We start from the raw sequence: 64,807 nt of genomic DNA, 5'->3' as shown, positions 1-64,807 counted from the left end.
GAATTTAAAAACAATTCATCCCAAGTTCGTGGTCATGTTTTGTGAACAAGATGTTCAAAATTTTGGGTCCATTCCTAGATACGGCCTCACACTACACTCAATACCATGAATATCATTTTTTAAATCATTAAATTCCATTATTCGATGCACGTGCAGTTCAAATTTGCATTTTCTGAAAAAAATCAATTAATAAAATAAATTAACTAACTATAGCAAATAGTTCGGGAAATGTACCAAATTTCGACATGGAGTACCAAGTACTGTAAGAGGACTACAGAAAAAGTTTGGAGGTCAAAATACAAAAAAAAATTGGTTTGTCGAGTGTCATCTTTTGACACTCGGCAAACATGCTCTTTGCTGAGTGCCAGATGCCAGGCACTCGGCAAAGTTTTCCCTTTGCCGAGTGTCCACGGGGACACTCGGCAAAGAGCGTGCCAATTTTTTTTAAAAATGTTTGCCGAGTGCCTCTCCGCCCGGCACTCGGCAAAGTGGTATTTTTAAAAAAAAAAACGATGCAGTGTGGTTTAGGGTTTAGATTTAAAAAAAACACGTTTGCCGAGTGCCCCAATCTAGCACTCGGCAAACCAGCAGCCCTAGTCCTTTGCCGAGTGCTAGATCGGGGCACTCGGCAAACGGCCCATCCACTCAAACCGGCCAACCGTTACCTCCCTCCCTCCCACACACGCACACACGCGCGCCGCCGTCCCGCCCCGCCCCGCGCACGCCCGCCCGCGCACGGCGGCATGCCCCCACCGGCGTGCCCCCACTACCTTCACCCACCTCACCCGCCGACGCCCCCGCCCGCCCCACCCCACCTACGTGCCCCGTCGCTCCGTCGCCCACACATGGCGGCGTGCCCCGCCGGCGTGCCCCCACCGCCTTCACCAGCCGGCCCACCCACACCGGCGCACCTCCGCCAGCCGCCTCGGACGCCATGGCCCGCTGGCACCCACCGCCCCACGCCCATCGCTCCAACCCCATGGCCCGTGCCTCGGCCCACGACAGCACCGCCCCGGCCCTCTCGGCGTGACCCTGGCCATCCTCGGCGCGACCCCGACCACCGCGGCCATCATCTCCCCGTCCTCGGCGTGCCTTGGCCGACCTCGACACCCGACGCCCTCCCAGCCCTGACACCATAGGTGAGTAGTGAGTAGCAGTGGTAGTATGTTTTAGTAGAAGTAGAGTTCGGTAGAGTAGTAGTAGGTGGTTGTGGAGGTGGTAGTAGTAGTACAGTAGGTGGTTGTGGTGGTAGTAGTAGTAATAGGTGGTGGTGGTGGTGGTGGTTGTAGTAGTAGAAGAGTAGAGTGGCGGTGGTGGTGGTGGTTGTAGTAGTAGAAGAGTAGAGTGGCGGTGGCGGCGGTGGTGGTGGATGAATGTGACTTGGCAATGATATGTTGAATTGAATGCATATGTATATGTGGTTATCGGCCATCGTGCATATGTTTTTTGTAGGTTTTGGATACCTCACTATGCAGGGGAGGTTCTGTCAAAATTTTGAACTGAGATAGTATTTTGTTCTTTTTTTATAGAGAAGAGTCATCGTAGCCGAGCTGGAGTATCTCGGTGACCCCGATCGTCTTCCTCGCCGCTGTGGGTCTGCCTGCACCGTGTCGCCTTGCCACTGCACTGACCCACCATGGCCCTGCTAGCCTAACTCCATCGCCACCCTAGGTATAACCCCTCTTTCCGTATCATGGTCGTAGATCGCGTAACCCAATTAGGCGTCTCCTGTTCGAAAGAGATATGGTTGGAGGTATGCAGATCTTTGCATATCTACGACCGTATCTGTTTTGGATTGTCCACATTTTTTGGACAGCCCGTGGATGCATAGATGGGTTAGTTTTCATGGTCTGTTCCGATCCAAGATAGAGTTTCGGCATCACCTCCCTGTTGTTCTCCGGATACGCACTCTTCTTTGGCAGGATGTGTATCTGGAGAACAGCGAGGAGGTGCTACTGAAATTCTGTCTTGGATAGGAGTATAGCATGGAGACTAACCTCATCTATGCATCCGCGGGTGGGATTAGGACCTATCCTCACATTAGACAGTAGGAACACCATGTAGATGCAATTGATGGTTACTTTGCTCGTGATACATATGTTAGAGGATGGATGACCATCAGTGGATGTACACGGGCCAGAGAAGTCAGAGTGATTACACCAATGAATGGATGAACAAGACCAATGCTTTCTTGAATAGCATTTGGCAAGGCTGCTAAAGGACATTGCCTAGTTTTGTGTCCCTACAGCAAATATGGAAACAGGAGAAGGGTAAACAAGGTGGATATGGGTAAACACCTTGTGAAGAATGATTTACGCTGGACTACACCTGGTGGGTCCACCATGGTGAAGCCCATCGTATGAGAGAGGAGGTGGTGAGACCACGGGTGGAGGCTTTTGATGCTGATGCCAGAGTAGCAGACATGTTAGATGACTTTCACCAAGGACAGTTCGATGAGGGACGTGAGAAGGAGGAGATGGAGGCAGCTGCATAGGCGTTCTACGACATGATGGACTCGGCACAGAAACCCCTTCATGATCGGTCAACGGTGTCTCAACTGGATGCCATTAGACGCTTAATGGGGTTGAAGTCCGAGTTAAACTTGAGTCGTCCTCTGGTCGCACCTTGCCCCGTGCCTTGGCGGCCGCGCACGGGCTCACATTACTTCGCATGAGGCCCGCGTAGTAGTCCCACCCGGGCGTAGGGGCCTCCTCGCCTCCGCCTCCACCGGCGCCGCAGAACCCACGCTTCGCGCGCCGGATGCCGACGTGCAGGTCCCCGCTGTCGCCGCGGAGGAACACGATGGAGTCCCCGGCGACGAGCTTCTTCTGGTTGACGAACGTGCTCCACCCCGTGGTGAGCAGGTGCCGGCGCGGCGTGCCCCGGTAGATGTGGCGGAACTTCCAGGCGGCCCCGTGCACGTCCTTGGCGACGACGGTCTGCACGGGCGGGTCGGCGGCGTAGTCAAGCCGCGGGAAGATGGTCTCCGCGCAGTACCTCGGCACGGAGAACCCGCCGCCGTTGTTGGCGTCGGACTGTGTCAGCGTCTTGGCGAACGACGCCGGCTTCTCCTGCTCGTCCGCCGCGGCGGCCGCATCGTCCTCGAGGCCACCCGCGTCCGCCTCCCCGCCGCGTAGCGGGACGAGGCGGATCCTGGCGAAGACCTCGTCGGTGTCCAGATCAGCCATGTAGCGCACTGCGGCGACGCGGCAGGGGACAAGCGCCGGGACAAGCGCCGCGGAGAGGTCGGCCGCACCGGCGAGGCCGAGCGCGTGCTCCGCGTGGCCCTGCGGGAAGTAGTAGACGCTGGCGCCCACGGGTGGCACGGTGCACATGCCGCCCGCGCACGCCAGCCACAGCTGCCGGTCCACGCACCGCTCGGCGCCGGCGGCGGCCGGCTCCGTCAGGTCCGCGAACGTGATCATCTGGAACGCACCGAGGCGAGGGCCGGTGGAGTGAGAGGGGTACGGAGGTGGAGGATACGAAGGCGAGCGGGTGTCGTGTGTAACTGAGCTACGGAGGTGGGAGCCTGTTCTCACTGTAACGACCAGGAGTAAACCCAGCCCGCTGCGACTTTATAAGTGCCCGTTTCGGCGAGTGGGAGTGGGAGACAGGGCGTCAGGATGATGTGCGGACAGTCGTGTAGGAAACAGCGGCGACTACCAGTGGATCGACGTATGCGTGGAGCGGCGTCCTCGTGTGGAAGTTTGAGGCCCGTGAGTTTCGGTATGCGTCAGCGTGGTAGTGGTAGTGGTTACATGGAGATCGAGGAACACCCGTGTGCCGATCGATGTTGTGGACTTGTGGCCTGTGGGGTTTCCAGTCCGTGCAAGTGTGGAACGGGATCTCAAATAAATACTGATATCCACTCAAAAAGAGGAAAAAATGCTTGGCATCCTAACCTCCATATGATTTTTTTTTGATATCTCAACAAACATGTGTCGTGTTCGGCTTACCCCATATTCGACTTGTTCGGCTTCTTTTTTCAGCCGGAACAGTGTTTTTCTCTCACAACAATTCAGCCAAAACAGTGTTTTTCAGTCAGTTTCAGCCAAGTTTCAGACCAGCGAACGAGGCCATGGTATGATGCAAGAAATGAAGTGCTCCGCTGATTCGCTAAGGTTCCCACAAGAGATGCTACCTTTACTGGTTAGCTCTAATGGGTGTTTGGTTTGATTAGCTATAAATACAATGACATACGCTAATGGGTGTTTGGTTTTATGAACAATTTCAAAAAAAAAAGAATAAATCTCATCCTCACGCTTATAATTGTTGGCATAAAAGATTGGTCAAAAATTAAAGCACAAGAACACTGGGACGTGAAACAACACTTCACTGAGGTGTTTATGAAAAATCGAATAAACCAAGATTCCTAAATTGTTGTACGAAATTCATCCTTCGTCTGGTTACAATATTTAGATTAGATCGACTTGTGTTTTGAAGTTAATCTTGGACATAGATGAAAGGATCAAGATGCCCAAAATGACGGGTGAATTAGACTAATTTTAAATTTCTTTGCAATAATTAAACTCTACGGTTAGCCCAATTAACCCCTTGTACCTAGAAAGTGTTTCTATTAATCTAACGCACAAAAGTTTAGCACCCTAAGTTTCAATCCTACTCTAGCATGGCAATTCTAGGAATGTAAATGACAAGAATTGAATTGCTCAAAGTAAATGCTCAAAGTAAAGAGAGAAGGAGGAACGCGGCGATGTTTTGCCGAGGTATCGGAGAGTCGCCACTCCCCACTAGTCCTCGTTGGAGCACCCGTGCAAGGGTATAACTCCCCCTTGATCCGCGCAAGGATCAAGTGCTCTCTACGGGTTGATTCTTCGACACTCTGTCGCGGTGAATCACCCACAACCGCTCACAACTTGAGTTGGGTCATCCACAAGCTCCGCCGGATGATCACCAATCTCCCAATCACCATCAAGTCGTCTAGGTGATGACGATCACCAAGAGTAACAAGCATGAACTCTCACTTGACCACGACAAGCCTAATGAGAAGGGTGGATGCACACTTTGCTACTCTTGATCTCACTAATGAGGGCTCTCTTTAGGATTCTCAAATCTCAATCATCTCACTAGGACCTTGCTCTTCTTGGTACTCTCAAGGATGTTTTTTAGCTGTTGAAATGAGCAAAAGTGCCCCCACACACGAATGGAGGAAGTATTTATAACATGGGTTGAAAAACGAACCGTTATGTGCCTCTGCGGGGTGACCGAACGCTCCGGTCATGTTGACCGGACACGCCGGTCAGTTCACCCCGAACTCTAGTGTTTACAGTGTGATCGGACGCTGACCAGCGTCCGGTCAGTACTAACCGAACGCGTCCGGTCATGATTTTCCCTCTCTAGAACCTTACTGGAGTCGACCGGATGCTGGCCCTCACCGTTCGGTCACTTGACCTCTCAGCGTCCAGTCGCACCAGATGAAAACACCTTGGTCAAATGAACTGACCGGACCCTGAGCCAGCGTTCGGTCACACCGGAGCCAGCGTCCAGTCAGTATTTGACCCTCCATTCACTTTCAACTCTCGATCATACGTGAATGAAGTTTGCTCCAATGGATCTAAGGGCTTTTTAGGAGCTACCTAGTGCTAGGTTTAGCAAGTGTGCACCACACCTAATCCACTAGAGTTATCTAGGTCAAGCTACCCGTACATACCCCCCTTAATAGTACGGCCAAAGGAAAAACAAAGTTCTAAACTACTCTAAGTATCTCTTCAACTCCAATCGACACTTAGAACTAGTCCATCCTTAACCTTGTCGTCCATTCTTTGAAAACCAAAACGATTTCCATCGTAGGGCATGACCACCATGATAGCCCAATCGATCTCAATTACCATGACTTAACTTAATTGCCTCTGTAAAACACGCGTTAGTCATAGTAATCATGTATTGTCATTAATCATCGAAACCCAACTAGGGGCCTAGATGCTTTCAATCTCCCCTTTTTGGTGATTGATGACAATACTACCGCGAGTATGAGAAAGAGTTGATGTTTTTGACATGCTTGGTTCATATAAGCTTTTGGCAATAAGAACAAAAATGTTAGGCAAGCTTATATGACCCAAGCCAACATGATGTACTCACAAGATATGAAATAAGCATGAGTACAAGTAATAAAGCTCATTCGCATCGGAGTAAAACGTGGAAGCAAAGCAAATGAGCATAGCACAAGTGATATGACATGTAAATAATTCAAAGTAGAAAGCACACATGTCATATATCACGATCACGTAGATATCACTATCACATAGATAGGGTTTGATGCATAAAAGTAAACACACGAATGTATAATAGTGTATCACACATAAAAACCAAATATAATAGATAGTCTAAGTAAACTAAGCTCCCCCTAGATATGTCGCTCCTCCTAAAACTAGCATACTCGATCCCTCTCCTCCTTTGACGTCAAACACCAAAACCTAAGGGTCGGTCGGTGGGGCTGCAACGGACGAGTCGAGCGCTAAGGTACGAGGTGCAAGCTGGAACTGAGTGCCATCATTATCTAAACCAAAGCTCTGAGCTGTCTGACCCTCTATAGCTAGAAGCGACGCTGAAGCAGTCTGGGTTGGATCAACAACTAGAGCTACTATAGACTGTGTAGGTATGACTGGAGTAGCTGGCTCTGATGATGCCACTGAGGAAGGGAGTGTCTCTGTAGTCTCGGTAATAGGTGCAACTATAGAAAGACCTAGGACATGCAAATATAGTGGAGTAGGCTGCCCTATCAACTCTCTGAAAGATGCACCAAGGCTCCTGGACACTGTAGTCTCTGGCACTAGCAGCGAGGAAGTCTAAGCCGGTGTGAAGCCTATCTGGATAGGTATGAACTGCGGGGCTAACATGGGCAACACAAACCACTAGGACACCTGCTCTATAGGTGAAGCAAACTATGTTGGAGGCTTTCCCTGACTCTGAAGCCCACTAGGCTATAACGCTGGAGTCATAGAAGTGGTGGCAGGCTGACCAAGCTGGGGTGAAGGCTGTGGCGGTGGAACCCTAATAGCTGTCACTACATGCTGCATAGATCCAAGGAGCTGCTACTAATGCATGGCCTGCTTCTACTGCTGTATGGCCTACTGCTACCGCTAAGACTCATCATGTCGAGTCTAGAACTGTGCAAAAGTAGCGGCGGTCTCCTGAGCCTGGCGAGCCTGATCCTGCCTCATCCGCTCAAGTATGGCAAGTAGAGCGGGGTCTGTCTGCGGTGCAGATGGAGCTGAACTAGAGCTACTGGCCTCATGATCATGTCATCTTGGAGGCATCTAAGGAATATCGCGGTAGTCCTCATCTGAGCTGTCACTGGGGTCGCTCTCGACCATCCCCTCCTACTGAGCATCTAACTGCTCCTCCTCAATAGCTGCTATGCCCCTGATAGTATCATCCTATTGGGCTATAGTCTTTGGCACCTTTGGACGGCGACGCGGCTAGCTAGGTGCACTCGGTGTACTGTGGCGAATCATCTAAGTCAGGTTATATGTAGGGAACTCTGTGGTAGTACCACTATACTCAGCTAGCATCTCAGGCGGCCTCACTATAACTGCCCTATGGATAAGAAACGTGATCTAGTGGGCATAGGGAAGCTATCGGTGACCTCTGAACCCCTCAGCAATAGTATCCTCCATCTCTGATAGAAGGAGATCCCAAATATCAAACACTATCTGTTGCATCAGATAGTTCAGTAGCCACAACAGTATGCGAGTCAAGCCCTCATGATACCCTATCTTCGGAAGTAGTGTCCTCCTTATAATGGCATCAAGCACTCTAGTAGTGGGAGTAAGATCACTGGGTGTCCTGCTAGACCCCTCGCTTAATGGCTCTGTGAAGCAGTGATGGACTAGATCAGTAGGGGGCACCATCCCACCATGAGGACGTCTAGGGGGCGTTGTCTATCCATAGCAAACCTCATGTAGCCAGACGGGCTGCTCCTAAAGCCTGAGTATATCTCTAACCCTAGTGCTCGTCAGCCTGTTATCTCTGCCACTGAATGTAAAGTGTATGAATCTGTGCTATGGGTCAATCCAGAGAGAAGCATAGAACTGATGGACCCAAGATAGAACATATAAGTATGTCCGTCCAAGTAAATCTGTTAGCCTTGGAAGGTAAGAAAGGTAGAGGTGAATGTGCCCTCCAGCTGCTACAACAATAGACTCTATGTTGCACACCCTCTGAGATCTAAAAACAGCTCTACTGTTAAGATATGCATTGCAGAAGTCCTCCTGCAGTGGTGTGTAGAAGCCCTCTGATGCACGCTCATCTCGCCTCGACAGAAACCACTGCTCAAAATCCATAAATCTGAGTTGTTGCACCTGTTTGGTCGTGGCAGCCCTCAGATCTAGATGAGTCACTAGAGGCGGACCCTATGGTCTGGGCGGTGGACGAGAACCCCTCCACTGTGTATCTACCCTCGATTTGACTGGAACATGGGTACGACTAGAGCGGCGAAGCTGTGGCTAAGGTGCCTGCTCTATCTCCTCGGCCTGCTGTCCCTCCTGAGTGTGCTCTGCTACCTGTGGCTCCTGCCGTGACTCCCCCTGAGGCTGACTCTCATCTAAGACAACTCGCCGTCCCACAACCATGATAGTCCCAGCTGGACCACCCTGACAACGCTCAACCTGCTCTAGTGCGGCCCTCATAGATGGAGAGAGCTGATCTGCAATAACAACACCACTGCGAGCACCTCCTCTCTTTGGCACGCTCTGTGACCTCTGCAACTATGTCTGTTCTAGCTGTGTCTACATCTAGATACTTCCGCTTCTTTGTTGCAAGTTTCTTCATCGCCTTACCTTTTGGATCTGTAGACAAGCGAGGCAGGTGTCTCGGATCCTCATCACCGGAACCACCTCCAACATTCTTAAAGCGAACCATCGGTTGGATTTGAAGAGAACAACTGCTGCTGGTAAGAAACAACTGTCAACTATCACTTTCGAGGCTTGGCCTCGATCCGTACTCACGAGCTTGGCCCCGAGTTGACTGATAACTGCAAATAGGACCTCAACGGCACCGACTCGCTGCACGATAGAATAGAGGATATACAGATAATCTTAATTATTCATCTAGAGATACAAAACCCTAAGAAAGCAAGTAATTAGGTACGAAATTGAATCGAGGGCTTGCTACCTGACGAACCGGCGAAACGACAAGAAGAGGAACGAATCGGGGAACCACCGGGTCGGCTAGGGTTAGGGTTTCGGCAACGCACTGCGATGAATCAGTGAGGAAAGTAGTGGCTTGGGCACCAATGATGATGAAGCTAGGGCACAGTGGCATGGGATCTAGGGCATGGCGGTGTAACGGTTGATGAGCGGGAGCGCACGGACGCGGGGAGGCGCGGTGGAGCAGCACGGGCTTGTGGTGGCGCTGGCGTGAAGCAAGACGGCTCGGCCACAAGAGCTCGGTGGCGGAGCTTGCAGCGCGGTGAGCTTGCTGAGGTGGCGCCTAGAGCTGCTGTATGGGAGCGGTGGCCCAAAGCAAAGGCGCGGGGGGAGGCTGGCTCGGCGGCAGTGGCGGTGGCGATGACGGCGGCGCGTGGGCGTAGAGGCGCGATGAGCGGCGTAGGGAGCGGCGGTGCGGGGTGCGGCGGCCAGCGATAGCTCGGGCAGGGTGGCGTGTGGGTGGTGAGGTGTAGCACGGGCGGCTTGCGGTTAAAAAGGGGTCCCCCCGATGTGACAGAGAAGGAAACAAGAAAGAGATTGAATCCCACCCATTTTCAATTGACCGGACGCTCCGGTGATAGCGATCGGACGCTGCCACCCAGCGTTCGGTCGATTCTAGAGAGGTCCAAATCCCCTAGAATCATGACCGAACGTAGCCAGAGTCCGGTGCAAGCTATCTCCTTCATCTTCGATCGACCAGACGTAGAGCCACCATCTGACCGGATGCTAGGAGAACACTGTTTTAGCATACAGTCACTCCTTCGCAGTAGGTTCACCTCCTGTAAACTGACCGGACGCTGGACATCAGAGTCCGGTGCAGCGTCCGGTCACTCCTTTTCCAGCGAATCTTCAAAGTCCTTCGTGCTGTCTATTCCCAATCAAGTCCCAACTCCAATAAGATCCAAATAAACACCAATTAGGACTGATGTGAGTGACCTCTCTCAAACCCTCATGTTTTTCAAAAATATTTTGCCCTAGGCTATTATTCCTTTTATGAAAATAGGCAATAAGAGGGCAATTGAAGATAAACAATAAAACAACATTCATGCATATACAATGCAATACTTGAAGATAAATCTAGTTGCTTGTCAAGTTTGATCCAAGGTTAAGCTTCTTCACACGCTTTATGGCGGTTATCTTAACCATGTTAGATAAGCCCTATATGCATTATCAAAAATTAAACATGTTGTATATTATAATGCAATGCAAGGGACAACACAAGCTCATTTTTAGTAAAGTTACTAAAATCAAGAACATTGAGCTCATTCCGCAATCGACAAAAAGTTGCATCATCTAGCGGTTTAGTGAAGATATCTGCCAATTGATCCTCGGTCCTTACACCTTCTAACGATATTTCATTTTTAGCAACATGATCTCTAAGAAAGTGATGACGGATATCTATGTGCTTGGTGCGCGAGTATTGAACCAGATTATTTGCAAGTTTTACCGCACTTTCATTGTCGCACAAAAGAGATACTTTATCTAGAACAACACCATAGTCTAGCAAAGTTTGTTTCATGTAAAGTATTTGTGCACAACAAGCACCCACGGCAATGTATTCCGCTTTGGCGGTGGACAAAGCCACACTATTTTGCTTCTTGGAGGACCAAGACACAAGTGATCTACCAAGCAAATAGCACCCTCCAAATGTGCTTTTTTATCAACTTTGCACCCGGCATAATCCGAATCGAAATAGCCAATTAATTCAAATATAGCTCCTTTGGGATACCAAAGGCTAATGCTTGGTGTGTGCTTAAGATACCTAAGGATTCTTTTTACTGCAATTAAATGAGTTTCCTTAAGATTAGCTTGAAATCTTGCACACATACATACACTAAACATGATGTTGGGCCTAGATGCGATTAAATATAACAAGCTACCAATCATAGAGCGGTAGATAGTTTGATCAACCGTGTTACCTCCATCATCTAGGTCGAGATGTCCATTAGTTGGCATTGGTGTCTTGATTAGCATACATTCATCCATCTTGAATCTCTTGAGAAGATCATTTGTATATTTCTCTTGAGAGATGAAGATCCCTTCTTTCATTTGTTTGACTTGAAAACCAAGAAAGAATGTAAGCTCTCCAATCATTGACATCTCAAACTCCTTTGACATAAATTCACCAAACTCTTTGTAAGAATCTTCATTTGATGATCCAAAAATGATATCATCAACATACACTTGACAAATGAAGATGTGCCCATCAAGCTTCTTGGTAAATAGTGTGGTGTCGACCTTCCCGATGGTAAAGCCCTTCTCAATGAGGAAGTCCCGAAGGCGCTCATACCAAGCTCTTGGGGCTTGCTTAAGCCCATATAATGCCTTGGACAACCTATAAATATGATTAGGATATCTAGGGTCTTCAAACCCGAGAGGTTGATCAACATAGACTAGTTCATTAATAAAGCCATTTAGAAATGCACTTTTCACATCCATTTGATATAGTTTCATTTCATGATGTGATGCATATGCAAGGGGGATACGAATGGCTTCTAGTCTTGCAACCGGTGCAAAGGTCTCTCCAAAATTCAAACCTTCAACTTGAGAGAACCCCTTTGCAACTAGTCTTGCCTTGTTCCTCACAACTACACCTTGATCATCTTGCTTGTTACGGAACACCCACTTTATTTCAATAACTCTTGCATCTTTTGGCCGCTCTTCAAGAGTCCAAACTTTATTGTGGGTGAAGTTGTTCAACTCTTCATGCATGGCATTTATCCAATCAGGATCTTGAAGAGCTTCTTCTACCTTGGTAGGCTCATAGCAAGAGACAAAAGAGTGATGAGCAATAAATAAAGCAAGTTTTTGAGTGCGAGTCATTACACCCTTTGATGGACTCCCTATGATGAGATCTTATGGATGATCTTATAGTAGATGTGTATTTCTCCTATTGACCACTTGAGGAGGAGGTTGTGGAGCATCAACATCTTGTGCTTGTACCACCATTTGATCATGGGAGACATGGGTGTCTTCATTTTCTACTCTCTCATCTTTATCATCATCTTGTGGCACACTTGATGAAGAAGGTGGATCAATCACTTGTATATCATCTTCATCATCTTTAGGCTTGATGTCTCCAACTGGAATGTTCTTCATAGCCTCCCTCAATGGTTCATCACCTACATCATCAAGATTCTCATGTGCTCCTTGGGAGCCATTAGATTCATCAAATTCCACATCATATGTTTCTTCAACCAAGCCGGTGGCATGATTAAATACTCTATATGCTTTGGACTTTGATGAGTAACCAACAAGAAAACCAATATCACAATATCTTTGAAACTTCCCTAGGTGTTACCGCTTCTTGTAGATGTAGCATTTGCAACCAAACACCCTAAAGAAAGAGACGTCCAGCTTCTTCCCATTAAGCAACTCATAAGATGTCTTACCAAGGAACTTTTGAAGGAATAGGCGGTTGGATGCATAGCATGCGGTGTTGATAGCTTTCGCCCATAGAGCTTTGGGGGTGTTGTACTCATCAAGCATTGTTCTTGCAAGAGTGATCAATGTCTAGTTCTTCCTCTCAACTACACTATTTTGTTGAGGAGTATATGTTGCGGAGACCTCATGCTTGATCCCAACTTCATCACAATAGGCTTCTATATTTGTGTTGTCAAATTCCTTCCCATTGTCACTTCTAATCTTCTTGAGCTTCACTTCAAACTCATTTTGTGATCTCTTGGTAAACTTCTTGAAGCAAGATGCGACTTTAGATTTGTCATGAAGGAAGAATACCCATGTGTATCTTGAATAGTCATCAACAATCACAAGACAATAAAGATTTCTTCCCAAACTCTTGTATGTTGTTGGTCCAAATAAATCCATGTGAAGGAGTTCTAGCACTCTTGTGGTTGACATGAAAGCTTTGGTTGGATGAGTATTTGCAACTTGCTTGCCGGCTTGACATGCACTACAAAGCTTGTCCTTCTCAAACTTCACATCCTTCAACCCTCTCACCAAGTCATTCTTCATTAGCTTCTTGAGTGAGCTCATCCCAACATGAGCAAGTCTTCTATGCCATAGCCACCCAAGTGTTGTTTTAGTGAATAGGTAAGTCTTCAAATTTGCATCTTCTAAGGTGAAGTCCACTAGATATAGGTTGTTGTATCTAAATCCTTTGAATATCACTTGATCATCATCCTTCTTAGATACAACAACTTTCTTCTCGGTGAACAAGCATTGGAAGCCAAGATCACACAATTGTCCAATGGATAGCAAGTTGAAGCTCAATGAAGCAACATATAGCATATTTGAGATAGAATGATCATTTGATATTGCCACTTTGCCCAATCCTTTAACCTTGCCCTTTAAATTATCTCCAAATGTGATTTTTTCTTGTCCATCTACTTCTTTATCTAGTGAGGTGAACATACGAGGATCACTGGTCATATGTTGTGTGCAACCACTATCAATAACCCAATAACTTCCATCGGTCTTGTAGTTTACCTACACATAAGAGATCAAGCTTTAGGAACCCAAATTTGTTGAGGACCCTTCATCTTCTCAACAAGTGACTTAGCAACCCAAATTTTCTTAGGCCTATTCTTGTTGGGAGGTCCTAAGAACATGACTTTTATCTTTCCACTAGAATCCTTTCTAAGCATGTAGTGAGCATTGAAGGCAAAAGGTCTAGCATGCTTGGGCAAGGGTTGTGGTGGTGGAGTTTGGCACTCATGAGCAAAGTGGCCTTCTTGTCCACACTCAAAACACTTCTTTGGCTTTGGCTTTTGTTGTTGTTGAGCTTGAGCCTTCTTCTCTTTGTTTGCCATGTACCCAATGCCACTTCTATCTATCTTCATGACGGTGTTCATTAGTAGCTCACTTTGAAGATACTTGCCTCTAGTGAACTTGCTCAATCCAATCTTGAGATGCTCTTTCTCCAACTTGAGCTTCTTGTTCTCTTCCTTAAGAGCATCATTGTTTTTCTCTTCCTTGAGCTTCTTGTTTTCTTCTTTGAGCTTCTCATTCTCAAGCATCAACCCATCATCATGAACGAGAGTTTCTAGCACTATAGACTTGGTGGTTTTGAGTTCTTCAAGATCTTTCTTGAGCTTTTCATTGTTATTCTTGAGCTTGACAAACTCATCATAATCATCGGCCTCAACCACTTGCTTGCCCTTGCTACTAGAACTTTGCTCAATGCTCTCAATGATTAAATCATCACATGATGTAGCTATATCAATCTTAACAACATTATTAGTAGCATCATGTGGCTCATTGAATAAATATTCTTGAGCAATAACAAGATTATCATGATTAATCTTAAGAGTAGTATATTTATCTTTTAGCATATTATGGCTAGTGATGAGCTCTTTATGCATCCTCTCAAGTTTATCATGTTTATCTTTAAGCTCTTTCTTAGAAGATTTGAGCTCCTTGAGTTTAGATGACATAGCTTCATTTGCTTCTCTATGCTCAACACTAGCCTTTTTGGCTATATCACTTGTAGCTAAAAGAGAATCATTTTTAGCTTCTAGCTTGTTATTCTTAGCTCTAGTCTTTATAATGATCTTGGAGTATTTATTTAGCAATTTAACAAGATCATCATAAGAAGGTGATTCATATTCATCATCATCACTATCGCTATCATCATTACTAGCATGTTCATCACCACTACTCTCATCATCGTTTGATACCTTGCGTTCACCCTTGGCCATAAGGCATAGGTGTGTAGAGGATGATGGCGGTGAAGATGATGACGAGTCAATAACAATGGCGGCCACCTTCTCGTTGTCACTATCATCATCGGATGAGCCACTAGATGAATCAATGTCCATGAGCCAATCACCGATGATGTATGCCTTTCCACTCTTCTTCTTCTTGTGGAAGTCCTTCTTGTCATCTCTCTTCTTGTATGGCTTGTCTTTCTTCTTCTCATCTTCATCACTTGAGTCATCTTTCTTGCCCTTTTTCTTGTTCTTGAACTTGTCTTTCTTGGGCTTTGTGCATTGGTGAGCTAGATGACCAAGTTCTCCACAATTGTAGCAATCCATCTCAGAGATTGGATTCCTTTTAGAGCTAGTGAAGAACTTCTTCTTGCCATCAAACTTGATGCCACTCTTGTTGAGCTTCTTTAGCATCTTGGCGGTTTTTCTCACCATGAGAGCAAGGCTTGCCTCATCAACTTCATCATCACTTGAGCTCTCATACTCAAGCCTTGCTTTGCCCTTCTCTTGACTAGCTTTGAATGCTAAGTCCTTTTCTTTCTTCTTATTAGAGGATGAGCCATCTTGAGGTGTGATGTGCATGTACATCTCATGAGCATTGATCTTTCCCAAGATTTGTGTCGGTGTAGCGGTGGAAAGATCACCTTGATAAAGCACGATCACAATATGCCCATATTTGTCAATGAGGAGGACACTCAAGATCTTTCTTACAACATCGGATGGTTGCATTTGAGTGAGTCCAAGCCCATTAACTTCTTCTACAAGAACATTCAAACGTGAATACATTTCATTAGCACATTCTTTAGGAAGCATCTCAAAAGAGTTAAGCTTTTTCATGACTAGATGATAGCGTTCCTCACACTCACTCTTTGTTCCCTCATGGAGCGCACAAACGTCTGACCATAGTGCATGGACGTCTTTGTGGTTTCTCACCCGGTTGAACACATCTTTGCAAAGGCCTCTAAATATGATGTTTCGAGCCTTTGCATTCCATTTCTCAAAATTCACCTCATCGCCTTGTAGGTTAGTAGCATCCTGAGGTTTTGGGAAGCCTTGTGAGGTGGCTCTAAGTATTCCAACATCTAGAGCTTTTAAGTACGCCTCCATGCAAATTTTCCAATATGGAAAATCATCCCCCTCAAAGATAGGAGGAGGTCCATCCCTGTGAGACATCTTTCTCTATGTGATTAAGCCTAAATACATGAGCATGAGGCTCTAATACCAATTGAAAGGATCAAGATGCCCAAGAGGGGAGTGAATTGGGCTAATTCTAAATTTCTTTACAATAATTAAACTCTATGGTTAGCCCAATTAACCCCTTGTGCCTAGAAAGTGTTTCTATTGATCTAACGCATAAAAGTTTAACACCTTAAGTTCCAATCCCACTCTAGCATGGCAATTCTAGGAATGTAAATGACAAGAATTGAATTGCTCAAAGTAAAAACTCAAAGTAAAGAGAGAAGGAGGAACACGGCGATGTTTTGCCGAGGTATCGGAGAGTCGCCACTCCCCACTAGTCCTCATTGGAGCACTCGCGCAAGGGTATAGCTCCCTCTTGATCCACGCAAGGATCAAGTGCTCTCTATGGGTTGATTCTTCGACACTCCGTCGTGATGAATCACCCACAACCGCTCATAACTTGAGTTGGGTCATCCACAAGCTCCGCTGGATGATCACCAATCTCCCAATCACCACCAAGCCATCTAGGTGATGGCGATCACCAAGAGTAACAAGCACAAACTCTCACTTGACCACGATAAGCCTAATGAGAAGGGTGGATGCACACTTTGCTACTCTTGATCTCACTAATGAGGGCTCTCTTTAGGATTCTCAAATCTCAATCACCTCACTAGGACCTTGCTCTTCTTGGCACTCTCAAGGATGTTTCTCAGCTGTTGAAATGAGCAAAAGTGCCCCCACACATGAATGGAGGAAGTATTTATAACATGGGCTGAAAAACAAATCGTTATGTGCCTCTACGGGGTGACCGGACGCTCCGGTCATGTTGACCAGACACGCCGGTCAGTTCACCCCGAACTCTAGTGTTTACAGTGTGACCGGACGCTGGCCAGTGTTCGGTCGTGATTTTCCTTCTCTGGAACCTTACTGGAGTCGACCAGATGCTGGCCCTCAGCGTTCGGTCACTTGACCTCTCAGCGTTCAGTCGCACCAGACGAAAACACCTTAGTCAAATGAACTGACCGGACCCTAAGCCAGCGTTCGGTCACACCGGAGCCAGCGTCCGGTTAGTATTTGACCCTCCATTCACTTTCAACTCTCGATCATACATGAATGAAGTTTGCTCCAATAGATCTAAGGGCTTTTTAGGAGCTACCTAGTGTTAGGTTTAGCAAGTGTGCACCACACCTAACCCACTAGACTTATCTAGGTCAAGCTACCCGTCCATACCCCCCTTAATAGTATGGCCAAAGGAAAAACAAAGTCCTAAACTACTCTAAGTGTCTCTTCAACTCCAATCGACACTTAGAACTAGTCCATCCTTAACCTTGTCGTCCATCCTTTGAAAACCGAAACGATTTCCATCGTAGGGGCATGACCACCATGATAGCCCAATCGATCTCAATTACCATGACCTAACTTAATTGCCTCTGCAAAACACACATTAGTCATAGTAATCATGTATTGTCATTAATCACCGAAACCCAACTAGGAGCCTAGATGCTTTCAATAGATCAAAATTAAGCTTTGACCTTACAACTTTATCTTAAAACTTACATGATTAGCCTCTTATGTGCTAACTTTTGGACATTTAGTTCACTACAAAATATGTTCATGTGTTGCAACATAGCGTACTACCTCCGTCTTTAAAAGAATGTAACTATGGGTTGTGTGCCACAAAAAGTGATTCACGTTTGACCAAGTTTTAGTGAATAATATTCACATTTATGTCTTTTAAATTAATTTATTATGAAAATACATTTCGTAATTAATCTGATGGTATTTATTTTGCATCATAAACATGGATACTTTTTTATCTATAATTCGTCAAATTAAGGTACTAAAACGTGATACTGTGGTAGAATTGTATTCTTTTGGGGACAGAGGTAGTACAACTTATTGCATGATCACCTAAATGGCATGTAACTTGAAGATTTGTTCAATGATCATATCATGCACCGCAATTCGTCACCCATTGGGTATTCTTGGACATAGGATATGATTTATCATAGCTACGTATCTCCACTGACCACGCGTCTCTTTTCAAGCTAGCACGCACCCAATGACAATGCAAGGTTGTTATCGTTCCCTAAAGTATCTCATGGCTAGAAGAAAAGGTCGTCTGATCCTTTATGTCATGGAGACCATGCAGTGGTTACCTAGATTTAATGGAGCATTCGGCAAATCCTAACTGTATGAACACACAGTTCTTTCCTACCAGCCGTCCATCATAATGAACACGACTAGTATTTGTGATCCACTGTAGTCGGTCACAGAGTCATGACCACAACTAAGGGCATGTTTGGTTTGCACCTCCTAAAGTTTAGTCACCTAAACTAACTTCTAAAAGAGACAAAAAGAGGTCTTTTAGTCCCTTTTAGTTAAACAGGCTAAACGAACAATTAAACGGGGTAAACGGACGATTAAACGGAAATAGAGCACCACCGTGTAGCGTTTACATGGTGTTTAAACGGGCTAAACGGCTGGACAAATAGTGCTAAAAGGTGATGTTTAGTCCCATTTAGCAATATTTGAGTGACTAGATGGCTAAGCCCATTTAGTCCCATTTAGTCAAAGTGTTTGGGTAAAAAGTGACTAAATGAGACTAGATTTTGGAGGTCAAGAGTAAACCAAACACCCCCAAACAATAATGAACTAGCAAATCTTCCAATCGGTTAACTCCATGGTTCGCCCACGGGACTTCCAAACTATGGGTCTTCGGGTGGCCTTCTCTCACATCACTCTCCGTCGTCATCAATATCGAGCTTCCGGTCAAAACAGTGCAAGCCTCATTCCCTTATTACAACCAAGGTGGCCACTTCACTTGTTGGAAGGTCTTGAAAGACTACAAGCCCCTAGAGTACAATTCTTGATACACGCAAGCAACAATAGCTTGGAGGTATGCAAACCTCACTAAACACTAGACCTAAATCTAGAGCAAGCACTAAAGCAGCCTCTAACTAGCATAAGCACTACACATAACACTTTTGGTAATCACCTAATCTTTCTGTAAGCACTTTTGGTGGCTAGAAAACTAACGGATGAGCCTCAACTCACTAGCAACTTCCCTCAACTCCAAGACCCTTGAAATGGATGGGTTATGGGGGTATATATAGCCCCAATGAATCAAACTAGCCATTGCAACTCGAGAGGCTAAAACAACACACACTAGAGAGCTCCTGTGATCCCAACGGAGAGCTTTGGTTCATTTCTATGTCCGTTGGAGCCGAAAGATTCGATGGGGAGTTCCAGTGCACCACCTAGGAGTTCTGCATAGGCTTTTGTACATAATTTCCATAATTTTCATATTCAAAACTAATATCATGGTAATTAACCTATGCAATATGGGTGTTAGTAGTTCTAGCAACATTATCATGTAGTCACCATGCAAAATCGTGGACTCTGTAACCTAGGTATACGTAGACAATTCCATTACTACAAATAACCTAACCAACTATGTTATGCTCTGTTCGTGGTCCACCTTGCTTGTTAGTAGTTAGTACTAAGATTAATCTTGAAGACTTGAGAACAACAGGAAGGTTTATATTTTCTTTAAAACAAGGAACCATCTACTTGGTCTGCATGAAAGTCTAAAATGATGATATATCTTACTTACCAAACAACATCTATTTCAATCAAGAGAAAATTCGTTACATGCCAATGACATAAACCTAAATCCCTTATTTGACACCTCAAAAACATGATTCTCATATATGCCACTAGTGTTAAGCTATAGTCCCTTTCATACTATGGTAATTGCCTGAGTAAGCATATGAACATCTAGATGTATTGCTCCTACTAGTCACATATGAACATCCAGATGTATTGCTCCTACTAGTCATCCTCGGATCGTAGAGGTGGTTAACAATTAATGAGTGAATGGATGGCTCAGTGAGGAAGGAGGTAGAAGGGATAGATCTCTGATCGAGGAACATGTGGTGTGAGCTGTTGTGCTATCAGCTATGCTGGTTGCTCAATGTGTGGGCGATTTGGGTTGCATGGTTGCTGACTGCTATTGCTTGGTACATTGGTTGGCTGCACTCGTGCTACAGCTGACTATGAGTATGGCGGTGTTATATGGAGGACAATTTTGTTGGACACTTCTCACATGTACTTACCCCCTTCGTCCCATAATACTTGACCTTCTAGTCTTCTATACTTGCTTCAAATTGGTTATCATTTCCACTTCTCAATGCAACTTTCTCTTTTTCTAGCATCTCTATCTCTATCTCTACTGTCTCCACTATGGGAAATAGATCCTTTGCCGAGTGCAACTTTCTTTGCCGAGGGCTAAAAGTCGGGCACTTGGCAAAGAGCTATTTTGCCAAGTGTCGCACTCGGCAATGATATACACTCGGCAAAGAAGGCTTTGCCAAGTATCAGGCACTTGGCAAAGCTAGACACTCGGCAAAGGCCCTTTTTGCTGAGTGTCAGGCACTCGGCAAACCCTGGCGCTCGGCAAAAAGCAGCGTCAGGTAACAGCCGCCGCCTGCCGTCTAGGTTTGCCGAGTGCCAGCGGGTAGGCACTCGGCAAACCACTTCTTTGCCGAGTGCCAGACCCTGACACTCGGCAAAGAATAACGGCAAACTATTTTTTCCCCACTTATCACGTACGATGCTTACAAACCAGGACATCTCCACATGTGATATCGGATATCATATGTGGAGATGTCCTAGTTTGTAAGCATCGTACGTGATCACGTGCACCAAACCTTCTCAAATTTTTATCACATCCTCCACATACGATATCATGGCATCTCGACAAGTTTCATGATTTTCAAACTTTGTTTGCATTTTATAGAATTTAAAAACAATTCATCCGCAAGTTCGTGGTCATGTTTTGTGAACAAGATGTTCAAAATTTTGGGTCCATTCCTAGATACGGCCTCACACTACACTCAATACCATGAATATCATTTTTTAAATCATTAAATTCCATTATTCGATGCACGTGCAGTTCAAATTTGCATTTTCTGAAAAAAATCAATTAAATAAAATAAATTAACTAACTATAGCAAATAGTTCGGGAAATGTACCAAATTTCGACATGGAGTACCAAGTACTGTAAGAGGACTACAGAAAAAGTTTGGAGGTCAAAATACAAAAAAAAATTGGTTTGTCGAGTGTCATCTTTTGACACTCGGCAAACATGCTCTTTGCTGAGTGCCAGATGCCAGGCACTCGGCAAAGTTTTCCCTTTGCCGAGTGTCCACGGGGACACTCGGCAAAGAGCGTGCCAATTTTTTTTAAAAATGTTTGCCGAGTGCCTCTCCGCCCGGCACTCGGCAAAGTGGTATTTTTAAAAAAAAAACGATGCAGTGTGGTTTAGGGTTTAGATTTAAAAAAAACACGTTTGCCGAGTGCCCCAATCTAGCACTCGGCAAACCAGCAGCCCTAGTCCTTTGCCGAGTGCTAGATCGGGGCACTCGGCAAACGGCCCATCCACACTCAAACCGGCCAACCGTTACCTCCCTCCCTCCCACACACGCACACACGCGCGCCGCCGTCCCGCCCCGCCCCGCGCACGCCCGCCCGCGCACGGCGGCATGCCCCCACCGGCGTGCCCCCACTACCTTCACCCACCTCACCCGCCGACGCGCCCCCGCCCGCCCCACCCCACCTACGTGCCCCCGTCGCTCCGTCGCCCACACATGGCGGCGTGCCCCCGCCGGCGTGCCCCCACCGCCTTCACCAGCCGGCCCACCCACACCGGCGCACCTCCGCCAGCCGCCTCGGACGCCATGGCCCGCTGGCACCCACCGCCCCACGCCCATCGCTCCAACCCCATGGCCCGTGCCTCGGCCCACGACAGCACCGCCCCGGCCCTCTCGGCGTGACCCTGGCCATCCTCGGCGCGACCCCGACCACCGCGGCCATCATCTCCCCGTCCTCGGCGTGCCTTGGCCGACCTCGACACCCCGACGCCCTCCCAGCCCCTGACACCATAGGTGAGTAGTAGAGTAGCAGTGGTAGTATGTTTTAGTAGAAGTAGAGTTCGGTAGAGTAGTAGTAGTAGGTGGTTGTGGAGGTGGTAGTAGTAGTACAGTAGGTGGTTGTGGTGGTAGTAGTAGTAATAGGTGGTGGTGGTGGTGGTGGTTGTAGTAGTAGAAGAGTAGAGTGGCGGTGGTGGTGGTGGTTGTAGTAGTAGAAGAGTAGAGTGGCGGTGGCGGCGGTGGTGGTGGATGAATGTGACTTGGCAATGATATGTTGAATTGAATGCATATGTATATGTGGTTATCGGCCATCGTGCATATGTTTTTTGTAGGTTTTGGATACCTCACTATGCAGGGGAGGTTCTGTCAAAATTTTGAACTGAGATAGTATTTTGTTCTTTTTTTATAGAGAAGAGTCATCGTAGCCGAGCTGGAGTATCTCGGTGACCCCGATCGTCTTCCTCGCCGCTGTGGGTCTGCCTGCACCGTGTCGCCTTGCCACTGCACTGACCCACCATGGCCCTGCTAGCCTAACTCCATCGCCACCCTAGGTATAACCCCTCTTTCCGTATCATGGTCGTAGATCGCGTAACCCAATTAGGCGTCTCCTGTTCGAAAGAGATATGGTTGGAGGTATGCAGATCTTTGCATATCTACGACCGTATCTGTTTTGGATTGTCCACATTTTTTGGACAGCCCGTGGATGCATAGATGGGTTAGTTTTCATGGTCTGTTCCGATCCAAGATAGAGTTTCGGCATCACCTCCCTGTTGTTCTCCGGATACGCACTCTTCTTTGGCAGGATGTGTATCTGGAGAACAGCGAGGAGGTGCTACTGAAATTATGTCTTGGATAGGAGTATAGCATGGAGACTAACCTCATCTATGCATCCGCGGGTGGGATTAGGACCTATCCTCACATATTAGACAGTAGGAACACCATGTAGATGCAATTGATGGTTACTTTGCTCGGTGATACATATGTTAGAGGATGGATGACCATCAGTGGATGTACACGGGCCAGAGAAGTCAGAGTGATTACACCAATGAATGGATGAACAAGACCAATGCTTTCTTGAATAATGCATTTGGCAAGGCTGCTAAAGGACATTGCCTAGTTTTGTGTCCCTACAGCAAATATGGAAACAGGAGAAGGGTAAACAAGGTGGATATGGGTAAACACCTTGTGAAGAATGAATTTACGCTGGACTACACCTGGTGGGTCCACCATGGTGAAGCCCATCGTATGAGAGAGGAGGTGGTGAGACCACGGGTGGAGGCTTTTGATGCTGATGCCAGAGTAGCAGACATGTTAGATGACTTTCACCAAGGACAGTTCGATGAGGGACGTGAGAAGGAGGAGATGGAGGCAGCTGCATAGGCGTTCTACGACATGATGGACTCGGCACAGAAACCCCTTCATGATCGGTCAACGGTGTCTCAACTGGATGCCATTAGACGCTTAATGGGGTTGAAGTCCGAGTTAAACTTGAGTCGAGAAGGCTTCGATAAGATGTTGGCCGTGATTGGCACCCTGCTTTCGGAGGGCCACATTCTACTAAAGAGCATGGATGAGTCACAAAAACTCCTTCATGCACTTAAGATGTCATATGAGCAGATACATGCTTGTCTAAAGGGGTGCGTCCTATTTAGGAAAGAACACGAGCAAGCAAAGTTCTATCCAAAGTGTAAATCCTCCAGGTACCTGGAGGTAGACTCTGATGATGGCCAGAAGAGGCAACTTACGATCCCCATGAAAATCCTACGGTACCTTCCATTCCTACCGAGGATCCAACGGCTATACATGACCGCTGAATCCGCGAAATAGATGACATGGCACAAAAATAGCAAACGGTACAATCCTGACAAGATGGTACATCCATCCGATGGTGAAGCTTGGATCCGCTTTAATGACAAACATTGTGACAAAGTAGATGAGGCTCGTAATGTATGTGTTGTGCTGGCAACAGATGGGTTCAATCCTTATGGAATGATGGCTGCCCCATACACATGTTGGCCTGTCTTCGTTACCCCCCTTAATCTCCCCCCCCCAGTGTCTCCTTTCAATGACATAACGTATTCTTGTCGTTGATAATTCCTAGACACCCAGGGAGTAATATGGGTGTGTTCATGGAGCTCGTGTTTGATGAATTGGTCCATGCTTAGGACAAAGGGGTATGGACATACGATCGAGCTACAAAGACAACCTTCAAAATGCACGTTTGGTACCACTACTCCCTGCATGACTTCCTGGCGTATGGGATATTCTACGTCTGGTGTGTTCACGGGAAGTTCCCATGCCCAATATGCAAGGAATGTGTGAGGTTCATTTGGTTGCAGAAGGGTGGCAAGTATTCGTCATTTGACAGACATCGTCAATTCCTACCTCTTGACCATCCATTCAGACAAGACATCAAGAACTTTATGAAAGGCGTCAAAGTGACAAACCCTGCACTGCGGATGATGACTGGTGTCAAGGTTCATGCTCAGATAGATACTCTCGTGCCCAATGAAGAAGGTGGTTTTGTGGGATATGGTGAGCAACATATGTGGACTCATATCTCGGGCATGACGAGGCTCCCCTATTTCGATGACCTTCTTCTGCCACATAACATTGATGTAATGCACACTGAAAAGAATGTCGCCGAGGCACTTTGGGCAACACTCATGGACACTGAAAAGTCTAAGGACAACCCTAAGGCTAGAGTGGACCTGGCAACGTTGTGTGATAGACCAAATCAAGAGATGCAGCCTCCTAGTCGTGGCAAGACCTAGAGAAGGCCTAAGGCCAATTTCGTCTTGAAAAAGGACCAAAGGAGGGAAGTACTTGAATGGATCCAGATGCTAATGTTCCCTGATGGGTATGTAGCGAATCTAAAGAGGGGAGTGAACTTAGGCACTCTGTGAGTCAACAGGATGAAGTATCATGACTACCACATATGGATTAAGCGGCTTCTTCCGGCAATGGTTCGAGGCTATGTCCCGGAGCATGTCTGGCAAGTCCTGGCAGAGTTGAGCTACTTATTCCACCAGGTTTGTGCCAAGGAGCTCTCTCGGACCATCATTGATGACTTGGAAAAAGCGGCACCTGTGTTGCTCTGTAAGTTGGAGAAGATCTTTCCACCCGGCTTCTTCTTGCCGATGCAGCATTTGATTGTGCACCTCCCGTATGAGGCACGGATGGGGGGCCCATGCAGGACCGTTGATGCTATCCAATCGAGAGATATCTGAAGACTCTTCGCAAAAAATATAGAAATAAAGCCAAAATTGAGGCTTCCATTGCAGAGGCATACATTCTAGAGGAGGTGTCGAACTTCACAGAGAAATACTACACTAAGAACCTTCCTAGCGTTTATAATCCACCCCCTCGTTATAATGCTGGCGAAAATGAATTGAACCTCAGCCTTTTCCAAGGGCAACTCGAAAGCACAAGTGCATCGACCACTAAGCAATTGAAAAATGAAGAGTGGCGCAGTATCATGCTATATGTGTTGATCAACCTTGTCGAGGTGCAGCTGTTCATTAGGTAAGTTCTGAACGAACTTGTTTCATTTCACCGTATGTCCTTGTTTCTTCGTCCAACCCCCTTGTTTCTCGTTGGTACAGGGAATTTCTTCGTCAATCCTGGCATGGATCAAGGCAACCTACCCCGTAAGAAAATGATACCCTTCTTTCACAGGGTGCGGGACCAGAGAGCCCCAATTTCATTTGTTGGTTCAAACAGAAAGCCCAAACTAATGCGCCTATAAGTGACGAGCTGAAACAGGTTGCAAACGGCTGTGCCGTTAGGGTCAAGTCATTTACCGGTTATGACGTGAATGGATATCATTTTCACACAGCAAGCTACGAGCAGAGTCGGCCCAATCGAAAAACCACAAACAACGGAGTTGTTACACCCGACACTGATAGACTCGACTATTATGGAAGAATTGAAGAAATCTACGAACTATCATTCTATGGTTCCAAACCTCTTACTCCTGTCATATTCAAATGCCACTGGTTTCATCCTAGAGTAACGAGACGGACCCCTAAGCTTGGGCTAGTCGAGATTCGATAGGATTCCGTCTATCCAGGAAAAGATGTCTACAATGTGGCTCAACAGGCTGTCCAGATTTATTATACGTCATATGCGTGCAAAGACGCCGAGCATCTTAAGGGTTGGTCTATTGTGCATAAGGTATCACCACACGGTAAACTACCTGTCCCAAACGATGAAGATTATAACTTTAACCCAAACACATATGATGGAGAGTTCTATCAAAAAGAGGGGCTACAAGGGAGGTTTGACATAGACTTAACCGAAGAGATAGGAATGGAAGTAGGCAATGAAAGGGATGATGACGAGGACGCTGGAGACGAGGTGCGAAATCTGAAGGATATACAAATGCTCGAGCGATTACGTTTAGGCAATGACAATGAAGACAACATTCCTCCTTCGGATAGTGTTGATGAGTTGGACAATGTTGATAGTGATGACGAGACCTATGATCCAGCTAATCTCAATTATGAAGATTATTTCTAATACATGTAATACTATGTTTTTTGTAATTATGTTTTGTTCATTTTTTCATATATTTCTAATATATGTATTACTATGTTTTTTGTAATTATGTTTTGTCCATTTTTGCACCTATTTCTAATTACGTCTTGTTTTTCTTTTTTATTGCAGGTGATTGAACAAAGATGGCGGGCGACCGTCATAGGTCTGTGAACTCGATTTACCAAAGACCACGCCGGCTGCAGGAGGAGGCGGAGGGGGCGGCGAAGGGATTGGACAGGAGGAGGACCGCCAGCCGCAGGAGGGGGCCGTCTCCTCCCACGCCGCATGAGGAGGAGCTGGAGGAGGAGGTGGCGCCCATGGACGAGTCGGATGAGGAGCTGGTTTGGCAGACGGATGAGGAGGAAGGGCCGCACGAGCACGAGTCTCCTCCCATGCCATGGGAGGCGGCAGGCATGGGTCCTGCTTCCTCCGACTCCTCTTCAAGTGTCTACTTGCGAGGCCCCGCGAGCCTCCCATAGGTTCCGCTTCCTCACCAACGCCCAGTGATTTGCCCCGAAGGGCAAAAGTAAGTAACTTTATATGTTATCACCACTACTTCATATGATATGATAAAAAAACTAATAATTTTTCTTAATCACTTATGCAGAAACTGGGTGGTTGTGTCGGGTGGTAGCGCACGGCTAGTCAACGGCATCCTAGGTCTTCTGTGCAAGCAACACTTCCCCGACATTGTCACGTACGCATTGAAGATGGAGCCAGCCTACTCGTTTGACCACTACGCCGTCGCCCCCGATGTGGAGTGCCCCAACAAGGCGGCGCGGGTGAAGACAGAGTTTTGGGTAAGTCTCCCTCGCACAACATTGCTCAATACGTCACATTTATTGGACTTTTCTTGAAATAATGAATGGATACATCGCTTTTGTATGCAGACTTATTACAGATGCGAGGAGGGATTTGAGGCCAGGGCAGAGCAGATGACTACCAAAGCCTGTAAAAAACTCATCACCGACATGCATCACGAGATGCGCATCTAGGCCATCGTAACCTACTACGGGTCGAAGCTTGGAGAGAGGAAAACCAAGAAAGACACAAGAGAGATACAGCTGACCTGGGAGCAGTACCTTGAGGTAAATGAAGAACATCAATATTGATTCGTTTTGAGATTAAGTTGGTTTAATTTGATCTTCTTATATGTCCAATACTTGATGACGTGTAGATGATTCCCTGGTGATGCCAAGCGTATCCCGAGTGCTGGGCGATGATGGTGGAGAGGTGGTTCACGGAGGAGTACCTCAAGATACACAGGGATGTTGAGGCCGTCATTTGCAGATGCAAGGTCTAGCACACCATCAAGGCAGCCACAGCCTCGCCGAATACAAACAAGCATGGGTACGCGAATTCATTTATCTATTGTGACGCTCAGTTCTGCCTGATTTCTAATCATCGTGCTGTCTTTCTCGCAGTCGGCGTCACATAGTGGCTAGGCTTGCTCGGACTTCCAGGCATGGTGTATGGCCCACAAGGGCAAGGCGACGTTCGACGTCTCCTTCAACCTGGAGGACCCGCCTGAGGCATACATGAACCTGAGCGTCCACTCCCGCATCAGTGAGTACACTGAGGTGGCGAGGTCGCTCCATGGGTCAGACCACAATCCGAGCACCTAGGACTTTGATGGAGAGGCCATCATGAGGGCGGGGCAAGGCAAGAAGCATGGGCGGTTCTGGCTTGGCGACGACGTCATCGACACGGCCTCTACTTCCTCTCTCTCCTAGATCCGAGCACGAGCGAGAGCCCGGCCATTCACACATGGCCGACCGCTGCACAGCACCGGGTTGACGCACTCGAGGTTATTCCTGTTTTACTCGTCATACATTGATCTTTACACACCTTAATTAGCTTTGCATTACTGGAACATTGGAGTAAAATATTGCAGGTCTGGCTGGAATAAGAAATGAGGCAACGTCAGGAGCTAGAGGCCGGGCAGTAGAGGATGGCGGCCCAGCTGGAGGCCGAGTGGGCCGAGCGGTAGGCCCAGGCGCAGAGGCTGATGGACATTACGGAGTTCCTACAAGGGCTTGAGCAACGTGTGGGCTTCTCTCTGCCAGCTGGGCTGTTGGTTCCACCTCCGCCTCTGCATCCTGCAGCTGCAGCTACTTCTGTGAGTATGAAAGTTTTTTACTTTCGCTTGTGCTTTGCTTGTATGGCCTCTACCTTCCTAGATTAGCTATCCAAATAATCTTGTCTCACATGCAATTTTTTCTCCTTTGTGCAGTCTCCATCTGACGGTGGTTCGAATAATCCACCTCATGCACCTCTGAATGATGGAGCTGGGTCTTCACCACAGTCGCAGTGGCCGAGATGAGTGCACGTTGTATTTTTTTCATTTGTTGTTCACTTGGTGATGGACTTGTGATATACTTGTGATGCACTTGTGGACTTTGATGGACTTGTGGATTTATTTGGATGGACTTAAGCACTTATTATTATATATGTGATATATATTGTGATGGATGTGATATGTGTGGATGGATGAGATATATATGTGATGGATGAGATATATATGTGATATATGTTTGTATGAATTTATTTGTCATGATGGAATTTAAAAAAAATAAAAATTGTCGTTTTGGGTCACTTTGTCGAGTGTTGCACTCGGCAAAGGACCCCGTTGCCGAGTGCCATGGTCACAGCACTCGGCAAAGCTGGAAAAATGGGCGCTCGGAAAACAATTTTTTCAGCTTTGCCGAGTGCCATGACCATGGTACTTGGCAAAGAATTTTTTTTTAAAAAAATTCAAACTTTGCCGAGTGCCGGCTAGAGGGCACTCGGCAAAGAATTGTTTTTTAAAAAAAATTCAAACTTTGCCGAGCGCCGACCAGGGGGCACTCGGCAAAGAATTTTTAGAAAAAAAAAACATCTTTGCCAAGGGCCGGATAGAAAGCACTCGGCAAAGAATTTTTTTTTAAAAAAAAATCTTTGCCGAGTGACTGCAGGGTTGGCACTCGGCAAAGCGACTGTCAACGGGGCGGCGCCGTGACGGTCGCTTTTCTTTGCCGAGTACCCGATGAAAGACACTTGGCAAAGAGGGCTTTGCCGATCATTTTTTTGTTGTGTGTTCTTTGCCGAGTGCCACACTCGGCAAAGGCTCTGCCGAGTGTAATTTGGCCTTTGCCGAGCTCCTTTTTTACGTGCTGTTTTAAGTTTAACCTAAGTCAAACATTCTTAACTTTGATTATCAATTTCACAAAAATGTAATATTTGCAACATAAGATGTATGTTCTTAGATTCACTACGAGAAATACTTTCATAATATATACTTCACATGTTGTGAAACCACATGGATTTTTTTTTAAATTGACAAAGTTAGGAATGTTTGACTTAGGACAAACCTAATACGACATAAAAAACAGGGGAGGTATTTATATCTTTATCTCTCTCCTCGTTTCTTGTGCACTATATCTTCTTCATTTCTCTTTAATTCCCATGCCCAAATGTAAAAACTCATCCATTATGGGACAAAGGAGTAGGTTTTAAGTGAATAGATCCTTCCAAAGTTCCAAGGTTGGATACTAGTACAATGTTATACATCATGTGCTCAGTGCGAGGGCGTAAAAGGGCGCAACTAACTAAATTTGTGTTCAACTGAGACAAAGGGAAAATTCGTTGTTTTGATGTCCATTAGCCCAGACTATCGAAATATGATCAATAATAGCGTGAAAAAGATTAAAATTCAGGATTTGAGATTTTTAATTGGCAGATCAGGGATACAAGTTTTAGCCATTGTCATATAGAGAAATTTCCCTTCAATCAAACCAATCATTCTTGGCCTATAGCCATTCCTAAAGAATATAATGGTTCCAACGTCATTTCAAAATGACCGCTGACGCCCGTGTGCATGGAATTGGGGGGGCGGAGTCATGGATTTAGGATTTAGGACGAGTCAGCTCAACCCAGAGACAGTTTGTTAACAAGTAGCCCAAAAGCATCCAAACACATTTATCTCCCAACAAGATATTTGTGACTGGAGACATAATGGGGAATAACAGTCGTTTTGTTGGAGTAACTTCAATTATTTTGCTTGAAGGTTTCCTTGGGATAACTTAGCTTCGTTGGCAACGAAGTTGTTGACCGGCAACTGTCCTTGAAACTCATTTCCGAACCATTGTTGCGTTTACGTTTGCTTGAAACGTGGTTTACTTTACTTTGCCGCCGGAAATTGTATGTTAACGCGGTGGTCGACACTCCATTTCGACCTAGAATACTTGATTAAGACCAACCGAGTAGGCCCTTCTCCGTCTAAATGGCGGATCACTTGTTTAAGATCAAGTACGACATTTCATTTGTTTAGTCGTACGCCCTCCCGTCATTTCCTTGTGGGTTGTGGCAAGCACAGGCACAGGGTGGTGCGATGGCGACGCGCTGAGACGTGCTAGATGCAGTTTAACAAGCAAGCGCCAAGTTGGAGTTGTTGGTGGCTACAGGGTAACTTTCGACGTCAAACTGAAGAGAATACCATTCGCATTTCGGAATGAATTCATGCCGCCAGCCAGCTGAACGTACGGCCAGCATATGTGCAAACATAGCGTGCACAAAAAGAGCTGAGAACGACCACAACGCTAGCTGTGTTGCCGGGCATCTCAGCAAATAGAGGTCATGGAAAGAGAAGAGATCGAGAATATGTGTGTCTGCGTTGACTTGGATCTCACAACATGGACACATGGTCGTCGTAAGTTTCAGACTAATAGCAGTGTCTTCCACATGGCGCACGACACATACTTTCCGAGATCGATCTGTTTTCTACTTTTCTTTATCCGAGGAGTCTTGCTTCCGAGATTTACAGTAGTATACTCCCTCCGTATTAAAAAATAAAGTTGTTTTGGGCAAGGCTTAGGTCAAACATTGAGAATATACAGCCTGTTCGATTGGCTGGTTCGTATTGTTGCTGGTTCGTGAAGAAGTACTGCTGGCTGGTTTGTGTGAGAGAAAAATACTGTTTCGACTAGAAATTTACGATCGTTTACGACCAGCCACAGCCAAACGAACAGGCTGATAAAATCATGAATAATAACTTTAAAGTTGTTGAGTTTAGAAATGTGAAAGCCATATAAATAGATTTGCCTTGAAAAATACTTTCATAAAAAATATATATCACTTTTTGATAAATATTTTTATAAAAATAAGGAGTCAAAGTAATACTTTAGAAATCGTGTCGCTGTCGAAAACAACTTTATTTTTTTAAGTACGAAGGGATTATATGATATTTCGCATGGAATGGAATCCCCTAGAAAATAAGGCAGACGGCAATTCAAGTCAACTCGTTTCCCGTTTGGCGCAGCAACCGGGTGTCCGTGTGTGTGTGTAATTCTACCCGCGTCGCGCGGCGGATCCATTAACGGCGCCGACGGCAACGGTGAAGGCACCCCGCGGCGTGCGCGCCAGCCCACCTCACGAGCGCGACTAGAGAGAGCCGTGTGCTCTGGCGGGGCCCGGAGGCCGGGGGTGGGTCTGTGGACAGCAACCAGACAAGCCGGGCAGCCGGGTCAAGCCAAGGCAGGCGTGCGCCCGCGCCTCGTCACGCGCGCGGACGGGTGCTCCTCCTTGGGTTTTTTTGTCGCCGGCGATGCGTGCCGCGGCCAGTCGGCGTCGCCTTCTGCTACCACCGGGAGTTCGCCTGGGCAAGCCTCCCTGGCCGTGTGGCCCGTGGCCGGCCCAAGCTGGCGAGCTCCACGCCATCATCTCATCACCACCTACCACTACGGCACTGCCAGGGTGGTTTGATCTGACCTGTGGGGGCTGCAGGGAACATACGTACCGGTGTGACAAGTCGAGAAAACGAACGTGCACGTACGCCGCCCGGTGATCTTCGTGGTCGCGGGCTGCCGAAAACGCCGCTAGGTCGCCTGCAATCAGCTACCGAAACCCGTGTGACGCGACAAGCAGCTCAACTGTAGGTCTTCAAAGGGGACATCACGACCGGTGCGGAACATTTTCTTCCTCTTCTTTCCCTGTGTGAACGTGACCTAATATAAGTTGAGCACCGCAGCCGGCGGAACACCAGTCGCTGGCTCCTGCAGTCGTGCCTCAATCAATCCCGGGTCCCGGCCCGGGGCCTAAAATACTCGTAATCCAACTGCCTCTTGTGATGTGTGAGCGAAAAAAGAAAAGAACTGGAAAAGGAAAACGAGAAAAGAATTCATTCGTCGCCCCAACATATATCTGTGAGGTCGTCGTCCTTACTTTCTCTCCAGCCTTTTCATCACAATACCCTCAGGTCTGACGAGAGGATGGCGCAACAGACACTCGGAAAAAAGGCGTCTTTTTCCCAGACACGGAGCATCTGCCAGATTGATCCTGTAGATTCGGGGCTTGATTAGTTGGGTGAAGTTTAGGATTTTGGCATCGTAGCATTTTTTGTTTTTATTTGGTAATTAGTATTCAATTATGGACTAATTAGGCTCAAAACGTTCGTCTTACGATTTCCAACCAAACTGTACAATTAGTTTTTTTTCCGTCTACATTTAATGCTCCATGCACATATCGCAAGATTCGATGTGATGGCTACTATAGCACTTTTTGGGAAAAGTTTTTGTAACTAAACAAGGCCTCGGACAGGCGGGTTTGCAACGGTTTTTTTACCCAGTTCGGCTGGGCTGAAACGATCGTATAGGATCATAGATTATTACTGCTGGCTGGTTTGGTGTGAGAGAAAAATATCGTTCTGGCTGAAAATTTGCGATTGTTTACGACCAAGCGAACATCCTGTTTGTTTTGCAGCCCAGTGCATGCACCCTGCGGAGTGGGGAGGGCCGCCGGCCGGGTGCGGGTGCCCCTGCCCCCGGGTGGGCGCGCTCATGGCGCCCGCAGGACACGAACACGATACGCCCGGTTCTGTCGCCAATGCCGCTTGGGGCTCCCTCTGGCCGATGACCCTACTTGCCGGCCTCGTCTGCCCCACCTCGCGCTTGTAGTTTTGCGCGTACACACAGCGTCCGCTGGATCAGTGCCGCAGTGCGTTGCCACTCAATCGGCCCAGCCACCGTCCGTCCTTCGCCTTCCTCCTCCTGCCCCACCCGCAGCCCGTTCGTTTCGACTGGATTGGCTTATAAGTCATGGCTGAAAGTACTGTTGGCTGGTTTGGTGTGAGAGAAAATATTGTTCTGGCTGGAAATTTACGATCGTTTAAGACCAAGCGAACATGCTGTTTGTTTTGTAGCCCAGTGCATGCACCCTGCGGAGTGGGGAGGGCCGCCGGCCGGGTGCGGGGTGCCCTTGCCCCCGGGTGGGCGCGCTCATGGCGCCCGCAGGACACGAACACGATACGCCCGGTTCTGTCGCCAACGCCGCTTGGGGCTCCCTCTGGCCAATGACCCTACTTGCCGGCCTCGTCTGCCCCACCTCGCGCTTGTAGTTTTGCGCGTACACACAGCGTCCGCTGGATCAGTGCCTCAGTGCGTCGCCACTCGATCGGCCCAGCCACCGTCCGTCCTTCGCCTTCCTCCTCCTGCCCCACCCGCAGCCCGTTCGTTTCGACTGGATTGGCTTATAAGTCATGGCTGAAAGTACTGTTGGCTGGTTTGGTGTGAGAGAAAAATATTGTTCTGGCTAGAAATTTACGATCGTTTAAGACCAAGCGAACATGCTGTTTGTTTTGTAGCCCAGTGCATGCACCCTGCGGAGTGGGGAGGGCCGCCGGCCGGGTGCGGGGTGCCCTTGCCCCCGGGTGGGCGCGCTCATGGCGCCCGCAGGACACGAACACGATACGCCCGGTTCTGTCGCCAACGCCGCTTGGGGCTCCCTCTGGCCAATGACCCTACTTGCCGGCCTCGTCTGCCCCACCTCGCGCTTGTAGTTTTGCGCGTACACACAGCGTCCGCTGGATCAGTGCCTCAGTGCGTCGCCACTCGATCGGCCCAGCCACCGTCCGTCCTTCGCCTTCCTCCTCCTGCCCCACCCGCAGCCCGTTCGTTTCGACTGGATTGGCTTATAAGCCATGGCTAAAAGTACTGCTGGCTAGTTTGGTGTGAGAGAAAAATATTGTTCGTTGTCTGATAAGCCAAAGCTTATAAGCTAGATACCAGCTGCCGAAGAGGTTGCTGGCGCGCGGATGTAGCTGCATCCTTATACTCCTACGTACTACTGCTGTAGTGCGTTCCTGATGGGGAAGGCCGGAAAGGGGATGAAATCAAGTGGATGCATGCGTACGTCCTATTCGCTTGGCTTATAAGCCGTATTTTTTAGCCAATAAATAGTATTTTTCTCTCACAACAAATTGTACTTACAGCCATGACTTATCAACCAAGCGAACAGGACAATAGTATATATACAATGTATACTGTATAGTCAACGACGAGCACGGTATCCGGATAAAGCTGGCCCTGTGCTCCCACCAAACAAATAGCAAACCCTATCATCTAAAGAAGACGGACACGGCTGAGCACCAGTACAAGCAAGAAATGTTTACCTCATTTTTGTACGCCAAGTTACGCTGTAGTACTAAGTTAATTACCCTGAACCTAGTTGGAGTAGTAAACGGGAGGACCGCCGGAGGGGGCGCTCTTCGTCGCATGAACCGCGGAGCAAAGACCGCCGCATCGGGATCAGCCGCGCAAACAAATGCCAGAAAGAACCCGCTACGCTGCGCCCCCGGCGAGTTCCACCAAGTCCAACACCTGGTTTGACTTGCAGGTACCAAGAATGCAGCTTGCTGGGTGTGACCGTGTGAGGGGAGGGAGAACGATGGGCGGCCATGACCATGCATGAGTGACGACCCAGCGCGCTACTACTAAACATGAACATGGATGACGAAACCAAGCCCGGTTTCCGCGAGAGCGGAAGAAGCATATGCGTGCGTGGACGACGCGCGCCGCGTTAAACAACTCCTCCCTGTGGGAGTACGATCGCCGGCCGGAGCGGGTTTGCGGTCGATCATGTCGGCCTCGGAACAAAGATTCCGGGGGCCAGAGCATGGAAACGTGTATTCCGCCTGTCCCACGTGACCCGGCACGAGGAGCTCCCCGCGCCGGCTCGCCGGCTGCGCCCACATGCCCGTGCCGCTGCGCCTGCCACTGCCAGCCAGCCGCGGGATCCGAGCACGCACCCGGACCCGGCCCGGCCGGCGGCGATCCATATGGGAACCGTGTGCTGATGCGTGCGATCGGCGCGGCGCCAGTGGCTGACCTTGCTGTGTTTGTTAATCAAATATGCATGAGCCAGGGAACGAGGTCGTCAAGATGCGAGCTTGCTTGTGGGGGGTTGCTACTGCTAATGCACGCGGTGCAGGGATTGATGCGCATGTTGATGCTGGGGTCCCACTGGTACGGTGGGCATAAGTCAAACCTGCAAGTTAAGCAAGAACGAATACTAGGCCATGAGCCCATGCATGATGGCCATGACACCAAACGCCATGCACATGTGCACTTTCATTGGGATCTTTGAGCGCGTAGCTAGCTGCGTCGTCTGTGCTAAGCTGTCCCGGCCTGTGCGTTCGTGTGCGAGGCGTGCAACTAGTTGTCTATTACTATTATGTTTTGTACAGTGTATGTATCGGCCTGCCTCTGCACGCACGCCACCCATCGTGCTACGTGTAGCGTCATGGCCTGAATTTTTATCTCTTTTCAACTTTCTTATTACAAAAAGATGAAATATTTGGATTGTTTTTTTTTTATTTTGGTAAGCATATGTTGTAAGTATGTGTCTAGGTACCATTTCTATACTAGCATTACTATGTCTGTGTCAGAGGCGCTATAAAAATAGAAACTGAGATGTGTGAATAAAGAAAGCGTAGGAGAATCCACAGTTTTCTTTTGGAGATGGATGGAGACAGGTACACTACCCTAGCCAGTTTTTTTCTTTTCGCACATGTTAGGGCTCACAAAAGGGAAAGGGCCTTGTGCCTCGGCCCAAGTAATTCTTTGCCGTGAAGCAGCCCTGTCTGGCAGCGAAGGCACTTTGAACCACGCGCTATGCGGGCTGGGCCTGGACCGCCAAAGCTTAAACTAGCACTATCTGCCTCTGCTCGGTTGGCCTGCTCGCTATCGCCTCCGTTGTCCCAAATGCAGCTGAGCGGTCCTTCACTGGATTTCTCCACAGCGAACGACGCGTCTACCCGGATCCCTCCGTTCCTTTTCCTTCCTTTTCCTTTAATTATTTTGTGCCATTTCCTTTTCTTTATAGGTTCCACTTCGTTCTTAAATATTTTTCTCCCTTTCCGTGGTATGTAGATATATTCCGTACATTGGTCAGATTTGTCCCATGGCATTGGCTATTGGTTGCACCTGTGCGAAGTTTATTTTTTTCTTTCTTTTTTTTCTTTGTACCATTTTTGTTCTTTTTTGTTACATATTTATAAGTTATAATACATAGTTATCTTTCGTATATAGTTTTATATTTCTGCTATTATGTTATGATATTAATTTGTACAACTACGTTATGGAACATAACTTATACGTTCAACTTTACATCTAAATCATTCATTAAGTTATATATATTTAAGTTATACAATCAAGTTATACACTTAACTTTCCTCTTTTTTTTTGAAAGTTACCAAGCTATACACATAACTTTTATGCACAACATATTACCACAACTTTTATATCACAACTTTTACAATATAAAATTTTGTAGAGCAGAACTTATTAACACAAGTTTTTTTCTTAACTTTTATTGGGCAGCGTTGGCAAGTTGTATAGAATAACTTAAGTACATAAATTTTTAGAATAACTTATTAACATATGATGTATTTCATATCTTTTTGTACATAAGTTGTGTTTTCATAACTTTTATATTTACAAGTTTTAGGCATGAATCATATGTTATAAGTTATACGTTATGAGTTAGTACACATCAATTGCTAATAGAAAAAAATTCTTCGAAACACATGTAAGTGGGGTCTAGTTTTATTCGCCTCATCACGTAGAACACACCGGTGCAGATGAAATTAAAACGGATACACCGTTCAGAAGTTATAGCATTTTGAAATAAATATTTTTTTCTTTTTTTTAATGATGTCAGCAGCTTGGGAAAGCGCGCCTTGAGAGGAGAATGGCTGCTGCGCGCGTGGTTCCATCCAGAAAAGGATACATGCGGGGTTTTATTTTTGTTAGAAAAGGAAAGATAGCGTGTCCGAAAATCATTCGCTAGATTTAATTTAGGCAGGCGTTCGCCATTTATTCTGGTCGCTCCGTCATCCGCCCTCGCGCTGTAAATAAATTTTTGCGTGGCCCCGACGCCCCGCGTTAGGTACTATACCCGCACTGCCAGATTAGTTGCTACGCGTGCAATTAATTAGATGCTAAGGTTCCGTTTGCAATTTTGCATCATCTAGTTAATATAGTTAGTAGTGGCTAAAAAATAGGTAAAGTGAATTCAAACTGACCCAACTACTGTCGGGGCGCCTAGCTGCCGACCCCCTCCCCTCAAAAAAAATATCCTTCCTCACTTCTTTACCAAATTGGACCTAATTTAATTGTATTTCTGGGGCAAACAACAGACAGTCATACACTAAAAGCCGAAATTAATATCATCAGCATATAGATTTAATTTAGGCAGGCGTTCGCCATTTATTCTGGTCGCTCCGTCATCCGCCCTCGCGCTGTAAATGAATTTCTGCGTGTCCCCGACGTCCCGCGTTAGGTACTGTACCCACACTGCCAGATTAGTTGCTACGCGTGCAATTAATTAGATGCTAAGGTTCCGTTTGCAATTTTGCATCATCTAGTTAATATAGTTAGTTAGTGGCTAAAAAATAGGTAAAGTGAATTCAAACTGACCCAACTACTATCTGGGCGCCTAGCTGCCGACCCCCCTCCCCTCAAAATAAAATAATATCCTTCCTCACTTCTTCACCAAATTGGACCCAATTTAATTGTATTTTTGGGGCAAACAACAGACAGCCATACACTAAAAGCCGAAATTAATATCGTCAGCATATAGATTTAATTTAGGCAGGCGTTCGCCATTTATTCTGGTCGCTCCGTCATCCGCCCTCGTGCTGTAAATAAATTTCTACGTGGCCCCGACGCCCCGCGTTAGGTACTGTACCCGCACTGCCAGATTAGTTGCTACGCGTGCAATTAATTAGATGCTAAGGTTCCGTTTGCAATTTTGCATCATCTAGTTAATATAGTTAGTTAGTGGCTAAAAAATAGGTAAAGTGAATTCAAACTGACCCAACTACTATCTGGGCGCCTAGCTGCCGACCCCCCTCCCCTCAAAAAAAAATATCCTTCCTCACTTCTTCACCAAATTGGACCCAATATAATTGTATTTTTGGGGCAAACAACTGACAGCCATACACTAAAAGCCGAAATTAATATCATCAGCATATATCACATGCGTTTTGAGGTAAAAAAAAGTCATATCTCCGAAATTAAGTATCCTAATTAAAATCTGATTGTATTCCTTGCAATAAACTCTTCAAAACAAGATCACACATGAATATATTTCGATAAAAAATTGTAACGAACATTTATCTCATGATGAACCTACATTTAAAGATAATCATCGAACATCACATGAACACTATACAAACATCGCAGAAAATAGCATAGAACATCATATGTATACTATGCGAACATCATATCTATCATTAAATGTAAAAAATAAAAAATAAAATTAGTGAAGTAACTAATTATGGTCAAATAAAAAGAAGAAAATGCTACCGAACATCACGTTAACACTACACGAATGTCGATAAATATAGTATAGAACATTATATGTATACTACGTGAACATCATAAATATCATAAAAATGTAAAATAAAAATAATGAAATTAGTGAAGTAATTAATTAGAGTGAAATAAAAAGAAGAAAAAATGCTACCGAACATCACAAAATATATCCTAGAACATTAATGTATGCTTACTGAATATCACAAAATACATCGTAAAACATCACATTTCTACTCGCGGACATAAAAAAAATACATGATAGAACATTGCATGTATACTACACGAACATCACGTGTCTCTATAAATAAAAAAATGAAATGTAAAATTATAAATAGGAAAAAAGAAAAGGAAAATAAATGAATGAAAGGAAAACATATAATAAAATAGAAAATAGAAAAAAAAGAATAATAAAAGACCATCAAAAAAGAAAAAGAAAAAAAGAAAGGAAAGAAAAAAAGAAATAGAAGAAAAGAAAGAAAAATAAAAAAAGAATAAAAGATGAAAAGAAAGAAAATAAAACAGAATAAAACACGACAAAAATAATAGAACAAAACAAAAAAAAATAAAAGATAAAACAAAGAAGAAAAATAAATAGTAGAAAGGAAAGAAAAACAAAGAGGACAAAAGAAAAAGAAAAATTGACATACCTGGGCCGACTAAGCCGACGCGCGGAAAGCATCGCTGCCTCCCTCGTATGTACGACGCGCGGAGGCGGGTGGGGGGGGGGGGGGTGTCAGCACGAGGAACCCGTCCGACTGGTCGGCAGCGACGGGTTCCGACTACTATCTCCCTAGCTATTCTTTTTTTTAAATATCTCCCTAGCTATTCTAACTCAACTAATCGATTCAAGAAGCACTTTCGCTCTCTTACCTATCTCTATGACTCTATCCATACCGTGCCAATAGCAAATAGAAAAATAATGACATTATAGACAAAACCATCAATGCATTCACCTTTTATCTAGTTGATTGAAACAAAACCGGACAATAGGTAGCCAGTTAATCTACTTAATAGTTAGCTAACTACTATTAACCAGCTAATTATCAGCTCATTAGCTACTAGGGGATCCAGAACGGGCCTAAATATCATGTGGGCTTGCAAGGCAAATTTGCAATACTATGTTGAAAGAAGGCCCACAATTTTTTTCTTATTGTAATTTGAAAATATTTTTATAACACTTTTTTAATTGCTTGGTTGTACAATTATCCTTCCATTGTCTATCATTGTATCTGTTGGCACAAAAGCTACCAACCAATTTATTGGTTACAAATTATTGCCATCTCTCTCTTCTCTTCCTTTTCCCACTCCTGTCTCATGGTTGTGCAATTTCTACCGAGGCCAAATCAAGGTACTCTTCATTTTTCTTTTTGAAAGCTCCCTTCACCGATAAAACTATTATGCAAATCTTTCACAAATTGTAAAATTTCTTAGATTTATAAATACTTTTTAACAAGCATACACCTAAATAAATCTATAACTAAGTTATACATAATCCAATGAGTATGAAATTTTTACTATAGTTCAAACATACAAAAATTAGCCCACCATAAAAATTTCACCATAATTGGACCATAGAAACTACAGCTATGAATTCATTATAGAAAATCATAGATCTAAAGCTACAACAAAAAAATTATACTAAAGCATACTATATTATATGTTCACTGTGTAGATCTATTCATGTAGAGTCCAACAAAATTGAATTTTCTATTTTATGATTTTTCCGTGATTTATTATGATTTTTCAAAGATTCAGTCAAAATAAATAAAAAAGACAAAGACAAAACCGCCTTTGGAAACCGCTTATAACCGGTTTAGGAGGTTAAACAAACCGTTTTAAAAGTTCAGGAGGTGGTTTATCCAGCATACTTTCGTGTCAGGGCTGGCTCTGAGGCCTGAGCCATCGGAGACCCAGAAAATTTAATGTATAACTCTATTCAGCAAGAAGGCCCACACGATACTGGCTAACAAGCCCATGAGAAAAGGAGCTCGGATTGGAGATTTGGAGTCTGAGCACCGAAAAAAAAAAAAGAGAAATAGGCATCCAAATTCAGTCAAGACGAAACTTGAACTTGGACGGTTAGGTACATTGCCACACCTCTCTCCCAACCAGTTGAGCTAGGCTCACTTCCTGAGTCTGAGAACCGAAACGTTATGCATCCCGGACTTGCGGCCGGGCCGCCGATCACGTAGTCCTGCACTGAGCGCCGCCGCCGCGTCGTTGCCTGTGGGATGTGGCCATCCGCCCTTCTGCCACATACAGGTATACCTAACTACGTCTACGTAGTTTTGACCACGATCTTAATTCTGAATTTGTGATATATCTATTTCTAATTTCTCACCTACTTATACCGGCAGTAAAATTCTGATCTATTATTTACATTTTGTCGTAGTTTTAGGTCTAAGCATGTTACCTAAAAAGCATTTGTCAGGTGCCAAGAAAAGAAGGAAACGGCAAGATGAGATCATTGAATCACAAAGGGGTCCTTTACATGAGTTCTTTTCATCTTCAAGTAACATTGATGTCAATGAAGATCAAGAGCAAGAATCTGATTTAGGGAACAGACATGATAGTAATTTAAATGAAGATGCTGAGGTCAATGAACCTAATCCGGTAAAAGGAAGAAGCATTTTTGTTGAACCAAACCCAAGGTAATAGGAAGAAGCATTTTGATGAACAAAATGATGATAGTGAAGAAATACAACTTTCAGCGATATTGTCCTCCAGAGTTTACTTTCTAGTTGTTGTTGATGCTACAATTGCTTTGTTGACTAGTCGACTTGAAGTCTTGAACAGCTAAAAGCATTTGAAAAAGTGTCTAGTTTCTTATTCAACTCGGAGAATTTGAAGTCCTTGGATGGTACAGAGCTATGAAATTGTGCACTAATTGTGTCAAAAAAATTCCCATGAAAACAAGTCTGATGTTGAGTTAAAATGATTTTATCTCTGAATTACAAGTGCGGCAAATGACTTTGCCAGATGATTTAATGTTAGCAACCGAGATTCTTCATTGTTGGTGTTTCGGTGCGCTCCAGGCCTTGTCGTTGGTTAGTTTGTTGAGTCCTGTGTTTCGTAACTCTCTTTGTTACCCCTGTAATTTTACTTTCCTCATTGCGTCTCGGTCTGAGGGCCTGTTGCTCATGGGTGACTCCTCTCATATCCTTGCCTTTGTCTGTCTCGGTTTGGACTCCACTGCGCATGTCCGTTCGCGCGGAGTCTCGGTGTTCCTTAGTTCGTAATGTCACTTGGGTCTAAAAACTTATTGTTGCTGTCTTAGAACGTGCGTGGGCTTGGCGACCTGGACAAATGCACGATCGGTCATGATGCTATTAGACAAGCAAACCCCTCTATTGTTTGCCTCCGGGAAACAAAGCTTGTTGAATGTTCCAGATTCAAAGTAGCCGCCTTTCTCTCCCCAAACCTTTTCGCCTCCTTTGTGCCCTCTAATGCCTCCGGAGCTCGTGGCGGAATCCTCACTGCCTAGGATAGTAACACTTTCTCCCTTGCAGCAAGCTCAGTCCCAAACAGTTACTACCTCTCCACTACTCTCTGCTCAACCCCGTCCGAGCACACCTTCTCGGTGACGAATGTTTATGCGCCTTCCGATCACAGAGGTTCTCCAGCCTTTCTGTCACGGCTTGTGGAACTTGCCCCTACCCTCACTAGCCACTGGCTCCTCACCGAGGACTTCAACCTCATTCGCTCCTCTTCAGATAAAAGTGTCGGGGATTCCTTTAACTATCGGCAAAACTTTTGCCGACTGCTTCTACCGTGATTGTTTCTAAACTGTCAGCACAACTTTTCATGGGAGGCTATTTGTCGGCAAAGGTGCCCTTTGCGCACTTTAGAAAGTGTCGGCAAAGGTATGTCGTGTTATAGTGTGTTGATGTCGAACTTAATCTATGATGTTGATGTTGATGTTGACCTTAAGTAAGATTTAATCTTTGATGTTGATGTTGGTTGTTTCCACTTTTGTGATATACACCAAGCCATTAAGTATTGAGTCATGTATGTATTATATACTAATTAATTAAGTTGTATACATGTATAGCGTAACATAAAAGTAATCAATACTAAATGGAAAATAATTAAAGGAAAATGAATATACATGTACAACACAACATAAAACAAAACAAAAGGAAAGGAAAAGAAAAAAACAAAATACTTATTAATACCGGTTGGTAATACTAATGAGGCCGCTCCCACATGCGCGGGAGCGAGGTCTTTTAGTACCGGTCTTATTAGTACCAGGTGGCCGACCCGATACTAATAGCCGAGACTTTTAGTCTCGGCTGGCCAATACGGGTTGGGAAACCGGTACAAATGAGGTTTGCCAACCGGTATTGATGGCTTGTTCCCCAGCCGTGTATGTACCTATCGGTATCTGAAGGCCGATAGGACTCCTATCGGATATCAGTAGCCGACTGGATACTAGATTTGCAATTCTCTTTTTTCGACATTTATTTCTGTAATTTCCAATTAAAATACTACTACTTAAATAAAAAAAATTCCATAGCTTATGTATGAACGTGGCTTATTACATACAGCGTGCTTGTATTCTTGTGGTTCAGTTAATTTGCCGCTCAAGTTTGTCCCACCTTAAAAGTTCAATTCTGTCCCTTTTTCGGTCACCATGGTCCTCTGTCGACTCGATAGAAACATAAATGATGTTTTTCTGATAGTTGCTTTAATTGGTAGGATGTTGTGCTTGTTTGGTGACGGGGAAGGCTTCAGTTGTTGTAATCTCAATTTCTTGGCCGTTTCTTCTTCTACTACTAATAAATATTACTGCAAATTAAGCTCTTACCGTTCTTCTTCTTCTAAACGAAAAAGAGAGAGAGAGAGAAGCCTCGAAGGACCGGCGGCTTAGTCGTTCAACGACGAAGATTCGTTTTGATACTTTCAGGACACATGTATGTATAGGTCATTGTCCGGTACCGCACGAAAGTTAGTGGTACTATGCATCAAGTCAAGTGTGTGTAGAATTTTCTTCCCCACGATGACTCGTCACTCGATCAGTTGAACCACAAAAGAGTACAATAATAAGAGAGCTCGTTAGGAAGGAAACACGCCGTGCACGTATAGACGTGGTCGTGCGGTGCCACTTAAAAATGGCCGGCCGTTTTTAAGTCTTTGCCGTGTTCACAGCTGTTTAATACACATCTGCAGGCACTGGGGCACCTCATGTCACGACGTGTGCCTGAAAAACCTTCAATCTATCATGGCCTCGGCTGCAAAGAGCAGCAGCAGCGCGCAGCTCCTCCTCCCCTTCCTCCTCATTTCCACTTCCTTTCTCCTACCCTTATCCTTAGATGCTCAGAAAACTAACAATAGTTCTGTACAAGTAGACTCATCACCACCCCCGCAATTCTCCTTCAGCTTCGACTTCTCCAATGGATCCAGCTACGCAAGAAGCGACATCCGGCTCGAGGGCAACGCGACGGTGCAGGGAGATAAGGTTGATCTCACCTGCGACAACTCGGCCGGGAGCGGGAGCATGAGCAACTGCGTGGGTCGGATGTCGTACAACCACCCGGTGCCGTTCTACGACGACGACATGACCCTGGCGAGCTTCAGCACAAGCTTCACCTTCGCCATCAAGCCCGACGACATGACGCCGCAGGGGGACGGCATGGCGTTCTTCCTCTCCGGTTACCCGTCAAGGATGATGCAGGACTACTACAACGGGGCGAACCTCGGCCTCCTCAGCGAGGCCAACGGCACCGATCCAGGCCACTTCGTCGCCGTCGAGTTCGACACGTTCAAAAACAATTTGGATCCCAGCGACTACCATATGGGCATCGACATCAACTCCCGTGTCTCCACCAACACGACGGTCCTGGCAGCCCTGGAAGGCACCATGACAGCGACGATCCGATTTGACAACATCACCAGGATGCTGGTGGCGTCCCTCCGGTTCCATGACAATGCCTCTATGGAACCCGCTGTGGTCAGTTATGTGTTGCAAGATCCAAGGGCGTTGCTTCCGCGGGAAGTGGCAGTGGGGTTTTCGGCGGCCACCGGCAGATATACCGAGCTCCATCAGATACTCGCATGGTCCTTCAACTCCACTCTCGCTGCTGCTGCTGCTCCGACCCCACCGAAAGGTATGCCATATATATGTGCACGGGATGCACTCCTTGTTCTTGAATCTTGACAGAAGCACTAAATGCTTGGGGGTGGGTGGGTGGGTGGGGGGGAGTTTCCGAGTTTTCGGTCCTTAAGAAGGTTGTTGTATGATTTTTAAGATTTGTCATGGGCTTATTTAATAACTAGGGCTACTTTTTTTCTTGATATTTTTTCTCAATTGGTCAAGGGTGAAATCTTACTATTACTAATTGGAGCATCCATATTAATCCTCAAGGACGTGCTAAAAAAAGAGACGAAAAAGTCCTAATTAATCCCCCGCCCAGGCCCCCGCCAAAGTCCAGATAACCTTTAAACTATTTTTTTTTTGTTCAATTTGCTCTCAAAGCTATTAACCAATTGATTATTTTTGTTAATTATCATGTAAGGATGGCAAGCAGATAATTATGGCAGACGACGCAAGAGCATAGTTGTGGCCATCGCCGTGGTTGCTCCTATACTCGCATTGTTTATCTGTGGCATTGTTTCCATCAAATTCATCAAAAGGCTCAAAAAAGGTCAGCAATCTACCAAAAAATGCTATTAAAAATACTTCACTAACATCGAGCTTTCTGTTTTATTCCAATGCTATAGCTAGCATCATCAAGTTTAACTGAAAGCATCGCACCCAACACTGATTCTAGGTAAAGGTTCACAAGACAAGGGCGAGGTGAATGAAGAAGATGAAGCACTAGTTTGGGTGGCAGGACGGAATTCTGAGTTCACGGTTTATGACCTTTTGCATGTCTTGGAGGCTACAAATAACTTCTCAGAAGAAAATAAACTTGGGCAAGGAGGATTTGGTCCAGTATATAAGGTAAGAGAGAAAAAAAGTTGTATGCATTGAGAACACAAAAAGAGATAGAGAACAAACCAAGTAAAGTACCAGTCTAGGCCATGTTGGGATGAAAGGGAGGTTTTCCCTGATATTTTCTCTTATTAAATCACCATATTTCTATCTCCAAACAGGCTTTTAAATGTTATGCAAGGAACTGTACTGCTTATTGCCTTTATCATCAGGTTAATCAATTGTCAAAAGACAGCTGAATTCAAAGAAATATCATATTGACCAAACTCTTTTGAACTTCTATGTAGGGCCGATTTCAAGATGGATTGGAGATAGCCGTTAAGAGACTAGCTTCACATTCAGGGCAAGGGTTCAGAGAGTTCAAAAATGAAATCGAGCTCATAGCCAAGCTCCAGCACACAAATTTGGTTAGGCTCTTGGGATGTTGTTCTCAGGGAGACGAGAGATTACTAATCTATGAGTATATGCCAAATAAGAGCTTGGACTTCTACATTTTTGGTAGTACTTCTCAAACATACCAGATATAGTACAAACATTGTTTAGTGCCAACAGCTAAAGGATTTTATCTATGTCTATGCTTAACTGATTTGCAGATGAAATACAAAGAGTTTTACTAGATTGGAAAAAACGCTTAGCCATAATAGAAGGGATAGCGCAAGGACTTCTATACCTACATAAGCACTCTCGGTTACGAGTCATCCATAGAGATCTTAAAGCAAGTAACATACTCCTTGACAGTGAAATGAATCCTAGAATTTCAGATTTTGGGCTCGCAAAAATATTTACCTTAAATGATACTGAAGGAAACACAAAAAGGATCGTTGGGACATAGTAAGTTTTCTTACAAATTAGTCCATCCTAGCTTATAACCTAAAATGTACAAAAGCTTGACACAAGTCTTTTTTACATACTTTCTTTCAGTGGTTATATGGCTCCCGAGTATGCTTCTGAGGGCCTCTTCTCTATCAAATCCGATGTATTTAGCTTCGGCGTATTGACTCTTGAAATCATTAGCGGAAAAAGAACTTCAAGTTCCCATCAATACGGGGAGTTCATCAACCTTCTTGGATATGTGAGTTTTTTCAATATTTAAATGCCACATGTAAAGTATTTGTTGTGGAGATCCTTATTTTACGAGGGCACAAAACCTTTAGTAATATTCATTTTCTTATGTGTCAATTAACATTTAAGTTGGTTGTGTGCATCCCTGGTTGATGCAGCTGCGAGAAATTTTACTTCCTTTATCTAAAAACAGTAACCGTTATGTATTTTAATCATTCTCTTCCAGGCATGGCAGTTGTGGAAAGACAGATTATGGCTTCAATTGGTAGACACTTCATTAGGTGCTGAGTGCCATATATCACAGATGATGAGATGTATTAGTATTGCGTTATTATGTGTGCAAGAGAATGCAGTCGATAGACCCACCATGTCAGAAGTGGTAGCGATGCTATCTACTGATAGTATGGCCCTTCCTGAACCTAAGCACCCAGCATATTTCCATGTAAGAGTAGGAGTTGAAGAAGCATCGTCCTCTGTAGTTGAGTCATCTGATGTTAATGATGTCACAATATCTGCCCTACATGGAAGGTAGTTTTCTGATTTCATTCCAGATCATGTTGAGATAACTTTTAGTATTTTACTCAGTTCAAGGGCTTTATTTTCACTAAACTATGAAATTGTAAATTAGTTAACGGTGAGACACTATTGTAGAATGTTTTTTAATGCTAGACTGCTGGGATTCTAAGACGAAACCTATCAAACAACTGTGCTTGCTTCAGGAGTTCAAGTCATGTGAGCGTTTTATCATTCGGCTCCACAGAGCATAACACCTATATGGAACTTCCGTAGTTTCATACTTCGGCCTTGCTTAGATTGCCTCAAAGTTTCAAGTTTTTTCACTCTCTCTCCATCACATCAATTTTTGGATGCATGCATGGAGCATTAAATGTAGGTAAAAAAAGTAATTAATTGCACAGTTTGGTTGTAAATCACGAGACGAATCTTTTGAGCCTAGTTAGTCCATGATCGGACAAAGTTTGTCAAATACAAACGAAACGTGCTATAGTGTCCAGATTGCAAAAATTTGTAATCTAAACAAGGCCTTCCATTTGGATAAGCACATTTGGAAATTTTGCTGCCAAGATTTTTAGACACACATCTCAGAGTGTTGGAACGGATATATCTGCACCAACTTGCCCACCTTCTGGCAAGAAGCCAGATGATAGAGCTAGGCCGCATTAGGGCAAAAAGACTACATGTTATAGAGCACCAGCATGTGCATGAAATGAAAACCAGGTCATAGCTATAGCTGGACAGCAAGCTTGCTACCTCTGAGGCCTGCCCCCAGAGTGCAGCAACAGAGTGTAGACTACAAGGTACTCGAAACTTGTACAAATTCAATACCAAACTCGGACTTTCATCTTGGCCCTTGTTTAGTTACCCTAAAATGCAAACTTTGGCACTATGCAAAAAGAAGATTCCATATCATATCAAATTTGTGGTACATGCATGGAGTACTAAATGTTGACGAAATCAAAAACTAATTGCACAGTTTGGTTGTACTTTACGAGACGAACGTTTTGAGCCTAATTAATCAACGATTGAACAATTATTACCAAATACAAACGAAAAGCTACTTTACGCTACAGTGCTAGGGAATTTCGCCGATTCCGGTGGCAACTAAACGCCCCTTGGACTGCCGCTGCCAACAGGATGGCCCAGTCTGTAAAACCGAATGGTCCAGCTTTCCCAGAAACATCAGTCTTTGTCAGTTTTGGTCGTCAACCAATAACTTTGCATATACTCTACTGTTCTAAATTATAATTTATTTGACTTTTTTTACCCCAAGTATGGCTGTTTGTCTTATTCAAAAAAAAATGTACGAACATAGTCAAATTTAAGTCATTCTTGAAGAATTTTTGTTAATAAAACAAGCCACAACAAAAGAAGTGATATTAACTATAAATTTTTGAATAAGATAAGTGGTCAAACTTGAGGTTAAAAAGTCAAACGAACTATAATTTGGAATGGATTTAGTAGTATATTCTTGCTACTTTCCGTAGGCTTGACAGCCGACTAATAACGAATTCATTCGTCGTCCGACGTTAAACTGAGTGGAAGAAAGTGGCAGACTGAGTGGTCATGATCAGTTGAAGCCAGCTGTGTGGCAAATTGAGGCCTTGACGTACGCAGCGCACAGCAAGGGCGGTCATTTTCAGTTGACGACTTGGATCTGGTGGTAAGTCTACGCCTGATAAGATTGTATGTTCTGGTGTGCAATTGGATTCCAGCTCCCCAACAGATGAAAAGGTGAATGCTCTGCACTCCCTATGGTGCCTAAGGCTGGACGAAAAACTCGAAGCTCGTTAGCTCGCTCGGCTCGTGGCTGGCTCGACTCGGCTCGGCTCGGCTCGTTATGATAACGAGCCGAGCCGAGCCGAGCCAAGATTTTAGCTCGTTAGCTATAACGAGCCAACTCGAGCCAGCTCGCGAGCTAAACGAGCCAAGCTTCCAGAAAAAAAGTATCAAAACTTGTATTAGTTTTTGTATTACTTCATGTCTTGCACTTTACAATTGACTGGTAACTGGTCTAGACCCTATAAATTGACTGGTAACTGGTCTAGATGCATTTCTTTTGTATTATTATTATTCTCAAACTTTAGATAAATGCAAATATTATATTTTGTGTATTTTTTATACCTAGCTCGCGAGCTTAACGAGCCAGCTCGAGCTTTTAATGAGCCGAGCCGAGCTGGCTTTCTGGCTCGTTAGGATAACGAGCCGAGCCGAGCTAGCTCGTTATCTTAACGAGCCAGAACAAGCCGAGCCCAAACGAGCCGAGCCGGCTCGTTATCCAGGGCGAATGGTGCCCCAGCCACATTCCAAGTGATCGACGACGACGACCACTTGGGCTCATATGTGCTCCTCTGCTGCTGCTGCTGTTGTGCCGCTTGTGGAAAAGAAGGAATAGAGTGGCTTTCAGGAATGAAAGCGATGACAATGCGATCGAGACTCTTGGACGTACGACTGCTACCTTTTGTGTATTAATATTTGGGGCTACTGTGTTCTTGTCCCTACTTGACGTCCAGTTGTGATTTTATCTCTGTTTTTGTCATCGTTGTGATTTTACCCCTATTTTTTGAAAACGAAGCTTAAGTTTACCCTTATTCTGTGAACAGCAGGTAACGGTGTCAAATGGGCTCAGTAAAGACAAGTTTACCTCTACGAAATTGCCCCTACTTATCTGAATACGTTGTGATTTTACCCCTGTTTGGCAAACAAATCACATTACCGAATACACAGTTAGCTAAATCGCTCTACCGACGAAAACTCATTCTTCCTAAATATTGATCCTAATTTTTCTACGGACCAAATCACAGGAGCTAGACGCGATGCCGCACGTGAAGTTGCCGCCGGCGACGAGGAACTGGAAGGAGATCCCGAGTGCCGGCTCGTACAGGGTGGTGGTGGGCCCCCCAAGGCTCCAGCACACCGTGGTGTGGTTGGGCCGCCAGAGCGCGCACGCGTGGGAGTCGCCGACGGCCAGGCCGTACCCGAAGAGGTCCCTTGGCAGCGCGCCAGCGGCAGAGGCGTTCGCCGCCGCGTCGACGTCGTCCGCGCCCGAGCAAAGCGCGGCGCCGGAGACGAGGACGGTGCATGCTCGGAAGCCCCCCGCGGCAAGGTACGGCGCGGCGGTCGCGGTGGCGAGCCCCGCCTGCACCGCGCTACCCTGCGGGCCCCAACATCGAACGGCCGCGGACGCGTTGGTCTCGACGAAGGACGAGACCTCCCTGGATCCGCTATCGGGAAGCGCGCCAGCCATGGATCCACCACGGGAGGGGGGCCGCCATGGATCTAGCCGCCCTCCACCGGGGGCGCGGCCACCATGGATCCGACCGCCCTCCACCGGATCCAGTCGCCAGGGGCGCGCCCACCATGGATCTGGCCGTCCTCCATCGGATCCAGCCGCCGGGTGGCACGCCCGCCATGGATCCAGCCGGATCCGAGGTGAGGGAGAGGGGTTGCGCCGCCCGCTGATGGAGGAGAGCCGCGCTCCTTCCAGCCGGTGGAGCCATGGAGGTAGGGGAGGAGGGCGGATCCGTGACGCCACCCGCTGCTGCTGCTGCTCCGTGCCGCCGGGAGGGGCCGAGCCGCCCTGCGCCCTGCCCGACGCTGGATCCGGGAGGAGCCACTGCCGGGAGCTAGGCCCACGCTCGCGGCAACCGCGCACCACCGCCGGGAGCCGTCGCGGGGGAGAATGGAGGAGAGAGGGAGGGTTGGAGAGGGGGCGCGTCGGGAGGGGAGGGGAGGGGGCGTGTCGGGCGCCGGGAGGGGAGGGGAGGGGGCGCGTCGCTGGGGAGGAGGCCGGAGGGAGAGAGGATGGTAGAGGAGGGGGATTGGAAGGGTATGAGCGGACAAGGGTATTGTCGTCCTTTGGTCTTACTGTGAAGGGATATAACTGACAGAGTTGAAAGTAAGGGTAAACTGAGCCTTAGTAGTTACAAAACAGGGGTAAAATCACAACGACGACAAAAACGAGGGTAAAATCACAATTGGACATCAAAGTAGGGGCAAGAACACAATATTCCCTTAATATTTCTCATCTTAGGCCTGGTTTAGATTGCAAGTTTTTTCACTCTCTCGCCATCACATCAAATCTTTGGACACATGCATGGAGTATTAAATGTAGATAAAAAAATAACTAATTACACAGTTTGATTGTAAATTACGAGACGAATCTTTTGAGCCTAGTTAGGGCATGTACAACCCATAGACGGGGCTCCGTCTCTAAGCGCCTCGAATCTACCATACAGACAGGTATAAAGACATGTCATACAACCCACAGACAGGGATCCGCCTCAAAACTGTTTAATGCTTTGCATGTAGCTAGGATCAACTATAAATAAATTTTTGTATATCATTATATGGCTATTTGATAGAAAATGTATCAAGGATAAATAAAAGCAACATGATTACAATATTTTTATATATAATTGCAACATTCTTGTCTAATCGTATAAATCATATATTATATATAATTGCAACATTCGTGTCTAATCGTATCAAAGAATGAGTTCACATTAATTAACATGCAGATTGAAGGTCTTTGGTTGACCATGCAAGTACTGTTGCACGAGGCACATGGTTGAATAAAATTCAGAGTACAGAGTACACAAGATCTTTGGAATTTCCACTTCTACTGCACGGTGGATGTAGGTCTTTATTGCTGAAAAATAGATAATGGATCAGTAGTCAATTTCAGAGCATCAGCTCAGATCAAAGGAACCTTCAGATTCTACCAATCTTTGCAGAAAGCCATAGCTGAACAACAGTCATCAGTCATCAGTGCACGAGATGAGATCAAACAAGTTTTCAATCGCCAGAACCAACAACAGACTAAATGAACAATCGCACACACAAAGACGACGGAAGGAGAAGCCAGTCGTTGGCCTGGGCACCTGCGACGCGGAAGCCGGCGACCGGCGGCCGAGCCGACGCGCGAGAGAAACGCCTTGATGTGCTTGGCCAGGGACGTCGGCGGGAACGGACGGCAGAAGAAGCAGCGCGGCGTGCATGAAGTCGAGGTCGCCGAGGACGGCGCAAGGCGCGATGCCATAGGGGGAGCCCGAGCGGGCTGCCCGCCTGCCCGCCGACGACAACTGCGCCGGCGTTGCCCCGGCCCTTCCCCGCGCGGCGTCCTCGCGCCGTCGATGGCCGCACGCCTCTACCTCCCTCCTCCCCTCCTACCGATGTCGCATCTCTGCCCCGCGCGCTGCCAAGACTGTTTGTCGGATGAATTCTTGGCGCGCAACAAACAAAATCGCGCCAACCACATCTGGATCCCGCGCCCTCGCTTGGAGACGATGCAAGCCGTACAACGCTGCTCTCAGCCGGCATCTCAACCTGGGAGCACGCGCCCGCATCGTCGCTTCGCGAGACGACATGAGCCCCATCTCCTAGCATCGGCGGGGTGTTTTCTGCAAAATTTACTCTGTGGAGACGGGCTTGGTAGACTCGTTGTACGTGCCCTTAGGCCATGATTGGACAATAATTGTCAAATACAAACGAAAGTGCTACAGTGCCGAATACTGATTCTTAACCTCAATCTAAACAAAGCCTTATACCAAGATTAATTTTTCAAGGAAGTCAATGTCCCGTCGGCACATGGTTACCAGTGCAAGATAGGGTTTTGACGGCCGTTGCACGGCAAGTTTGGTTGGTGAGTCGTCGGTGTCACGCCGTATGTAGCCGTTCCCAAGTATCTACTCGGCAGGGAGACAATAGTGCAGCTCCACACTACATAGATGCATTGTACACAGTACAGGCCTGTTAGACTAATTTTTAAGAGATGGTTCTCTTTTCACCCATTTATACTACTTTATCTGTGACGCTGGATAAAATACCGTCTCTGGTATACGCATCTCCTTTGTTGCTTCCTGGCGTAGCGAGGCCCTTGGGTAATATATGTTAGATAATCTACTGCTTCCTTATAACGCACGGTAGGGGAAGGCGGCACCGAAAAGGCCCTCTGCTGTGGTACTGTAGCCGCTGTAGAAGCAGGCGTCGAAAGGCTCTGCACTGTAGCCACATGCAGGGGCAGGCGCCAGAGTCAGCCCTGTTGTGTTATCTAGTCACTGTTATAGCAGGGCAACTGTACTAGGATTAGATGGATAGAGTTGTATAAATAGCTTACCACTGCAACTCAGTAAAGAGAGTTCAGATTTGCCATCTCCTATGCAGGGCTCCGGCCAACGCTGGTGTCTCTTGTACTGTGTGTGTATGCTCTGTTCTCCCTTCTTCTTCTACCTCTAGCCATAGAGTGTGGTCGGACAACGTCTGTTCGTGGTCGGCACGACTAGTGGGTGCTCGGCAACACTAGCGGGTGCTCGGCAAGACTGGTGAGTGGTCGACTCAGCTAAGCCGGTGATCCTGTGTGGGCCAACAAGTGGTATCAGAGCCGTACAAGCACCGTCGTCAGACTAACCGCTGGTGATGACGAACGGTTCGGAGATGGGCGACAGCAGTGGCACTGCTGTGGCTGCCCAACCACGATAGGAGGTCGTTGTTCGCATGGTGCGGGAGGTCAATGGCACTAGTTGGTCGACGCTGACTCACACCAACTATGGAGAGTGGTCGGTGACCATGAAGGTCAAGCTCAGAGCCCGACGGCTCTGGAATGCTGTTGACAAGGGCACCGACAATGAAGAAGATGACATGTCAGTGTTGGAGGCTATCCTTGCTGCTGTACCGGCGGAGTACAGGGAGCCGTTGGGGGCGAAGAGCTCTGCTAAGGAGGCATGGGAGGCTATTGCGGTGATGCGCGTCGGTTCTGACCGCGCAAAGAAGGCGACGGCCTAGCTTCTAAAGCAGGAGTACGCCAACCTCAAGTTCAAGGATGGTGAAACAGGGGAGGACTTCTCCCTCTGTCTGCAGACGCTCATCAACAAGCTGAAGAGCCACGGCGTCACCATCGACGAAGAGGAGGCGGTCTCCAAGTACCTTCACTCCGTGCCGACAAAGTACATCCAGATCGCTCTCTCTATAGAGACGATGCTGGACTTGTCCACCCTCACCATTGAGGATGTGACAGGCCGTCTGCGGGCGGTGGACGAGCGCCTAGAGCAGGCGACAGCAACGAAGGACAGTGGCAAACTACTACTGACAGAGGAGGAGTGGGCTGCTCGGAGGAACTCCGGGGTAGCCTCCTCTAGCCGCGGTGGCGATGGCAAGCGCCGCGGCAAGGCTTCTTCGGAGAAGAAGAAGCGAGTCGACCCCAACGTCTGCCAGCGCTGCGAGAAGATGGGCCATTGGGCACGGGAGTGCCCAAATCGCAAGCAGGAAAAGAAGGCTGAGGCTCATCTGGCGCAAGCTGATGATGATTAGGCCACTTGTCGGTACAGAAAGAGACCAACTAGTGAATATTTATAGTTTTACTGTACGTTGTGATCGGAGATGGCCTAGCACCCAATGACACAGGATTTATACTGGTTCAGGCAACGTGCCCTATGTCCAGTCGGGGTCAGTCGATGACTTTATTCCTGAGCCTAGGTGCTCGAAGTCTGTAGTGGGGTTACAAACGAGAAGGAGAAAGATGGGGATACTAGAGGCCCGGTCAGCTCCGGTCGGAAGGGCCGAGAGCGACGAGAACTCCGGTATGAGCTAAGTGTTCAAGCGTGTGCTTGAGTTCCAAACCTGGCGGTTCTCTGGTTGTGATCTATTGGACTGATGAATCTCAAGGAACTGAGCTTGAATGAATCGATCCGTCCCCTTTTATAGATGAAGGGGATAGCTTTACAGGTGAGAGGGAGAGGATACGGATGCTTTTGAGCCTTGTTGCCCACGCCGATGAGGATTGGATAATGGTAGGCGCCCACAACACTGTTGATGTCACTGTAGAATGTCAGGTGCATGTGGGAGGTTGCGGTGTCTTCTTCAGGAAAGGTTGACGTCGATACCTGTAAAATACTGCTGGATGCCCAGAGGCATGTGAGGAGTCTCACCACGTTTACCGGGTATGGCGAATCCCGGTGCCTACAACACTATTGATGCCAGAGGCACGTGAGGGCCTTTTTCCCGTATGGGAGTCCAACGACGCCTACAATACTGTAGGGATAAATATCGGCGCCTACAACACTATTTGTGTCAGGGTGGTTGCGGAACATTATTCCCGCAGGTGTTCAGGGTATGGTCCCTGTACCGTGGTATGACTCATGTGCTGCTTTCTCCGTTCATCCATGGTCCCTTTCGAGCGGGCGTCCCCGGCCGGATGGCCTCAGTCGGCTTCAGTTGCGCCGGTCGGAGGAGAGCGGCAAGTAGGGTTCTCACGTACTCCGGTCAGAGAGACGCGGGGTCGGAGTCGGAAGTTGGGCTCGAGGCAGGCCTTCCGATCGGAGAGGCCGTCCGGAGGCGGCCGGAGCCCGAATCGAGCACTCTGGTCGGATAGGTGGGCTGAAGTAGCTGACGAGCGGGCGTCGCTCTTCTTGGGCCAGGCCTTCCGGTCGGTTGCTGGACCGCCCCTTTGCCCTGTTTTTTAGACTCTCGGGTTGAGCCTTGGCATGGAAGCCAGTCCCCGAGAGACCCCGAGTTTATGAACCCGACACCACTATTCTGATGGCGACGTTCTATGCACTGCACGACGTCGAGGCCGAGGAGAAGGAAGAGGTGACGATGGTGGAAGGACCTGGGAAGGCCCTGAAGGCTGTCAACCTCGACGAACCGCGCGCCCAAGTCCACCTCGGACGTGTGGGCGCCGACCAGGAGCAGCAGTGGTACCTGGACTCTGGTGCCAGCAACCACATGACGGGCTCCAAGGCATCCTTCTCCGAGCTCGACGATGATGTTACCGGTACGGTGAAGTTTGTTGATGGCTCAAGGGTGTCTATCCAAAGGCGTGGCACCATCATCTTCAGGTGCCAGAATGGAGAGCACCACACGCTAACGGATGTATATTACATCCCGTAGCTGTGTTCAAGCATCATCAGCATTGGTCAGCTGGATGAGCGTGGTAGCGAGGTACTGATCAAGGACGAAGTTCTTAGGATCAGGGACCAGGAGCAGCGACTTCTCGCCAAGGTGAAGAGGTCCCAGAACCGGTTGTACCTGCTCGACTTGAAGGTAGGGCAGCCGGTGTGCCTGGCGGCACGGCACACCGAGGAGCCATGGCTGTGGCATGCCCGGTTCGGATATCTCAGCTTCAACACGCTTGATCGGCTGGAGAAGATGGTCTGAGGGCTACCCCACATCAAGCATGGAGGTGAGCTATGTGACAGCTACCTGGCCGAGAAGCAGAGGAGGCTACCATTCCCAAAGGCGACCAAGTATCATGTGGAGGACGCTCTCGAGCTCGTCCACGGCGACCTCTGCGGGCCGATCACGCCAGCTACAAATAGTGGTCGGCGGTACTTCCTCCTGCCCGGGGATGATTGTAGTCGCTACATGTGGCTGCAACTCCTGACAAGCAAGGACGAAGCGGTGGCGGTGATCAAGAAGTTCAAGATGCGCACGGAGGGGGAGAGCGGCAAGAAGCTCCGTGTGCTGAGGACTGATCGTGGTGGTGAATTCACTTCGGTGGAGTTCGCTGCATACTACGTGGATCAGGGTGTGGTGCACCACCACACCGTGCCATACTCGCCACAGCAGAATGGCGTGGTGGAGCGACAGAACCAGACAGTAGTCGGCATGGCTCGATCCATGATGAAGGCCAAAGGTATGCCGGCAAGGTTCTGGGGAGAGGCGGTGACCACGGCGGTGTTCATCCTCAACCGCGCTTTGACCAAGGCCCTGACGGGCAAGACGCCATTCAAAGCTTGGTATGGGCGCATGCCGAGCATGTCCTTCCTCCGGACATTCGGCTGCATCAGCCACGTCAGGAAGACAAAGCCGATCCTCACCAAGCTAGAGGACAGGAGCACACCGATGGTGTTCCTGGGCTACACGAAGGTTACCAAGGCGTACCGGCTCTATGACCCACGCGGAGATAAGGTACTTGTCTCGCGCAACGTCGTATTCGATGAGAAGACGGCTTTGGACTAGAGCAGTCCGAGGACGGGGGAAGCTGGCGGCTTCACCAGCACCTTCATCGTCGAGCACCTAGTCATCCATGGTGGTGGAGACATTGGGGAAGAGGTGCCGAGCACTCCAAGAGGGGTGCCGAGCACTCCAGCAATAGAGCCAAGCACTCCTGGGGCGGTACCGATCACTTCAGGAGGGATGTCGAGCACTCAGGGAGGAGTGCCGAGCACTCCTGGAGGGATGCTGAGCACGACAGGAGTGGTGTCGGAAGGTTCTGCAGTGGTGGCAACCACTCCAGGACGGGTGCCGAGCACTCCCATAGCGGAGCCGAGGGGTCTTGCAGTGGTGCCGACCATTGTAAGATGTGTGCCGAGCACTCTGAGAGGGGTGCAGACCACTCTAGGAGTGGTGACGAGATGTCCAGGAGTAGTGCCAAGCACTACAACCGGGGTGCCGAGCACTCCAGGTGCTCTGCCGAGCACTCCAGCAAAATAGAGAACTCCATCAATGTCGATCGAGTTCGCCTCACCTCCAAGTGACATCACTGAGTTCGTGGATGCCTTCCATGAAGGTGAGGAGGTGCGGTTCCGTAGGCTAGATGACATCATCGGCGGCACAGGGCCCTCAGGACTGGCTGGTTGGCTGCTCAATGACCAAGAGCTGTTGCTCGTCAGTGCAGAGGAACCACCCACGTTCGTGTTGATCGAGCGTGATAGAAACTGGCAACAGGCGATGCTGGAGGAGATGAAGGCGATCGAGGAAAATGAGACTTGGCAACTCGTCGATCCACCTTCAGGATGCCGTCCGATCAGTCTGAAGTGGGTGTACAAGGTCAACCGGGATGAGCTCAGCACCATTGTCAAGCACAAGGCGCGCCTCGTCGCTCGAGGCTTTGTTCAACGCGAGGGCATCGACTTCGAGGAAGTCTTTGCGCTAGTAGCGCGCATGGAGTCTGTTCGTTTGCTACTAGCTTTTGCAGCAGCAAAGGACTGTCGCGTCCATCACTTGGATGTTAAATCGGCCTTCCTCAACGGCGAACTGGCGGAGACGGTCTTCGTCAGGCAACCTCCAGGTTTCGCCGCCAAGGGAGCGAAGCACAGGGTGCTCCGACTACGTAAGGCGCTCTATGGGCTATGGCAAGCCCCGCGAGCGTGGAACACCAAGCTTGACACCACGCTGGGCGAGCTTGGGTTCACAAGGTGTGCAACCGAGCACGCCCTCTACACGCAATGATGGGGAAAGGAGGAGCTCGTCGTCGTCATGTATGTGGATGACTTGATCATCATCGGCGCATGCACGGAGGACATTGACAGCTTCAAGCACGAGATGACGGCTTGTTTTCGAATGAGCGATCTCGGGGTGCTCTCCTACTACCTCGGCATCAAGGTGAGATAGGGGAGGGAGGCACTCACGCTCGGTCAAAGCGCGTATGCCTCGAAGCTGTTGGAACAGAGCAGCATGGCTAAGTGCAAGCCATGCATGACTCCGATGGAGGAGCGGCTGAAGCTAACGAAGGCCAGCACCACGGCGAAGGTGGATGCAACACTCTACCGGAGCATCATCGATGGCCTACGCTACCTAGTCCACACGAGGATGGACATTGCATTCGCCATGGGCTACGTCAGTCGCTTCATGGAGGATCCTCGAGAGGATCACTGGGCTGCGGTGAAGCAGCTACTGCGCTACGTCAAGGGGACGGTGGACCAGGGGATCATCTTTCCTAAGATCGACGGGAGTAGGCTGCAGCTCACTGCGTTCAGCGATGCAGACATGGCGGGGACATCGACGGACGACGAAGCACCTCTGGCATGCTCGTCTTCCTCGGGTCGGCTCCAATTTCATGGTTGTCACTGAAACAGAAGGTGGTGGCGCTATCTACGTGCGAGGCAGAGTACGTAGCGGCGGCCACAATGGTGTGCCAAGTTGTGTGGCTGCGCCAGCTGCTGGGTGAGCTAACCGGTGCAAAAGCTCACCCACCAGCACTAATGGTGGACAACCAGCCCGCCATCGCCGTGGCGAAGAATCCAGTTTTGCACGACCGGAGCAAACACATCGACGTGAAGTTCCACTTCCTCAGGGACTGTGTCGATGGAGGGCAGATCGTCATCGAGTTCGTCGAAACTGGTCGGCAACTCGTGGACGTCCTCACCAAGCCACTCGGACGTCTTTGACTCACGGAGCTGAAGAAGATGATCGGCATGGAGGGGGTACAAGGGTTAGCAGTAGGATTAGGGGAATAATTATTAGATAATCTACTGCTTCCTTGTAACACACGGCAGGGGAAGGCGGCGCCGAAAAGGCCCCCTACTGTGGTACTGTAGCCGCTGTAGAGGCAGACGCCGAAAGGCTCACCTACCGCACTGTAGCCACATGCAGGGGCAGGCGCCAGAGTCAGCCCTGCTGTGTTATCTAGTCACTGTTGCAGCAGGACAGCTGTACTATGACTAGATGGATAGAGTTGTATAAATAGCTTACCAATGTAAGTCAGTAAAGAGAGTTCAGATTTGCCATCTCTTATACAGGGCTCCGGCCAACGCTGCTATCTCTTGTACTATGTGTGTATGCTTTGTTCTCCCTTCTTCTTCTACCTCTAGCCATAGAGTGTGGTCGGACAACTATTCATGGTCGGCATGGCTAGTGGGTGCTCGGCAACACTAGCGAGTGCTCAGCAAGATTGGTGAGTGGTGTAGCTCATCGGCTGAGCAATTCATTCATTCCCACTGCCATGGCCTTGACTGCAAGCAGCAGCCCACAGCTCCTCCTCTTCTTCCCCCTCATTTCCACTTGCTTTCTCCCACCACACTGCTTATCCCTAGATGCTAAGGAAGCTGACAACAACACTGGAAAAAATAGACTCGCCGGAACTCTCCTTCAGCTTCGACTTCTCCAATGCATCCAGCTACGACGCCGACGACCTCCGCTTCGAGGGCAACGCCTCGGTGCACGGCAATCTGATCAACCTCGCCTACGACTTGTTCGGGCAGAGCGTCGATGACTGCACGGGCCGGATGTTGTACAACCACCCAGTGCCGTTCCACCACGACGACGATGGCACAACTGCCCTAGCGAGCTTCAGCACAAGCTTCACCTTCGTGATCAAGCCCGGCGGTGAGGCCGTGCCCGGAGACGGCATAGCGTTCCTCCTCTCCGGCTACCCATCCAGCATGCCGCCCGATACCGACGAGGGAAGCCTCGGCCTCATGGACGCCGCCGCCGTGGCCTACGGGTCCGGCCAGTTCGTCATCGTCGAGTTCGACACGTACCAAAACGACGACTAGGGGGATCCCAGCGACAACCACATAGGTGTCGACATCAACACTGTCTGCTCGTCCAACACAACATATTTGAACACCACATCAGGATCGCCAAGTCTTAAAGTAAATGCCACCATGACAGCGACGATCCAATTTAACGGCACCACCGGGATGCTGGTTGCCTCCCTTCGGTTTCATGACCATCCCTCTATGGAACCCGCTGTGGTCACTTATGTCTTGCAAGATCCAAAGTCGTGGCTTCCGCGGGAAGTGGCAGTGGGGTTTTCAGCGGGCTCCGGCACTTCCACTGAGCTCCATCAGATACTCGCATGGTCCTTCAAGTCCACCCTTGCTGCTCCGCGCTCACCTAAAGGTACTCGCACTGTTTGAGGGTATAGTTATATTTAGGTTTGTTCTAAGTCAAATATTTTAAATTTTGACTATGAATAGCGAAAAAACATAAAGATTGAGAACATAAAAATTACATCAATAGATCCATCGGGAGACCCACTTTTATAATATGCAACTTTTTCAATTTAAAATAAACTATTTTTGGAGTTATTGTTGGTCAAAGATACAAATGTTTGACTTAGGACAAACATAAACGTAGCTATATTCTGGGATAGAGGGAGTACTTATGACCACTCCATGCACTCCTTGTTCTTTCATAAGCACTAATAAGGCTGGGTTCTCTTTTTGGACCTTTTACGACACTTATTAAGGCGGTAATTACATGACATTTAAGATTTTTGAAGTGTTTCTTTAAACTATAGGGCTATTGTTTATCTCACAAGACACGCTAGAAAAAGAAAAAGAAAATTCTTAAAAAATTCTCACAAAAACTAAAAACACCTAGCCATAAATTTGGAAGTCTCTAATCATCACTCATAATAATAGCCATTAAATATATTACTTTTATAAAAAATTACCTCACCTCTACCAATCTAAAAACAGTCTAAATCAGCTCTCTAAATCTATATCTAAATTGACCATCTCTACCATTATAAAAACTTAATCTATAGTGAGCCCCTTATCTTCATCTCAATTACCTATGTATGCCCTAGTTAAAAAAGGATTGATGCACTAGTTAAAAAAAGATTAAAAACAATATATCAATGCAACAATTTTTGGACAAACTTGTTAACCTTAGGATGTTTTACCTACTAAACAATGATTATTTTTGCACAAATATTGGGTGTAGATTTATTTGGACCTCCTATGTCCAAAGATAGTCCCTTATTTTAGGTTTCTTGGGTCTACAATGAATTTGAACCATTAAAACTTTGGTCTAACTCTATTGCATGCCCAAATGGTCAAATTGTCTAATTAATCAATTAACCAATTGATTTTTTTTGTTTATTATCATGGAAGGACGGCAAAAGGATAATTATGCCAAACGCAAGAGCAAAGTTCTGGCCACTGCCGTGGTTGCTCCTATACTTGCATTGTTTATCTACAGCTTTGTTTCATTCAAATTCATCAAAAAGCGCAGAAAAGGTCAGCAGTCTACCAAAAAGTATCATTGAAAATACTTCTGTCTCAAGACATCGAGATTCTATTTTGTTACAACGCTATAGCATCATCAACTTTGACTGAAAGCATCACACCCAACATTGATTCTAGGTAGAAGTTCACAAGATAAGGAAGAAGATGAAGCACTAGTTTGGGTGGCAGGACGGAATTCTGAGTTCACGGTTTATGACTTTTTGCAAGTCTTGGAGGCTACAAATAACTTCTCAGAAGAAAATAAACTTGGGCAAGGAGGATTTGGTCCAGTATATAAGGTAAGATAGAAGAAAAAAAACATATGCATTGAGAACCCAAAACATATAGAAAACAAACCAAGTAGAGGACTAGTCTTAGGCCATGTTTGTAATGAAAGGGAGGTTTTCCCTAATACTTTCTCTTATTAAACTACCAAATTTCTAGTTCCATACAGGCCTTTAAACGTTATGCGAATAAATGTACTTTTGCGTATTGCCTTCGTCGGAAGGTTAATCAATTGTCACAAGACAGCTAAACTCAAAGATATATCATTGACAAAACTCTTTTGAACTTCTCTATAGGGCCGATTTCACGATGGATTGGAGATAGCCGTTAAGAGACTAGCTTCACATTCAGGGCAAGGGTTTAGAGAGTTCAAAAATGAAATCGAGCTCATAGCCAAGCTCCAACACACAAATCTGGTGAGGCTCTTGGGATGTTGCTCTCAGGGTGACGAGAGGTTACTAATCTACGAGTATATACCAAATAAGAGCTTGGACTTCTACATTTTTGGTAGTACTTGTAAAACATACCATAATACAAGCTGTGTTCAGCGCTGACAGCTAAAGGCTTTTATCTTATATGTGTATGCTTAACTGATTTGCAGATGAAATACAAAGAGTTTTACTAGATTGGAATAAACGTTTGGCCATAATTGAAGGGATAGCGCAAGGAATTCTGTACCTGCATAAGCACTCTCGATTACGTGTCATTCATAGAGACCTTAAAGCAAGCAACATACTCTTAGACCATGAAATGAACCCTAAAATTTTAGATTTCAGGCTCGCAAAAATATTTGGCTTAAATGATACTGAAGAAAACACAAAAAGGTTTGTTGGGATATAGTAAGTATTCTTACAGATCAATCCATCCTAGCCTAAAAACCTAATATGTACAAAGTTTGACATCAGAGGGTTTTTTATATACTTTGTTTCAGTGGTTATATGGCTCCTGAATATGCTTCTGAGGGCCTCTTCTCAATCAAATCCGATGTATATAGCTTTGGCGTATTGACTCTTGAAATCGTCAGTGGAAAAAGGACTTCAAGTGTCCATCAATATGGAGAGTTCATCAACCTTCTTGGACATGTGAGTTTCTTTTTTGAATATTTGAATACCATATGTAAAGTATTGAAGCTAGCCTTGGTTTTTAACCACCATCTACACCAATATTACTCCTCCACGTTGTTCACTATTCCCTTGTTTTATGAGAGCACAAAAGCTTTAGTAATATTCTTTTTTCTATGTGTTAATTAACTTTTATTGTTAGTTCTGTGCATCCTTGGTTTATGTGGATGCTAGAAATTTGCATCCTTTATCTAAAAATAGCCTTTATGTATTTTAATCATTCTCTTATAGGCATGGCAGTTGTGGAAAGATGGATTATGGCTTCGGTTGGTAGACACTTCATTAGGTGATGAGTGTCATACATCACACATGATGAGATGTATTAATATTGCGTTGTTATGTGTGCAAGAGAATGCGGTCGATAGACCCACCGTGTCAGAAGTGGTAGCGATGCTATCTAGTGATAGTATGGCCCTGCTTGAACCTAAGCACCCAGCATATTTCCATGTAAGAGTGGGAATTGAAGAATTGTCCTCTGTAGTTGAGTCATCTGGTGTTAATGATGTTACAATATCCGCCCTACATGGGAGGTAGTTTTATGATTTCATTACAGATCATGTTGAGATAACTTTTAGTATTTTGCTCTGTTGGGCTTTATTTTCTCTAAACTCTGAAATTGTAAATTAGTAATGGTGAGATACATTGTAGATTGTTTTTTTTTAATGCTAGACTGCTGGGATTCAAAGACAAAATCTATCAAACGCTGTGCTTGCTTCAGGAGCTCAGGTCATGAGCATTTTATCATTCGGCTCCGCAGAGCATAACACCTGTGAAACTTCCATATTTCCATACTTCCATTTAGATAAGCGCATTTGGAAAATTTTGCTAGCAAGATTTTTACATGCACATCTCCAAGTGTTAATAGAAAATACTCACAAGAAACCTTGTAATCTAATTAGAGAAGACTAGCTTCGGATGATTGATCCAACCTGACGCTTTTGGATCCCATTGTTCGAAACAGGTGCCTGTTTAGTTCCCAAAATTTTTCAAGATTCCCCGTCACATCGAATCTTTGGACGTATGCATGAAGCATTAAATATAGATAAAAAATAAAATTAATTACACAGTTTAGACGAAATTCACGAGACGAATCTTTTAAGC

The 64,807-nt window shown here is 46.6% G+C and overlaps 4 protein-coding genes across 4 annotated transcripts; 3 read left to right on the top strand and 1 right to left on the bottom strand.

The window, feature by feature from the left end:
• Window positions 1-2,567: 2,567 nt before the first annotated feature.
• LOC136470321 (auxin response factor 8-like) lies at window positions 2,568-3,533 on the bottom strand. The gene has a single exon (XM_066468206.1). It carries the CDS (start codon window positions 3,423-3,425, stop codon window positions 2,568-2,570), a length of 858 nt encoding a protein of 285 aa, XP_066324303.1. The 5' UTR covers window positions 3,426-3,533.
• A 40,723-nt stretch (window positions 3,534-44,256) lies between these two features.
• On the top strand, window positions 44,257-47,781 carry LOC136477733 (cysteine-rich receptor-like protein kinase 19). Its single transcript, XM_066475981.1, has 7 exons — window positions 44,257-45,220; window positions 45,629-45,757; window positions 45,884-46,056; window positions 46,335-46,545; window positions 46,641-46,878; window positions 46,969-47,119; window positions 47,336-47,781. The coding sequence occupies exons 1-7, from the start codon at window positions 44,335-44,337 to the stop codon at window positions 47,639-47,641; spliced, it is 2,094 nt and encodes a 697-aa protein (XP_066332078.1). The 5' UTR covers window positions 44,257-44,334; the 3' UTR covers window positions 47,642-47,781.
• A 9,204-nt stretch (window positions 47,782-56,985) lies between these two features.
• LOC136470320 (uncharacterized) lies at window positions 56,986-58,956 on the top strand. The gene is made up of 3 exons (XM_066468205.1): window positions 56,986-57,256; window positions 58,241-58,485; window positions 58,804-58,956. Exons 1-3 carry the CDS (start codon window positions 56,986-56,988, stop codon window positions 58,954-58,956), a joined length of 669 nt encoding a protein of 222 aa, XP_066324302.1.
• A 1,994-nt stretch (window positions 58,957-60,950) lies between these two features.
• On the top strand, window positions 60,951-64,240 carry LOC136470319 (cysteine-rich receptor-like protein kinase 10). Its single transcript, XM_066468203.1, has 7 exons — window positions 60,951-61,188; window positions 62,187-62,312; window positions 62,439-62,599; window positions 62,882-63,092; window positions 63,187-63,424; window positions 63,517-63,667; window positions 63,938-64,240. Exons 1-7 carry the CDS (start codon window positions 60,951-60,953, stop codon window positions 64,238-64,240), a joined length of 1,428 nt encoding a protein of 475 aa, XP_066324300.1.
• Window positions 64,241-64,807: the final 567 nt, after the last annotated feature.

The sequence above is a fragment of the Miscanthus floridulus genome, chromosome 8 (assembly GCF_019320115.1).
Source record: "Miscanthus floridulus cultivar M001 chromosome 8, ASM1932011v1, whole genome shotgun sequence".
Lineage (NCBI taxonomy): Eukaryota > Viridiplantae > Streptophyta > Magnoliopsida > Poales > Poaceae > Miscanthus > Miscanthus floridulus.
Note: the sequence above shows the minus strand (reverse complement) of the source record. Positions and strands in the feature narration are given on the sequence as shown.

Coding starts and splice junctions, on each gene's coding strand:
- LOC136470321 (XM_066468206.1), bottom strand. CDS start 3,425: ATGATCACGTTCGCGGACCTGACGGAGCCGGCCGCCGCCGGCGCCGAG.
- LOC136477733 (XM_066475981.1), top strand. CDS start 44,335: ATGGCCTCGGCTGCAAAGAGCAGCAGCAGCGCGCAGCTCCTCCTCCCC. Junction 46,879..46,968: donor AAAAGGATCGTTGGGACATA/GTAAGTTTTCTT, acceptor ACTTTCTTTCAG/TGGTTATATGGCTCCCGAGT. Junction 47,120..47,335: donor TCATCAACCTTCTTGGATAT/GTGAGTTTTTTC, acceptor ATTCTCTTCCAG/GCATGGCAGTTGTGGAAAGA.
- LOC136470320 (XM_066468205.1), top strand. CDS start 56,986: ATGTGGCTGCAACTCCTGACAAGCAAGGACGAAGCGGTGGCGGTGATC. Junction 57,257..58,240: donor ATCCATGATGAAGGCCAAAG/GTATGCCGGCAA, acceptor TCGTCAGTGCAG/AGGAACCACCCACGTTCGTG. Junction 58,486..58,803: donor AGGGCATCGACTTCGAGGAA/GTCTTTGCGCTA, acceptor TGATGGGGAAAG/GAGGAGCTCGTCGTCGTCAT.
- LOC136470319 (XM_066468203.1), top strand. CDS start 60,951: ATGACAGCGACGATCCAATTTAACGGCACCACCGGGATGCTGGTTGCC. Junction 61,189..62,186: donor TGCTCCGCGCTCACCTAAAG/GTACTCGCACTG, acceptor TTATCATGGAAG/GACGGCAAAAGGATAATTAT. Junction 63,668..63,937: donor TCATCAACCTTCTTGGACAT/GTGAGTTTCTTT, acceptor ATTCTCTTATAG/GCATGGCAGTTGTGGAAAGA.